We start from the raw sequence: 72,089 nt of genomic DNA on the forward strand, positions 1-72,089 counted from the left end.
AATTAGAGGAATATCAAGGTCTTCCTCCATATTAATAACTATGAAATTTGCAGCAAAGGTCAAACTTCCCACTTTAACAATTAAATTGTTGGCTATTCCAACCGGGTGTTTAATGGTTTGATCAAATAATTGAACACCTATTCTGGTTGGTCTTAATTTACCCACACCTAATCTTTTGTATAAGGAAAGAGGCATAACATTCGCACTCGCTCTTAAATCTGCGAGCCCATTATACATAGCACCATCATTAAGCAAGAAAGAAATGATAAATTCACCTGGGTCTCCTACTTTAGTAAGTAGAGTTGGTTTGTTAACCTTTTTCGGGTGATCTTTTCTTGGTTCTTTCACTTCTACTTGAACTTATTGTTCACATTTTTCTTCGTTTCTTGGAATGGGAGGTTTATATAGAAATTCTTCTTCATCACTCCAATTTGAAGCCTCCCCATCTTCCACTTTTGGTTTTTCATATGTCGTTGAAAACATATTTATGTTTTCATTCTGAGGGTTTTCTTGGGTGGTGAAATTATGATTGACTTCATTGTCAACTTCCCTCGGACCATGAATATAGTGTTTAAATCTGTGACCATTAACTTTAAATTCAATCTCATTTGAATTTATTAACTCTATCGTTCCATATGGAAAAACTCTTTTGACTATGAATGGTCCAGACCATCTTGATTTCAATTTTCCAGGAAATAGCTTGAATCGTGAATTGAAAAGAAAAACTCGGTCTCCTTCCTTAAATTCTTTTGAACTTCTGATTCTTTTATCATGACATTTCTTCGTTCTTTCCTTATAGATTAACGAATTTTCATATGCATCATGTCTTAATTCTTCTAATTCGTTTAGTTGACTTAACCGTAGACGTCCGGCTTCATGCAAATCAAGATTACATGTCTTTAAAGCCCAAAATATTTTGTGCTCAATTTCTACTGGAAGGTGACATGCTTTTCTGTAAACAAGTTTAAAAGGTGTGGTGCCAATTAGAGTTTTGTAGGCTGTTCTAAAAGCCCAGAGTGCATCCTCCAATTTCATGGACCATTCCTTCAGATTTGATCCTACGGTTTTCTCTAGAATACGTTTTAAAGCACGGTTGGTATTTTCAGCTCTGATACCAACTGTGATGATTGCTCCAAATCCATATGGACAAACACGTCATTCATCGATTTCATTGCGAGGTATTTGACCTTTATATGATACGTTTTGTAAACATTGCATTATTTTAAAAAGGCACACCATAAATGAATATTTAAATCAAAGGTTTTCGACATCTGATGATTTCTATATATAGACAATCACCGTAAATAATAGTTTACAATAATACTTCCGTTGACAATGCAGTCAAAATAAGATACATGGTGACGATTTGGTGAATGCAACGTTTCCTTGAAAAATATGTCATGTAAGACTCCATGCACATAGCTTGTCTAACACATAAGCAAACAACGGAAGACTTCTAGGAAACCTGAGAATAAATATGCTAACAAGTGTCAACACAAAGGTTGGTGAGTTCATAGTTTTAGTGTTTTGCATAATCTGTATATAAAAGTGGATCACAAGATTTCAGTTGTTTCATCCAGAAACGTTTATCAAATTATTCTACAAGATTGAGCACCCTGGTAACAAAGCTTTAACGTTTATCTAATAAGTACCCCTGTGTTTAACATGCAACCAACATGTACGATACACTCAAATAGCATACGTCTGTTTTATAGTTCAGGCTAGGGTTTCTATACCTGGAACAGACGGGGATGTCAAGCCCTATGGATCCATATACTACTACTCGCGCCCACCAGTTCTTATAACTGGCAGTTACTAGTTACCAAAGCTAAGGGATTTTCGGTTCAAACTCAGTGTAGAATTTTGTATGTACTTGTATCCATTGCGTTTAAAATAAAGTGCATGTATTCTCAGCCCAAAAATATAGATTGCAAAAGCAGTTAAAAAGAGAGCAAATGAAACTCACCTTAGCAGCACATAAGATCATTCACCAAAAAGTGACCGAAACTCGGAATGCAAAATTAATCGTAGATCTCAACCTAGAGAACATATGTTGGTCAATACATGTCTGATAAGTTAGGTTGGGTCATAGTGTATCACAATCCTAATGCTCGAGATCAACATACAAAAGTTTATCAAAAGTCATTTCAAAAAGTCAATCTGACTTAATACTATAGTTGAATGATCATGGCAATCGAAACATTTTAACATTTCACATAGTTTCCCAATTCTTGTAAAATTAGACTATAGTTTTTATAAGGCTTTAAAACATGATAAAACAGTCAATTTTGACAATTGTTCAACAAAACGAGACGTGCCTTATATAAGGATTCATTTACTCGGCTGGTAATATTCAAAAATCTAATTTATCAATCTTACAAACAAGTTGTTTAAATATCAATTGCAGATTCAAGAGCAATTTTAATTAATGTCAATCATAATTCAGTTGATCATATCTTTTAATTTGTTCACCGAAATTACGCGATTTCTAAATGAAAAGTTATTAATTTTTCGCCAGCTTTCCAAAAACATGTATATCATATACCTTTTATCAGTAATATATGTATTTAATTCGTGATTCATTATAAACTGTTTAACGAAGAAATTTAGCATACAAGCATGCATAAACATATATACTCGAGCACTAGACATGTATACACTATTAATATATAAAAGATAAGATATGAATGTTCACGTATCAATATTGTGATTCAATATTGCAGGAAAGTACGTAGATGCAACAGAGATGATAAACACTAGGTTTGACTTGAGAACAATACCCTTGAACATTACCCATAGCCTCCATAGTTATAACTCATAGTTTCCTTAGCTCTATCCCGCTCGAAAACCATTTTTGAAATCGTTTGGACATTACCTCATCGTAGTATTTTATGTGTAATACTAGTAATACAAATACTACTAATAATAATAAGATTAATAATAATATTAATAATAATAATAATAATAATAATAATAATAATAATAATAATAATATAAATTATAATAATAATACGGAGTAAAAAATGAAATGAGAAAGAAACTAGAACCAGTCGAGCTTTTATAGGATGTGGCCTGCAACAGTACCCCATGCGATCACATGGGGTTTGCATGGGATAGCCATGCGATCGCATGGCTCAAGTGGCCAGCTCACATTCGTTTTGTCCTAACGCTTGTCGACATATTTTTATATTATATATATATATATATATATATATATATATATATATATATATATATATATATATATATATATATAATATATTTAATTTATATAATTAATTATATATTATATTAAATTTACCTGCAGAGTTGACTTGTAATTTTTGTTCCGATAAGTCGTACGTCATCACTCGACTTATGTCCCAGTTTCGGTTTTTCAAATGTCCTTTCGTACGCTGAGAAAACTTGCATTTTACGTTTCGTGTCACGTACCTTTGTCAAAATATAGCCTTAAATTATCCCTAAACTATACCACTCAAAGTATATCTTAAACTTTCGAGTATTTTGGTCATTTACTTCTATAAATCATCATCTTGCTATTTGTTAATATATATATATAATAACAATTCATTTTTATGACCAAGTTAATATTATATTTTATCGTATTGTTAAATATATATTTTCAATATTAATAAACACGTTTTAAAATACATATCGCAAGTTATTCATATATCTAATTCCAACAGTTAATATTCCTTATTATTGTATGTGTCCAAATTACGTTATTTAAACAAACACTTTACCATTTATTCCGAATACCGTTAAGAATGAATGATTTCCCAAATCAACGTGGACCTCACAACAGAGACCCGTAATAATATCATAATCCTTAAGGGACTCATTAAATATCTTTTAAATCAATCGTTTGTGTGACGATCGCTCCAAATCTATATGGACGAACACGTCATTCATTGATTTCATTGCGAGGTATTTGACCTCTATGTGATACATTTTGTAACATTGTATTCGTTTGAAAAGGTATTTCATAAATGAATATATAAATTCCAGGTTTTTAACATCTAATGATTTCTACGTATAGACAATCACCATTTAATGGTTTACAATAATACATCTGTTGACAATACAGTCAAAATAAGATACATGGTAATGGTTTGGTGAATGCAAGTTTCTTGTATATAGCATGTATGACTCCAAGCACATATCTTTTATCACGTATAAGCAAACAGCGGAAGACTTCTAGAATCCTGAGAATAAACATGCTTCAAGTGTCAACACAAAGGTTGGTGAGTTCATAGTTTTAATATTACACATAATCCGTATATCAATGTGGATTACAAAAGTTCAGTTGTTTTATTCAAAACATTTATCAATAGGTTTTACATAAAAGGTGGATCACAAGATTTCAGTTGTTTCATCCGAAACGTTTATCAATCAGTTCTACAAAAAGGTGGATCACAAGATTTCAGTTGTTTCATCCGAAACGTTTATCAATCGGTTCTACAAAATTGAGCACCCTGGTAACTAAACTTTAATGCTTATATAATTTGTACCCTTTGTATAATCATCTTAATAATACACGCAAACCAACGTGTACGCTTCTCAAATAGCATACGTCCGTTAAAAGGCTAGCGCTCTAGCTCGGACGGGGATATCAAGCCCTATGGATCCATATACTACTACTCGCGCCCACCAGTTCTTATAACTGGCAGTTACTAGTTACCAAAGCTAAGGGATTTTCGGTTCAAACTCAGTGTAGAATTTAGTATGTACTTGTATCCATTGCGTTTAAAATAAAGTGTATGTATTCTCAGCCCAAAAATATAGATTACAAAAGCAATTAAAAAGGGAGCAAATGAAACTCACACATATAAATATTGTATATCGGTTAATAAAGCATTTGCATGTATTCTCAGCCCAAAAATGTAGAGAGTAAAACGGGATCTTATGAAACTCACACAAAATCAGTTTTAGTATTTGTATCCATTTAGTAAAACAGTTTATAAAACTGCGCATGTATTCTCAGCCCAAAAATATAGTTTGAAAAAGGGATCATATGAAACTCACACATATAAATATTGTATATCGATTAATAAAACATGTGCATGTATTCTCAGCCCAAAAATGTAGAGAGTAAAAGGGATCATATGAAACTCACGCATATAAATCTAGTATTTTCAGTATTTATAAACAGTCGCATGTATTCTCAGCCCAAAATATATTGAGTAAAAGGGATCATATGAAACTCACGCATATAAATCTAGTATTTTCAGTATTTATAAACAGTCGCATGTATTCTCAGCCCAAAATATATTGAGTAAAAGGGATCATATGAAACTCACTGTTTAATATTGATATACAATATTGTAGGAAAGCATGTAGACGCATCGGAGATAATAAACACGAGGTTTGATTCACAAAAATACCCCTGAACATTACCCATAACCTCCTTGGCAATAACCCATATTTTCCTTAGCTCTAGCTCGCTCGGAAACTCGTTTTGAAAATTACTTGGACAGTACTCCGTCGTAATATTTTATGTACATTATTATTTTTGTATAGCAAAAATAATAATACTAATAATAAGATTAATAAGATTAATAATAATCTTAATAATAATAATAATAATAATAATAATAAATATTATACGGAGTAATATATATTTGTGTATGTGTGTTTGATTTTTCATTCGAGCAAAACACCTGAATTTATAGTACCTGGCCTGGAATCTGGAGTCATGCGACTCGCATGGAAATGGCCTTCTGGCCATGTGACTCGCATGACGACCAGGGACAGCTCACATTGTTTTGGCTCCTAGCTTGTCGACATAATATAAAATAAATATAAATATATAAATAATTAATATAATTATTTATATATTATATTTTATTCTTGTGCATAGTAGACTAGATATTTTTAGTCCGTTGCATCGGGCGTTTCTTCTTGACTCGGGTCCCGGTTCGGATTTTCAGACGTCCTTGCGTACTATTTTATATCGTGTACTTTGCGTTCCGCAACTTGTACTCTTGTCATTTTTAGACGTTCTTCATCAATAATTTGAACCTTTTTAATTGTATCTTGTACATTTGAGCATTTTGGACCTTTCCGTCTTCAATTCTTCGTTTTCGCCTTTTGTCTTCGCACTTATTAAATATAAACGAATATTACTTGAATATGGAACAATTACAACTAAAATCCTGTCTTTCTTGGGGGATAATGCTATGAAATATATGTTCCTTTTTAGCCTTATCAATAGCCTTAAATTATCCCTTAATTATATCACTCAAAGTGTATCTTAAACTTTCGAGTGTTTTGGTCATTTACTTCTATAAATCATCGTCTCGCTATTTGTTAAAATACATTTTTATAATAGCGTTTTACTGTAGCAAAGTTACTGTAGCAAAGTCAAATTTTACTGTAGCAATTCACTGTAGCAAAGTCAATTTCACTGTAGCAAATAGTGATTTTCGAAAACACTGTAGCATTTTGAGTAATGTGGCAATTTGAAAACACTGTAACAAATTAGTGTTTAACTGGTTCATCTTAAACGCTTTAGTTAACTTATCTAAATATCAATTGAATCAATAAACGAATGTTACTATCGTTTATTATATATATGTATATATCTTTTTAATATACATAAATCAGTTTTTAAATACACATTGGAAGTTATTTATAAATAAATTTTAATAATAAATATTTCAACTTATCATATACATTCAAATAGATATTTAAACCAATAAGTTTAATGTACGGTATCAAACAATTAATACGTTGTTACCTTTTCATGTTATAGTATATATGTGTCTATTTACATATAATTGTTCGCGAATCGTCGAAAACAACCGAAGGGTATTTAAATATATAAAAGTAATTCAAAAATTTTGAGATTCAGTTTTACAGACTTTGCTTATCGTGTCGGAAATGTTAATCATACAAAGATTAAGTTTAAATTTAGTCGAAATTTCTGGGTCATCACAGTTTGGCATAATCTTTTAATTCCGTAGTTGAATATATCAATCAGATAATCAAACCAATAAGTTTAATGCACAGTATCATTTACTTAACATTTTGTTATGTTTTCAAGTTATAGTATATGTACCTATTTACATATAATTGTTCGTGAATCGTTGAGAACAATCGAAGGGTAATTGAATAATTCAAAATTTTGAGATTCAACTTCATAGAATTTGCTTATCGTGTCGGAAACGTTAAAGATTAAGTTTAAATTTAGTCAGAAATTTTCGGGTCATCACAGTACCTCCCCGTTAAAGAAATTTCGTCCCGAAATTTGAGTGAGGTCGTCATGGCTAACAATAAAAATGTTTTCATAATGAATATGATTTGATAAATAGAATTTTTATTACCGTTAAATAATATGGATAAAACAATCCAATTACTCGAAGCATATGAGAGAAGTTATCGTAAAATAGTGAATTGAAGGAATAGAGATTCACCTTAACTGTTGACGTAGTAACGATTGATTTCCGGAATTTAAGGAATAGAAAATCTTCATTATCTAAATAAGATTTGATTCTTCGGAATTTGCGGAAATTAGGATTTTCTTTGATTAAATGCGTAATCTGCCTCGATTGCTATGTCTGATATTTTGCTATAAATTAAACACTTCTGTTTCATTATTTTCACCACTCCTACATCATCTTCTTCATTTCATACTTCCAAAAGATTGTGAAATGCTTCATCCAGTTCTGATTCTTGATATACTCCTAACTTTCATATCTGTCATTCTTCTTTTTCATCTACCACCAGAGGAAGTTATTTTCTTCTACCATTACCTTGGGATTATAGTGTTTTTCATTCTCCCGTGTCTTTATATTGCTATAGGCATTGATATATATACAGTTTGTAATTTCGGGGTTGTTATAGGGCTTTATATTTTCCATTATATTTCGGAGCTTCATGCTTTCATTTTCTCTTCCCGACTTTAAGTCAAGCGAATAATGGTCCAGAATTCGTAGGTATGGATTTTGAAATCAACATAGTTAATGTTCTAAGAAGGGAATTATAATGGCACGATCTTGATTTATCAAATTACCAGAATATCCGGAAAAGACCGAATCATCAAGAAATATATTTTCTTGATATATTTAGAGATTATATAGAATGAAAGAGTTATGTAACATGGTTCATGATGAGGGTGGGATCTGTGAACCTTTATCACGTTCCATTAGAAACTCAGCATGACTTACTGTAATATAATCACGTTGATCAAGTGTCATTATATTATACTAATTTATGCTTCAGTTCCCAACACTACTTCAAACATCCATTTTTCGAATTTTTCAGATTTTTGAAACTAAAATAGTTTCTTTTATGATGTAACACAGATAGCGTGAAGAGATGAATGATTTTAGATAAGAATAGTTATGAAAATATCTCCAGAAATATCGAGGATATTTATAATGAAAGATACGATGATATCTTAGAATTTCAAAATATCTGGAATCAAAGAATGATGCGGAAAGTTTGTCTGTGAAGGTTTATAATGAGGAGTAAGGTGTTTGCTAACGATTTTAGCAGACACTGAATCATTTGGATCCTTTGAAGGTAGATTTCGTCCTTGTGATTTGTCCACAGTCTCCTTCATGGTTTGCTCAATCCGTTTTCCAGTTTCAAACCTTCTCTTTTTCTCAGCTTTACCACCATACTATTCTTTATCATCAAACTTTTGACTGTTAAGGTTGTTTACAATTTTTGCTGCTTCATCAGCATTGTTCCAATTTCAGAGAACTAGTTCATAGTTTGGGATGTTTTTCAGAAACTTCACATTCGAAATATGTAAGTCTAGAAGATAGACATTAAATGTTTATATATAACTGTTGGCGTACAAAATACTACGAGATTCAAAATACTGATTGCTAATTTTTGGTAGTTGGTATGGCAATTACCGTTACAAGATGTGGATGAGTACATGATAGGGTTTCAATGAGTATAAGGATTTTTCGGAAGGTCAAGGATTACTGAAGTTGTTGGTAAGTTTACTGCACATATATGGTGGAACATAAAAGGTTCCTCAGTAACAAGAACGTATATATCAAGATTACAATAAGGCTTAATCTGAAAAGTTAAAGTTGACTGGTTGGAAGTGTGGTAAAACTGGATACTTTGTAAAGGAATTGCAAGGTTATTTTTGGTAAAAACAATACTAAAGGATCTTTCACAGTTTTGAAGTCAAAGTATAGCTTTGAAAGATGTAGAGATCTAAGAATGATTTCACCGGTTCAGAGTTATGACTTGGATTCTGATCCGTCATTATCAGAATATGTAATTGAATTTGTATGAAAATGATTGTATATCGTTGTGAGCTTTGTTAATAATTTTTGAATCAAAGTTGAAGAATGTACAGTGTAACATATTAATTGTGAACTTATATATTTCCCGAGTATTACCTACCCGTTAAAGATTTCACAAGTAATATTTTGTACAAAAGAATTTTTCATTACAGTCTTTATGAAAATATCTGTATGTATATTTTCTTCGGATGTAATTCGGATCATAGTAAGCTCATTTGATTTTTGGCTTGAATTAGAAATGAATAATCTCTAAAACATTAGAGATTACATAATCTTCGCGGAGTATTTCACTAATGAAATCAATACTTCATTATTTATTCTTTTTCCTTGGTGAAGGATGTTGATTGCTCTGGGAATTTTTGTGAACCTTACAAGGTACAGATGATATTTTCTAGAATGTTTCGAGTACATCGAAAATGAAAATGTAAAATCAATTATGTAATTGAATAATACACTTGGTTTGTTAGGAATGAAATTTATTAATTTGAAACAGAGATTGTAGTTAATGATGGCTAAGTTGTTAACGAAAGATGTACCTTATATCATATTAGTAATATGAATTAACTGAGTAATATTTACCCCTTTTCAATTCATACATAATAGCTTAGTACGAAAAGATTTATGATGGTTTTAAAATTTATATATATATATATAAGATATACATATAAATTCTTTAGAGGAATTGAGTTATTACTTCATAACTCATTGATACAATATACTCGTTGTTGTCTCGTAATGATGTCCACGGTGCTTTCTTGAACTGGCAGAGCTTGTGTTGTTAGAGGCGATGTTGACAGTACTGAATGTGCTGGTGAGGCTAAGGGTACTATTGATGCTGTTGGTAAAACAAGTCTAGCTTGTACCTTACGCACAATTCTTGTCAGGGTTTCTATTCTTCCTTCTATCATTTCTATTCATCTGATTTACGGTTAGAACTGGGATAAATAATCTCTAAGATTTTAGAGATTACCTAATGGCTGTAGAATATTTCTCCGATGGAGTTACGAATCAATACTTCATCATTTATTATTGTTGGTACTCCTTGGTACCTATGGTGAGTATGATGTTGATATCCGAGGTACAGATTGTGATGTTGAGGTGTGTGATGGGGATGTTATTGTTGGTGGTGGTAATGATATTGTTGGTGTTGATGATGGTGGTACCGGTTATGCTGCTGGTGCTGTTGCTGGTGTTCGTAACCATTGCACCATATTCTCCAAAGCCACTACCCGAGCACGAAGCTCGTTGACTTCTTCTACTACCCCCGGATGATTGGCGGTTCGAACAAGCGGATGAATAAGATTTACAATATTGGATATTGCGTAGTCGTTGCGAGCTGTTCTGGAAATGAGGGTGAAAATGGTGTTACGAACGGGTTCGCCGGTAAGTGCTTCAGGTTCTTCACCAAGAGGTGAATGTGGTGGATGGAAGGGATCGCCTTCTTCCTGTCTCCACTAATTAAGTAGATTACGAACCCATCCCCAATTCATCCAGAATAGATGATGGCTAATTGGTTGATTCATTCCGGTTACGCTGCTTTCGGAGCTCGAGTGGAAATCCATATCGGAATAGCTGTCGGAATCTGAGGAATTCGAACTAGATGCGGAATTCATCTTACACGGTTTGGATAAAGGATTTTTGATATGAAATGATTTTTGGATATCGGATGATATTCTAATTACATAGAATACCTATATATAATACAAGGGATCCGTAAATTACGGAGGAACTTTCGAAAGCTGTCAGGCAAAGTTTACTGTAATAGATATGCCAAGATATGAATTTTTTATATACTCTATCTATGCAATCAATGCAATAAGACGCGTTTAGACTTAAGATGATAGACAGGTAATTTTCGACAAGAAATGATAAGCAAAACTTTTGACATGCAGACACAGTCGAAGTCCAGACTTACGAATGCATTCTAACAACTATCAGTTAGACACACTAATGCAAGACCTGGTTCACTAGGACCAACACTCTGATACCAACTGTGATGATCGCTCCAAATCCATATGGACGAACACGTCATTCATCGATTTCATTGCGAGGTATTTGACCTTTATATGATACGTTTTGTAAACATTGCATTCTTTTAAAAAGGCACACCATAAATGAATATTTAAATCAAAGGTTTTCGACATCTGATGATTTCAACATATAGACAATCACTGTAAATAATAGTTTACAATAATACTTCCGTTGACAATGCAGTCAAAATAAGATACATGGTGACGATTTGGTGAATGCAACGTTTCCTTGAAAAATATGTCATGTAAGACTCCATGCACATAGCTTGTCTAACACATAAGCAAACAGCGGAAGACTTCTAGGAAACCTGAGAATAAACATGCTAACAAGTGTCAACACAAAGGTTGGTGAGTTCTTAGTTTTAGTGTTTCGCATAATCTGTATATAAAAGTGGATCACAAGATTTCAGTTGTTTCATCCAGAAACATTTATCAAATTATTCTACAAGATTGAGCACCCTGGTAACAAAGCTTTAACGTTTATCTAATAAGTACCCCTGTGTTTAACATGCAAACAACATGTACGATACACTCAAATAGCATACGTCTGTTTTATAGTTTAGGCTAGGGTTTCTATACCTGGAACAGACGGGGATGTCAAGCCCTATGGATCCATATACTACTACTCGCGCCCACCAGTTCTTATAACTGGCAGTTACTAGTTACCAAAGCTAAGGGATTTTCGGTTCAAACTCAGTGTAGAATTTTGTATGTACTTGTATCCATTGCGTTTAAAATAAAGTGCATGTATTCTCAGCCCAAAAATATAGATTGCAAAAGCAATTAAAAAGGGAGCAAATGAAACTCACCTTAGCAGCACATAAGGTCATTCACCAAAAAGTGACCGAAACTCGGAATGCAAAATTAACCGTAGATCTCAACCTAGAGAACATATGTTGGTCAATACATGTCTGATAAGTTAGGTTGGGTCATAGTGTATCACAATCCTAATGCTCGAGATCAACATACAAAAGTTTATCAAAAGTCATTTCAAAAAGTCAATCTGACTTAATACTATAGTTGAATGATCATGGCAATCGAAACATTTTAATATTTCACATAGTTTCCCAATTCTTGTAAAATTAGACTATAGTTTTTATAAGGCTTTAAAACATGATAAAACAGTCAATTTTGACAATTGTTCAACAAAACGAGACGTGCCTTATATAAGGATTCGTTTATTCGGCTGGTAATATTCAAAAATCTAATTTATCAATCTTACAAACAAGTTGTTTAAATATTAATTGCAGATTCAAGAGCAATTTTAATTAATGTCAATCATAATTCAGTTAATCATATCTTTTAATTCGTTCACAGAAATTACGCGATTTCTAAATGAAAAGTTATTGATTTTTCGCCAGCTTTCCAAAAACATGTATATCATATACCTTTTATTAGTAATATATGTATTTAATTCGTGATTAATTATAAACTATTTAACGACGAAATTTAGCATACAAGCATGCATAAACATATATACTCGAGCACTAGACATGTATACACTATTAATATATAAAAGATAAGATATGAATGCTCACGTATCAATATTGTGATTCAATATTGCAGGAAAGTACGTAGACGCAACAGAGATGATAAACACTAGGTTTGACTTGAGAACAATACCCTTGAACATTACCCATAGCCTCCATAGTTATAACCCATAGTTTCCTTAGCTCTATCCCGCTCGAAAACCATTTTTGAAATCGTTTGGACATTACCTCGTCGTAGTATTTTATGTGTAATACTAATAATACAAATACTACTAATAATAATAAGATTAATAATAATATTAATCTTATTATTAATAATAATAATAATAATAATAATAATAATAATAATAATAATAATAATAATATAAATTATAATAATAATACGGAGTAAAAAATGAAATGAGAAAGAAACTGGAACCAGTCGAGCTTTTATAGGATGTGGCCTGCAACAGTACCCCATGCGATCGCATAGGGTTTGCATGGGATAGCCATGTGATCACATGTCTCAAGTGGCCAGCTCACATTCGTTTTGTCCTAACGCTTGTCGACATATTTTTATATTACATATATATAATATATTTAATTTATATAATTAATTATATATTATATTAAATTCGCGTGCATAGTTGACTTGTAATTTTTGTTCCGATAAGTCGTACGTCATCACTCGACTTATGTCCCGGTTCTGGTTTTTCAAATGTCCTTTCGTACGCTGCGAAAACTTGCATTTTACGTTTCGTGTCACGTACCTTTGTCAAAATATAGCCTTAAATTATCCCTAAACTATACCACTCAAAGTATATCTTAAACTTTCGAGTATTTTGGTCATTTACTTCTATAAATCATCATCTCGCTATTTGTTAATATATATATAATAACAATTCATTTTTATGACCAAGTTAATATTATATTTTATCGTATTGTTAAATATATATTTTCAATATTAATAAACACATTTTAAAATACATATCGCAAGTTATTCATATATCTAATTCCAACAGTTAATATTCCTTATTATTGTATGTGTCCAAATTACGTTATTTAAACAAACACTTTACCATTTATTCCGAATACCGTTAAGAATGAATGATTTCCCAAATCAACGTGGACCTCACAACAGAGACCCGTAATAATATCATAATCCTTAAGGGACTCATTAAATATCTTTTAATTCAATCGTTTGGCATAATCTTTTAATTCCGTAGTTGAATATATCAATCAGATAATCAAACCAATAAGTTTAATGCATAGTATCATTTACTTAACATTTTGTTATGTTTTCAAGTTATAGTATATGTACCTATTTACATATAATTGTTCGCGAATCGTTGAGAACAATCGAAGGGTAATTGAATAATTCAAAATTTTGAGATTCAACTTCATAGACTTTGCTTATCGTGTCGAAAACGTTAAAGATTAAGTTTAAATTTGGTCAGAAATTTCCGGGTCATCACAAGACAATATTATTACAGGTAATTCAGATTCACCATGTAAATAAGCGTATTCCAAATAGTTTGGAAGTGGCTTTAACTCTAATATCGGTGGTTCTTCTATCGATGATTTGTATCGATATCTGTCTTCCTCTTTTAACATTTGAAGTTCTTCTGTTGTTGGTTCGTAATCATTAACCATAAGTACGGCTAACATTTTAGCTTCATCATTTGGTTTAGTTCCTTCTCGTAAAGAACATTCTCGTGTTTCTTGTAATTCTGGATATTCTTTTAACAATTCTGCATGTGAATTTATAGTTTGAATATAATAACATGTATCATTTGCATATTGCGGTTGTTGCATGGCTCTATCAACAGAAAAGGTAACACTCTCGTCCTCTATACTTAGGATCAGTTTCTTACCGAACACGTCTATTATTGCTTTAGCCGTGTTTAAGAATCGTCTTCCTAATATGAGAGGAACTCGAGAATCTTCTTCCATGTCCAGAATAACAAAATCTACTGGAAATACTAAAGTACCAACTTTAACTAGCATGTTCTCCATTATCCCTCTAGGATATTTTACTAATCGATCGGCTAGTTGTATGCTTATTCGTGTTGGTTTCAATTCTCCGAGGTCTAGTTTAGCGTATAGTGAATATGGCATTAAATTTATACTAGCACCTAAGTCTGCCAATGCTTCTATTGAACTAAGACTACCCAGAAAACATGGAATTGTGAAACTTCCTGGATCAGAGAGTTTTTCTGGTCGCTTATTCAACAGCACTGCAGAACAATTAGCATTCATTGTAACAGCCGAGAGTTCTTCCATTTTCTTTCTATTTGTGATTAGATCTTTCAGAAATTTAGTATATCTTGGCATTCCTGAAATCACATCAATGAAAGGAAGGTTGACATTTATTTGTTTAAACATATCCAAGAATTTGGATTGCTCGGCTTCAAGTCTTTCTTTTATCATTTTACTCGGCTAAGAAAGCGGTGGTTGGTATGGTTTAACATAAGGTTTTGCCTTAACTGTGTTATCTTCATTAACCTTTTCAACTACTGGTTATGTTTCCTTCTCTTGCTCAGGCTGTGATGCCTGTGGAGTAGGAATAGAGTCATCAGAAATTACAGGTATTTCAGGTGATTTAAGTGTAATACCACTTCTTGTGGTAATGGCTTTAGCTGTTTCATTTCGGGGGTTAGCATTTGTATCACTAGGTAGACTTCCTGGTTTTCTTTCACCTATCAACCTTGCTAGGTTGCTCACTTCTTGTTCCAGATTTTGGATTGAAGCTTGTTGATTTCTAAATGCTTGAGCATTTTGTTCATTAGTTTGTTTCTGAGATGTGAAAAACTGCGTTTGAGATTCAACTAGCTTCGATTTGGCTTTTTATCATCGGTTTGTGGTGGTTTATTTGGAAAAATAGGTCTTTGCTGATTATAAGTATTGTTAGATACTTGTTGATTGCTAGGACCTTGTTGGTTGTTGTATGAAAAATTTCGGTTATAATTCTGATTTTGATTGTAGTTCGGTCTTGGCGGTTGATAATTATTTTGATAATTATTTCCAGGCCTTTGGTTCATGTATCAAACCTTCTCTCTTTGTTCCATTGTTTGTTCAATACTGAGACAATCTTTTGTCAAATGTGGTCCTCCACACTGCTCACAACTAATTCGTATTGCGTGAATATCTTTAGTCATCTTTTCCATTCGTCTCTCGAAAACATCTAACTTTGCGGAAATGGAATCAAAGTCATGGCTAGAATCGGCTCTAGCCGCTTTAGATGATCTAACGATGTCTTTTTCTTGGTGCCACTCATGTGAGTGGGAGGCTGTGTTATCAATAATTTTGTAAGCTTCAATTGCGGTTTTCTTCATAATGGAACCACCAGCTGCTATGTCGATGTCTTTTTGTAGTGACCCGAACTTTTCCATGTTTATATATATTAAATGAAATTGATAATTACATGATTAAGCGTTTCCAACATGTTAAGTAATCAAACTTGTTAATACTTGATTAATTGAAATAGGTTTCATATAGACAATTGACCACCCAAGTTGACCGGTGATTCACGAACGTTAAAACTTGTAAAAACTATATGATGTCTTATATATATGGATATATATACATAGTTAACATGATATTATGATAAGTAAAAATATCATTAAGTATATTAACAATGAACTACATATGTAAAAACAAGACTACTAACTTAATGATTTCAAAACGAGGCATATATGTAACGATTATCGTTGTAACGACATTTAATTGTATATATATCATATTAAGAGATATTAATACATCATAATATCATGATAATGTAATAATTTAACATCTCTTTAGATATAATAAACAATGGGTTAACAACATTTAACATGATCGTTAATCTAAAGGTTTTAAAACAACATTTACATGTAACGACTAACGATGATTTAACGACTCAGTTAAAATGTATGTACATGTAGTGTTTTAATATGTATTCATACACTTTTGAAAGACTTCAAGACACTTATCAAAATACTTCTACTTAACAAAAATGCTTACAATTACATCCTCGTTCAGTTTCATCAACAATTCTACTCGTATGCACCCGTATTCGTACTCGTACAATACACAGCTTTTAGATGTATGTACTATTGGTATATACACTCCAATGATCAGCTCTTAGAAGCCCATGTGAGTCACCTAACACATGTGGGAACCATCATTTGGGAACTAGCATGAAATATCTCATAAAATTACAAAAATATTAGTAATCATTCATGACTTATTTACAAGTAAACAAAATTACACATCCTTTATATCTAATCCATATACCAACGACCAAAAACACCTACAATGAAACAACCCAACCCGTATTCCATACGATAAATTTTTTTTTAAATAATACACATTTACGCGCCAATTAAATATGTAAACAATTCCACACGTTTCGTTAAAACATACGACAAGTTTAGTGTTTACAAAAAGGCACAAAGGCCATTAACGAATGTGATACAAGTTTGACCATTACAAAAATGATAGTTTTAAACCAAACAACACATCGAGCATGGTTTGGGACTAAACTACCCAAAACGCTAGGCCAACTTCCAAAAGCTCCAACATAACATCATCAAGGGACACCTAGTGCCCAACAACCCCCTTGCCCTTGTCCACACCTGCATCTAAAAAGATAAACAACGAGAGGGGTAAGCTAATGCTTAGTGAGTGCAACAATTATACGTTTACATATACAACCTACTTACTTGCAATCACTTATGCATTTACCGCATACATGCTAGCATTATAAGTAATCATACCATCACAAGTATAACACTAAACCTTCCACCATACGAGCTAGCATAACAATAGCATATAGTTTAAACAATATAATATGCTACAATCCACACACACACACAACCATGGTTAACCAAACGAACGAGGGAACAGTGTTTAAAGACCGTCGGAGTTCATAACAACCATTAGTGCACTTAACACTTCGTACACTAACCCCACGGGTGGCATCTTAACACGTCGATACTTCACCCCGGGTGGTGCCTTAACACTTCGACACTTCACCCCGAGTGGTGTCTTAGCACATCGACACTTCACTCATTACATCTCTCGGAGTGGCATCTTAACACATCAATACTTGATGTGTGCGAGGTGTACTAGGAAATAGTATTATTTTAACAACGAAATAATATTAAATACGATACAATTTTACACAAGATATTTATTTATTTATAGAATGGATATACCTAAACCTTGCTACAACACTTATAGGCAGTGTACCTAATCGTACAGTAGTGTAGTTTTTAGTAAGTCCGGTTCGTTCCACAGGGAATATTAAACAAGCTTAACGCTATATTTTTAAAACTATATTTGTAAAAATACAAAAATAAATATAAGTAATATTATTATTATAAAAGGGGGGTTTTTACCGTTTAATGACCGGTTTGTCGATTTTAAAACTTTAGTTTCAGTTAAAACCTAATGTAAAATATTAAATAAATAAAAGACTTAATTTAAAGAGTAAAGTAAATAACGATAATGAAATTGCGATAAATAAAAATGCGATAAATAAAAAGTACGACAATTAAAGAGTACGATAATTAAAAGTACAATTAAATACAATGACAATAAATAGAAGTGTGATACTTAAAAGTGCAATTAAATATAAAATAAAGGAATTATGCTTATTTAAACTTCCGTAATCATGATGTTTGACGTGTTATTTTTAGTTTATTCCCATGGGTTAATTGTCCTTTGTCCTGGATTATTTGATATGTCCATACGGATTTGTCCATAATAGTCCATCAGTCATAATCATAAAGTGCGAAAGTCTTCGTCAAATTATTCTTATTCCTGAAGTCAAATATTCCAACTAATTGGGGATTCTAATTGTAACAAGGTCTTAATACTTTGTTTAGTGAATACACCAGGTTATTGACTGCGTGTAAACCAAGGTTTTACTACTTTGTTAACAATTACACCAATTACCCTTGAATGTAATCCACCCCTGTTTCAACAAGTCTATTAACTATTAATCCAGTTCCATGTCCGGTAAAATGAACAATTATTGGTATTTATAGATATCCCGCCCACCGTACCCAGTCAAGCGTATGTGGTTATATATAAATACGTCAAATTATAAGTCTATATATTAAATTAACTAGGTATCATTTAGTTAATATAAAACCCATTAATAGCCCATAGTCTAATTTCCACAAGTGTCGTTCTTTTGTCCAAACCTCAATTATGGTACAAAGCCCAATTACCCAATTTTAATCTTTTAGTCCGACATCACGATTACTTCGGCATTAAATAAGCATAATAATAACTTAGCTACGAGACATTAATTTAAAAATAACATTAACCATAACTTATAGTGATTAAAAATAGCGTAGCGTTACACGGACAGAATTTCGACTTACACCCTTACAACAATCGTTATCATACCCTTATTATTAGAATTTAAAATTAAAATTAAAATTATAATATAATATATATATATATATATATATATATATATATATATATATATATACATATGAATGAGAAGATAAAAAGATGATGGATATTGAACCAAAACACGCGAATTTATAGCAATGTGGGCTGTCACCTACTGCCATGCGATCGCATGGCTTTTTGCCTTCCAGGCCATGCGATCGCTTGGCCCCTTTTTCCAGTTCACAAGACTTTGTTTCTTTGCTTGCCGACGGTTTATAATAATATATATAATATATAAATAATTTTAAGAATTATTTAAATATTATATTATATTCGTGTGCATAGTTGACTTGTAATTTTTAGTCCGTTCCGTCGAGCGTTGAGAGTTGACTTTGGTCCCGGTTCCAGATTTTCGAACGTCCTTGCGTATAATTTAATATCTTGTACTTTCCGTTTTGCGTCTTGTACTCTTGTAATTTTGAGACGTTTCTTATCAATAATTGGAACCACTTTGATTGTATTTTGTACTTTTGAGCTTTTTGGTCGTTTGTGTCTTCAATTTGTCGAATCTGTCTTTTGTCTTCACCTTTTATTATTTAAACGAATATCACTTGTAAATAGAACAATTGCAACTAAAAGCTTGTATTTCTTGAGGGATAATGCTATGAAATATATGTTCGTTTTTAGCATTATCAATACTTCACTCCCGAGTGGTGTCTTAACACATCGACACTTCACTCGCCACGTGAGGAGTGGTGTCTTAACACGTCGACACTTCACAACCCAACTACACAAATAAATACATCATATATGCACGCATATAATTATTCCACTCACCTTAACACTTCGGTGATGATTATGCACTTCCGAAACTTCAAGGTAAAGTACCTAATACATAAGTACACATTTAATTACACAACTAGTGGAACTTACCACGCTACATATCACTTGAGCATTTAATGACCCATTTGCATTAAATAGCTCACCTACCTCAAAACCGCCCATAAATGGCCAAGACTCATATTAAATCACTAAAGCTAGTGATTTAAGTCTACTAACATTAATTAATCGCAACTTAGGGTAATTCATACCCAATTCACCCAAACTAGGTCAACATTACCCCTTTTGACCCATTTTAACACTCTTTCAACATTAAACAAGTGTTTTAAAGCTTAATAACACCATTAATACTTACAAATCTTAAATCATAAGGCCAAACCCTAGGTTATAGCTATTTAAGATTTCTTTTAACCCACATAACCCAAGTTCACCCATTTTAACCCCAAATGGGTCATACAAGTCTCTAGTAACCAAAACCCTAGCCATTAACCAATTAAAACTCAAAACTTAGAGTTAGAACTTACCGAGACTATCAATGGGTAGCTAGAGACAAAAGGAACAACTTTAATTCTTGCTCCAAAGATCAACCCTCAATCCTTCACTCTCAAATCTCACTTTTAATTCAATTGGGTTTTAAGTTTTGGGAGAGAAATTGGAATGAAAAGGGAAAAGAAATTAAATGAAATGGATAAGTGGCTGGGATTTATTGCTCCCATCAGATTCATACACTAAATTACCAATTTGCCCCTTAAAGTCATTTAATTTGAGCTAAAACCAGATTCTGTCCAGCAGGACTGCCGCGGCGCGGCGCGACATTCAACATGAAAATCGACTCTTCTTAACCCTCATTCTGTTCCTGGTTTGCTTGTTATGCCGCGGCGCGGACCATTTTGTCGCGGCACGGCCTAAGGCTGTAACTGAGCAGCTGGACCATCTTAAACAAATTTCAACATTAATTAATTTTGTACATTTCAAACCCACTTCCTATTCTCACCTAACCTTCAACTATAGTCTCGCAAGACTTAACGCTATCAAAACCCACATATAGACTTGCTTATGCACACATTATCAAGTATACACACACACACACACACACACACATATATATATATATATATATATATATATATATATATATATATATATATATATATATATATATATATATATATATATATATATATATATACATATATTCATACATTTACGCGTAAGCTAACGAGTTATAAACGTACAAATGATTAAGTATGTACCTTTCAATACGTACGGGAAAAACGGGATGTTACAACTCTCCCCCACTTGAATCGGAGCGCATCCTCGCGATCCAAGCCGCATGACAAGACGGAAGATAGACCAAGACAAACTCTTCGGATTCCCATGTAAACTCGGAACCCTTTCGATGTCGCCCTTACACCTTGAAAGTTCTAATTTCCTTGTTTTGCAACATCTTAACCTTCTCATCAAGGATTGCAACCGGTTCTTCCGCATACTCTAGCTTGTTATTCAACGTAATCTCATCTAAAGGCACCCAAGTCGAGTCAACCGCAAGACACTTACGAAGATGGGAAACATGAAACGTGTTATGGATTCCCGCAAGTTCTTCGGGTAACTCTAGTCGATAAGCAACCTTACCAACACGTGCCGAAACCTTGAAAGGACCAATAAACCGAGGAGCTAATTTTCCTCGTTTCTGAAACCGGATAACACCCTTCCATGGAGAAACCTTAAGCATCACCATGTCACCTTCTTGAAACTCAATCGTTCTCCTGCCTTTATCGGCATAAGACTTTTTTCGATCTTGTGCCGCTTTAAGTCGAGCCCGATTCATCTCAATCTTACAATTCGTCTCCAAAACCAAATCGGAGCTCCCGATCTCTCTTTGACCCACTTCTCCCCAACAAATGAGAGTTCAACACCTACGCCCATAAAGCATCTCGTACGGTGGCATTCCAATACTAGTGTGGTAACTATTATTGTACGAGAATTCCACCAATGGCAAGTGCTCATCCCAACTTCCACCAAAATCAATAATACACACCCTTAACATATCCTCCAACGTTTGGTTCGTACGCTCGGTTTGACCGTCCGTTTGAGGATGATACGCCGTGCTCATTTTCAATTGAGTATCCATATCTTCATGAAACTTGTTCCAAAACCGGGACGTAAAACGAGTATCTCGATCCGAAACAATAGATATAGGAACCCCATGTCTCGATATCACCTCCTTGATAAACAACTTGGATAAAATCTCCGATGATATCGTTTCCCTAATGGGAAGAAACAAAGCACTTTTCGTCAATCGATCAACTATCACCCAAATCGTATCATATTGGGTTCTCGCCGTCTTTGGTAATTTAGTAATGAAGTCCATGGTAATGTGCTCCCATTTCCATTTCGGGACTTCCAAGGGTTGTAACTTACCGTACGGCTTTTGGTGTTCGGCTTTAACTTGCAAACACGTGACGCATTGTTCAACATACTTAACCACATCACGTTTCATGCCGGGCCACCAATAATCTTTCTTCAAGTCATAGTACATCTTTGTTGCACCCGGATGAATGGAATACTTTGACTTATGTGCTTCATCTAGTAGCACTTGTCGGTTACCACCATCTTAGGTACCCACACTCTTCCTTGAAACGACAACAAACCACGCGAGCCCATAGTAATGAACTCCGTTTGCCCCACAATCCGCTCTTCATGCTTGTTGTGAACATACGCTTCTATTTGAATCTCACCAAGCTTTACAAGGAAATCGTTAGTAATAATCATGCGTAACGATCCTACTCGTATCGCCGGATGTTGACTCTTTTGACTCAACGCATCCGCGACCACGTTCGCCTTTCTCGGATGGTAAAGTATCTCACAATCATAATCCTTTACCACATCCATCCACCTACGTTGATGATAATTCAAATCTCGTTGAGTAAAGAGATGTTTCAAACTCTTATGGTCCGAATAAATCGTACACTTGACACCATACAAGTAGTGGCGCCAAATTTTCAACGCATGAACCACTGCCGCCAATTCATGATCGTGAGTCGGGTATCTCTTTTCATGTTCCTTTAATTGTCGAGAGGCATAAGCGATGACTTTACCTCTTTGCATCAAAACACACCCGAGCCCATTTAAAGAAGCATCACAATAAACCATCATGTCTTCTACCCCTTCTGGTAATACCAACACCGGAGCTTGACACAACTTCTCTACTTCTCTTTTAACAATTGAAAAGAAATTTCTTGCTCGTTCTCCCAATTGAACCTTACGTTCTTCCTCGTCAATTTAGTCAAAGGAGAAGCAATCTTAGAAAAGTCTTGGATGAACCGACGATAATAACCGGCCAATCCGAGAAGGCTTCGGATTTCCGTAGGCGTAGTCGGTTGTCCCCAACTCTTCACCGTTTCTATCTTCCCCGGGTCTACTTGAATTCCTTCTCGATTCTCAATATGGCCAAGGAATTGAACCTCCCTTAGCCAAAATTCACATTTGGAGAATTTTGCATACAACTTCTCCTTCCGCAATGTCTTCAACACTTCACGCAAATGGTGCTCATGTTCCTTCATACTCTTAGAATAAACAAGTATGTCGTCGATGAACACAATTACCGACTTGTCCAACATAGGTTGGCACACTCGGTTCATAAGATCCATGAATGCCGCCGGTGCATTCGTAAGACCAAAAGGTATAACTACAAACTCAAAATGCCCATAACGCGTTCGAAAAGCCGTTTTCTCTATGTCTTCCTCACGGAACCACACTTGATGATAGCCGGACCGTAAGTCAATCTTAGAAAAATACGTTGCACCTTGGAGTTGGTCAAACAAATCGTCAATCCAAGGCAATGGATAACGATTCTTGATCGTCACTTTATTCAACTCCCTATAATCGATGCACATCCGCATACTTCCATCTTTCTTTTTCACAAACAAAACCGGAGCACCCCATGGCGAGGAGCTCGGTCGAATGAAACCCTTCTCAAGCTACTCTTGGGTTTGATTTAACAACTCTTGCATTTCCGTTAGCACTAAACGATAAGGAGTTTTAGCAATGGGAGTAGCTCCCGGAACCAACTCAATGCGAAATTCTACTTGTCTTTCCACCGGAACACCCGGTAATTCATCCGGAAAAACGTCTTCAAACTCATTAACCACCAGAATTTTACGAATGGGTGGTGGCTCATCACGAGTATCAACTACATGAGCGAGATAACATACACCACCACTCTTGAGAAAACGTCGTGCCCATGCATAAGTGCATAATGGTACGAGTCTTCTTCGTTTATCACCATGAATAATCAACTCTCCCCCACTTGGGGTTCTCACACGAATGAACTTATCATGGCATGCAATATCGGCTCTATAATGATCGAGCCAATCCATGCCAACAACAATATCAAACTCACCCAAAGTCATCGGAATGAGATCGATTTTAAACGTTTCGGTACCAAACACAACATTACAATCTTTACACACATCAACCCCTAGCACCGTCTTACCATCCGCTATTTCAACTTCTACCGGATGACTTAACTTAGCTAGCGGTTTGTTAAGCTTAGACATAAATCAAGGCGATACAAAAGGCAAATTAGCACCGCTATCAAATAATATCTTTGCCGGATTAGAGTTAACCATGAAAGTACCTGAGACAACTTCATTGGAATGCCTGGCCTCATCATTGGTCATCAAATAATTCCGCCCCTTAGCCGTGCCCGCCGCCTTCTCTAACCTCTTAACATGATCACCCCGCAAGTCGGGACATTCCGGCCTCTTATGCCCTTCTTTACCGCAATTAAAACAAGTGAGCTTGGTTGTGGTTGATTGTTTCGGGCACTCACGAGCCATGTGCCCCCTTTGTCCACAATTGTAGCAAGCATAAGTGAAATCACCGGAAGCACCCTTTTTAACACTACCAACACTCTCGGAGCCCTTCTTGTGCTTCTTGTTAGAAAAGTTCGAATGACTAGTAGCTTCAAACTTCTTTTTGCCGAAGGTAAAGCCACTCTTTCTCAAGATGAGTGACTCAAAACCTTTGGCCATATCAAACAACTCATCAAAACTCTTCACCACATTCACGCTTATCTTTTCTTGATAATTATCATTCAAGATTCGGTAAAAGTCTTCCTTCAACATTTTATCATTCCCGACATACTCCGGGCAAAATTGAGTTTTCGACAAGTAAACGGATTTAAGAGTATTCAAATCCATCGACCCTTGCCTCAAGGAACGTAACTCGTCCTTAAGCCTAGTAAGATCGGTCGAAGTTCGGTACTCTTGGAAGAACTCCGTTTTGAACTCATCCCAAGTAAAATCCATGCATTGTTCTTGGCCATAAACTTGGATTTTTGCATCCCACCATAGCTTCGCATCACCTCTTAGCATGCTACAACCATACCTTGTCTTTTTATCAATCGGGCATTCACAAGTTCGAAAGGCCCCCTCCATATCGGAGATCCATCGGGCACTCTTTAACGGGTCTCTTTCGCCCTCAAAAGTAGGTGGTTGAGCATCCTTAAAGTTTTTATAGAGAAAGTCACGTCTTCCCACATTATCTTCATGTAGGACGGCTTTAACTTGTTCTTTGACTACATTGACCAATTGTTCGTCAATTGAGTCTAGGAACATCTTCTTGATATCCACAAGGTACTCCGCCTTTTGACTTTTAAGAATGGCCTCAATCTTGGCCGTCAACTCGGCGTCCTCACTAGTGCCCCCATTTTCGGTGTCGTGTCCGTTTCTCATCTTCATTCTATAAAACGGAAAAGATTAAACAACGAACGAAACAAAAGGACATAACACCTATGCATATACGTATACCCCACACTTCTCCATCTTACTCAACAATCGCCGTACATTACTTGTTTGACACGATTTGCACCCGTAACAATGGTAGCTAATCATTGTTACCCGAGCACGTCGCATTAACTTGCTAGTACAATGTCCATCTCGCTTGATGATTGCTAAACACAATACAAATCAATTAGCACGAGGTTAGTTCACATAACCAAAGCACTAACAATTCCCGATTAGACCCAAAGTCCTACAAGTCCCGTATAAAAGCGCATGCACAATAAAGTCTAAGTCTAGACACCTATCTCAAGTCACCTAAATCCCTTAGACCATGCTCTGATACCACTTGAAACAACCCAACCCGTATTCCATACGATAATTTTTTTTTTTTAAAATAATACACATTTACGCGCCAATTAAATATGTAAACCATTCCACACGTTTCGTTAAAACATACGACAAGTTTAGTGTTTACAAAAAGGCACATAGGCCATTAACGAATGTGATACAAGTTTGACCATTACAAAAATGATAGTTTTAAACCAAACAACACATCGAGCATGGTTTGGGACTAAACTACCCAAAACGCTAGGCCAACTTCCAAAAGCTCCAACATAACATCATCAAGGGACACCTAGTGCCCAACAACCCCCTTGCCCTTGTCCACACCTGCATCTAAAAAGATAAACAACGAGAGGGGTAAGCTAATGCTTAGTGAGTGCAAAAATTATACGTTTACATATACAACCTACTTACTTGCAATCACTTACGCATTTACCGCATACATGCTAGCATTATAAGTAATCATACCATCACAAGTATAACACTAAACCTTCCACCATACGAGCTAGCATAACAATAGCATATAGTTTAAACAATATAATATGCTACAATCCACACACACACAACCATGGTTAACCAAACGAACGAGGGAACGGTGTTTAAAGATCGTCGGAGTTCATAACAACCATTAGTGCACTTAACACTTCATACACTAACCCCACGGGTGGCATCTTAACACGTCGATACTTCACCCCGGGTGGTGCCTTAACACTTCGACACTTCACCCCGAGTGGTGTCTTAGCACATCGACACTTCACTCGTTACATCTCTCGGAGTGGCATCTTAACACATCGATACTTCACTCCCGAGTGGTGTCTTAACACATCGACACTTCACTCGCCCCGTGAGGAGTGGTGTCTTAATACGTCGACACTTCACAACCCAACTACACAAATAAATACATCATATATGCACGCATATAATTATTCCACTCACCTTAACACTTCGGTGATGATTATGCACTTCCGAAACTTCAAGGCAACGTATCTAATACATAAGTACACATTTAATTACACAACTGGTGGAACTTACCACGATACATATCACTTGAGCATTTAATGACCCATTTGCATTAAATAGCTCACCTACCTCAAAACCGCCCATAAATGGCCAAGACTCATATTATATCACTAAAGCTAGTGATTTAAGTCTACTAACATTAATTAATTTCAACTTAGGGTAATTCATACCCATTTCACCCAAACTAGGTCAACATTACCCCTTTTTACCCATTATAACACTCTTTCAACATTAAACAAGTGTTTTAAAGCTTAACAATACCATTAATACTTACAAATCTTAAATCATAAGGCCAAACCCTAGGTTATAGCTATTTAAGATTTCTTTTCACCCACATAACCCAAGTTCACCCATTTTAACCCCAAATGGGTCATACAAGTCTCTAGTAACCAAAACCCTAGCCATTAACCAATTAAAACTCAAAACTTAGAGTTAGAACTTACCGAGACTATCAACGGGTAGCTAGAGACAAAAGGAACAACTTTAATTCTTGCTCCAAAGATCAACCCTCAATCCTTCACTCTCAAATCTCACTTTTAATTCAATTGGGTTTTAAGTTTTGGGAGAGAAATTGGAAAGAAAAGGGAAAAGAAATTAAATGAAATGGATAAGTAGCTGAGATTTAATGCTCCCATCAGATTCATACGCCAAATTACCAATTTGCCCCTTAAAGTCATTTAATTTGAGCTAAAACCGGATTCTGTCCAGCAGGACTGCTGCGGCGCGGCCAGTTCGTCGCGGCGCGACATTCAACATGAAAATTGACCCTTCTTAACCCTCATTCTGTTCCTGGTTTGCTTGTTATGCCGCGGCGCGGACCATTTTGTCACGGCGCGGCCTAAGGCTGTAACTGAGCAGCTCGACCATCTTAAACAAATTTCAACATTAATTAATTTTGTACATTTCAAACCCACTTCCTATTCTCACCTAACCTTCAACTATAGTCTCGCAAGACTTAACGCAATCAAAACCCACATATAGACTTGCTTATGCACACATTATCAAGTATACACATACATATATATATCTATACATATATTCATACATTTACGCGTAAGCTAACGAGTTATAAACGTACAAATGATTAAGTATGTACCTTTCATTACGTACGGGAAAAACGGGATGTTACATACAAACACTTTCATTCTTCAATTTTCTTCATCTAATTGATCTCTCTCAAATTCTATCTTCAAGTTCTAAGTGTTCTTCATAAATTCTATAAGTTCTAGTTTCATAAAATCAAGAATACTTCCAAGTTTGCTAGCTTACTTCCAATCTTGTAAAGTGATCATCCAACCTCAAGAAATCTTTTTTATTTATAGTAATATATCTTTCTAATAGAAGGTAATACTCATATTCAAACTTTGATTCAATTTCTATAACTATAACAATCTTATTTCGAGTGGAAATCTTACTTGAACTTGTTTTCGTGTCATGATTCTGCTTCAAGAACTTTCAAGCCATCCAAGGATCCTTTGAAGCTAGATCTATTTTTCTCATTTCCAGTAGGTTTATTCACAAAACTTGAGATAGTAATGATGTTCATAACATCATTCGATTCATATATATAAAACTACCTTATTCGAAGGTTTAAACTTGTAATATCTAGAACATAGTTTAGTTAATTCTAAACTTGTTCGCAAAAAAGTTAATACTTCTAACTTTACTTTTAAAATCAACTAGACACATGTTCTATATCTATATGATATGCTAACTTAATGATTTAAAACCTGAAAACACGAAAAACACCGTAAAACCGGATATACGTCGTCGTAGTAACACAGCGGGCTGTTTTGGGTTAGTTAACTAAAAACTATGATAAACTTTGATTTAAAAGTTCTTCTTCTGGGAAAATGATTTTTCTTATGAACATGAAACTATATCCAAAAATCATGGTTAAACTCAAAGTGAAAGTATGTTTTCCAAAATGGTCATCTAGACGTCGTTCTTTCGACTGAAATGACTACCTTTATAAAAACATCTTGTAACCCATATTTCTGACTATAAACCTATAATTTTTCTGTTTAGATTTATAAAATATAGTTCAATATGAAACCATAGCAATTTGATTCACTCAAAACGGATTTAAAACGAAGAAGTTATGGGTAAAACAAGATTGGATATTTTTGATTGTTGTAGCTACGGGAAATATTGTAACAATTCTATACAAATCATATCCTAGCTAACTTATATTGTATTATACATGTATTCTAATATATTATGTAATCTTGGGATACCATAGACACGTATGCAAATGTTTTGACATATCATATCGACCCTTGTATATATATTATTTGGAACAACCATAGACACTCTATATGCAGTAATGTTGGAGTTAGCTATACAGGGTTGAGGTTGATTCCATAAATATATATACTTTGAGTTGTGATCTAGCCTGAGACGTGTATACACTAGGTCGTGGATTGATTCAAGATAATATATATCGATTTATTTCTGTACATCTAATTGTGGACAACTAGTTGTAGGTTACTAACGAGGACAGCTGACTTAATAAACTTAAAACATTAAAACGTATTAAAAAATGTTGTAACTATATTTTGAATATACTTTGATATATATATGTACATATTTGTTATAGGTTCGTGAATCGACCAGTGGCCAAGTCTTACTTCCCGACGAAGTAAAAATCTGTGAAAGTGAGTTATAGTCCCACATTTAAAATCTAAAATTTTGGGATGAGAATACATGCAATTTTATAAATGTTTTACGAAATAGACACAAGTAAATGAAACTACATTATATGGGTGAATGATCGAAGCCGAATATGCCCCTTTTAGCTTGGTAGCCGTGTTGTCTATATTAGTGAGTCTGGACTTTGACCGTGTTTTCTTTAAAAACGATTGCGTAACACTTTTATTGGAAACTATATATTATTAACATGTAAATATTATGTGATATATTAACCTCTTAATATATTTGATATTGTGTGATAGATGTCTACCACTAGTACAAATCCCATCGAATCACCTAATAATAATGAAGAGTCGAATATAATTTGGGAAGATTCACAAATTTCCGAAGAGGAACCGGAAGAAGAGGAACCGGAAGAAGAAGAACCGGAAGAAGAGGAATCAGAAGAGGAGGAACCGGAAGAGGCGGAACCGGAAGAAGAAGAGGTTCCGGAGGAAGAAATATTGATACCTACAATAAATCGATTAAATAAAAGAAAAAATCATCAACCAACGGGCCAAAGTTAAAAATGGTCAATGGTGTCTCCGCCGAGGAAGCAAAATATTGGGAAGATTACCAATTTTCCGATGAATCGGATCCCGATGAGGATTCCGATGATGTTATAGAAATTACCTTGAACCAATTTAATATGGCAAAAGAAAATAATAAGGGAAAAGGTATAAAAATAGAGAAACCTGATTCCAACCCCGATGAACTTTATATGTATCGGCAACGTCCGTATTTCCTAAATTGTAACAATAACCCCGGAACCTCTAAACCACCAGGTTTTTCTAAACCATTGTGGAAGACGACGGCTCGTATTAGAGGAACATCATATATCCCTAGAAAATTAGGAAAACGAACCAAGTCTGAAGAAGAAGAAGCATGTTATGCTTACGGGTTAATAATGTTCGCTTCTCATCAAATGGAGAAAAAGAACATTGGATTGAAACTTTTAAATAAAACATTTTCACAAGTGACGGACTCAGTAGTTGGGGTAAGAAACAAGGTTTTTAGATTGCTACGAGGCTGTTGGGCATTACGAAACCCTCGTCCTTTTGACGACATAACAACATGCTGCCTAGCCAATGGTCATAACGGTTACTTTCCACAAGATCAAGGATGGGAAGTCGTCTTAGTAAAACCAGAATGCATGACTTGTTTCTGGACTTATGAATTACGTGTCTTTATTTCTTTTGCTGAACAACTTGCGTATTAACTAGAATTGCCTTTATAGCTGCCGGGTAGCAAAGTTATTATGTGCTATATTTCATCCTATATGTATAATAGCGGTATTGTAAGTTTGTAATATTTTGTATAAAGTTTGAACGCGAAATATTATTGTAATAAGTTTTTCTTATAGAAGCGTAGTAGTTGAGTTATATAGTAGCTAGTAAGTATGAACTTAACGGGTAGGTACTACCCGAATTAAAACTATAAAATGCTAATATGAAGAAAAAGCTTTTATAAATAAGTTCATATAATGCTACGAGATACCATTGACTACTCTTAAATTCTATATGATTAACTCAATTCTTTTGGCTATTTTTGAAGGAAATGGCACCAGCGACTCGTCAGAATTTGAACATGAGCGAGGAAGACTTCCGTATTTTCCTTGCAGCAAACATAGCCGCAGTACAGGCTGCGATGAAAAATAACAATAACTCTGGATCTAGCAGTGGAACTAATTCCACAAGAAATCGTGTAGGATACTCCTACAAAGAATTCACTGCCTGCAAACCTTTGGAATTTGATGGAACTGAAGGACCAATTGGATTGAAACGGTGGACCGAGAAAATCGAATCGGTGTTTGCTATAAGTAAGTGTACTGAAGAGGACAAAGTTAAGTACGCTACGCATACCTTCACAGGTACTGCGTTAACATGGTGGAACACCTATCTTGAACAGGTAGGACAAAATGCTGCTTACGCACTACCGTGGTCGGCATTCAAGCAATTGATGAACGAGCAGTACCGTCCTAGAAACAAAGTCAATAAGCTCAAAGTAGATCTTAGAGAGTTACGAACACAAGGGTTCGACATTACCACATATGAACGATGATTCACAGAGTTGTGCCTATTATGTCCAGGAATGTTCGAAGATGAAGAAGAGAAGATCGACGCGTTTATAAAAGGGTTACCAGTAAGGATTCAAGAAGATGTGAGTTCACACGAGCCCGCTTCCATACAAAAGGCTAGTCGAATGTCTCATAAACTCATAAATCAGATTGAGGGAAGAATTAAAGAGCAGGCGGTCGAAGAAGCCAACACGAAACAACTCAAGAGAAAGTGGGAAGAAACCAGTGACAAGGGTCACCAATACAACAACAACAATTACAACCACAACCGCAACAACAACCGCAACAATAACCACAATCCCAACAATAACTACAACAAACGTCCCAACAACAACAAGAACAACAACTACAACAACCGTTCCAACAACAATAACAATCCCAACAACAACATCAATAACAACAACGACAACAAAAACCAAAAATGCCAAAGGTGTGAAGAGCACCACCAGAATGGGTTCTGCACGATATTTTGCACCAAGTGTAAAAGAACTGGCCATGGTGCGAAAAAGCGTGAGGTCTACGGACCAAAGTTTAACAGAACTAAAGGAACAAATAGTGACGAAACAAGTAATGCCGCCATTGTTTGTTATGGATGTGGAAAAACGGGCCACATTAGAAGTAATTGCCCGAATCAAGGGAATACTAATGGGCAGGGCTACGCAAGAGTTTTCAATATTAATACGGTAGAAGTGCAGGAAGACCCGGAGCTTGTTACGGGTATGTTTCTTATTGATAATAAATCTGCTTATGTTTTATTTGATTCGGGTGCGGATAGAAGCTATATGAGTCGAGATTTTTGTGCTAAGTTAAGTTGCCCATTGACGCCTTTGGATAGTAAATTTTTACTCGAATTAGCAAACGGTAAATTAATTTCAGCAGATAATATATGTCGGGATAGAGAAATTAAACTGGGGGATGAAACGTTTAAAATTGATTTAATACCAGTCGAGTTAGGGAGTTTTGATATAATAATTGGCATGGACTGGTTGAAAAAGGTGAGAGCAGAGGTCGTTTGTTACAAAAATGCGATTCGCATTATGCGTAAAAAAGGAAAACCTTTAATGGTGTACGGAGAAAAGAACAACGCAAAATTAAATCTTATTAGTAGTTTGAAGGCGCAGAAACTAATAAGAAAAGGTTGTTACGTCATTCTAGCACACATCAAGGAAGTTAAACCTGAAGAAAAGAACATCAGTGATGTTTCCGTCGCAAAAGAATTTCCCGATGTATTGCCGAAAGAATTACAGGATTACCCCCACATCGATCCGTTGAATTTCAAATAGACCTTGTACCAGGAGCTACACCAATAGCTCGTGCACCCAGTGAAATGAAAGAATTACAAAGTCAATTACAGGAACTGTTAGAGCGTGGTTTCATTCGACCAAGTACATCAACATGGGGAGCTCCTGTTCTGTTTGTCAAGAAGAAAGATGGCACATTCAGGTTGTGTATCGACTACTGAGAGTTGAACAAACTTACCATCAAGAACCGTTACCCACTACCGAGAATCGATGACTTATTTGATCAACTACAAGGCTCGTCGATTTATTCGAAGATTTATTTACGTTCTGGGTATCATCAAATGCGGGTGAAGGAGGATGATATCCCAAAGACTGCTTTTAGGACGCGTTACGGTCATTACGAGTTTATGGTTATTCCGTTTGGGTTGACTAACGCACCAACTGTGTTCATGGACCTCATGAACCGAGTGTGTGGACCATACCTTGACAAGTTTGTCATTGTTTTCATCGATGACATACTTATTTACTCAAAGAATGACCAAGAGCATGAAGAACATTTGAGAAAAGTGCTAGAGTTGTTAAGAAAAGAAAAACTGTACGCTAAGTTTTCAAAGTGTGCATTTTGGTTGGAAGAAGTTCAATTCCTCGGTCATATAGTGAACAAAGAAGGTATTCAGGTGGATCCAGCAAAGATTGAAACCATTGAAAAGTGGGAAACCCCGAAAACTCCAAAACACATACGCCAATTTTTAGGGCTAGCTGTTTATTACAGGAGATTCATCCAAGATTTTTCCAAAATAGCAAAACCCTTGACTGCATTAACGCATAAAGGGAGGAAATTTGAATGGAAGGATGAACAAGAAAAAGCGTTTCAATTGTTAAAGAAAAAGTTAACTACGGCACCTATATTGTCATTACCTGAAGGGAATGATGATTTTGTGATATATTGTGACGCCTCAAATAAAGGTCTCGGTTGTGTATTAATGCAACGAACGAAGGTAATTGCTTATGCGTCTAGACAATTGAAGATTCATGAGCAGAATTATACGACGCATGATTTGGAATTAGGCGAGGTTGTTTTTTCATTAAAGACTTGGAGGCACTACTTATATGAGGTCTAAAGTATTATATATATCGACCACAAAAGTCTTCAACACATATTTAATCAGAAACAACTGAACATGAGGCAGCGCAGGTGGATTGAATTGTTGAATGATTACGACTTTGAGATTCGTTACCACCCGAGGAAGGCAAATGTGGTAGCCGACGCCTTGAGCAGAAAGGACAGAGAACCCATTCGAGTAAAAGCTATGAATATAATGATTCACACTAACCTTACTACTCAAATAAAGGAGGTGCAACAAGGAGTTTTAAAAGAGGGAAACTTAAAGGATGAAATACCCAAAGGATCGGAGAAGCATCTTAATATTCGGGAAGACGGAACGCGGTATAGGGCTGAAAGAATTCGGGTACCAAAATTTGGAGATATTAGAGAAATGGTACTTAGAGAAGCTCATAAAACCAGATACTCAATACATCCTGGAATGGGAAAAAGATGTACAAGGATCTTAAGAAACATTTTTGGTGGCCGGGTATGAAAATCGATGTTGCTAAATATGTAGGAGAATGTTTGACGTGTTCTAAGGTCAAAGCTGAGCATCAGAAACTATCAGGTCTACTTCAACAACCCGAAATCCCGGAATGGAAATGGGAAAACATTACCATGGATTTCATCACTAAATTGCCAAGGACTGCAAGTGGTTTTGGTACTATTTGGGTAATAGTTGATCGTCTCACCAAATCAACACACTTCCTGCCAATAAGAGAAGATGACAAGATGGAGAAGTTAGCACGACTGTATTTGAAGGAAGTCGTCTCCAGACATGGAATACCAATCTCTATTATCTCTGATAGGGATGGCAGATTTATTTCAAGATTCTGGCAGACATTACAGCAAGCATTAGGAACTCGTCTAGACATGAGTACTGCCTATCATCTACAAACTGATGGGCAGAGCGAAAGGACGATACAAATGCTTGAAGACATGCTACGAGTATATGTTATTGATTTCAGAAATAGTTGGGATAGACACCTTCCATTAGCAGAATTTTCCTACAACAACAGCTACCATTCAAGCATTGAGATGGCGCCGTTTGAAGCACTTTATGGTAGAAAGTGCAGGTCTCTGATTTGTTGGAGTGAAGTGGGGGATAGACAGATTACGGGTCCGGAGATAATACAAGAAACTACTAAGAAGATTATCCAAATTCAACAACGGTTGAAAACCGCCCAAAGTTGACAAATGAGCTACGCTGACATTAAAAGAAAAGATATAGAATTTGAAATTGAAGAGATGATCATGCTTAAAGTTGCACCTTGGAAAGGCGTTGTTCAATTTGGTAAACAAGGGAAATTAAATCCAAGGTATATTGGACCATTCAAGATTATTGATCGTGTCGGACCAGTAGCTTACCGACTTGAGTTACCTCAACAACTCGCGGCTGTACATAACACTTTCCATGTTTATATATATTAAATGAAATTGATAATTACATGATTAAGTGTTTCCAACATGTTAAGCAATCAAACTTGTTAAGACTTGATTAATTGAAATAGGTTTCATATAGACAATTGACCACCCAAGTTGACCGGTGATTCACGAACGTTAAAACTTGTAAAAACTATATGATGTCTTATATATATGGATATATATATAGTTAATATGATATTATGATAAGTAAAAATATCATTAAGTATATTAACAATGAACTACATATGTAAAAACAAGACTACTAACTTAATGATTTTGAAACGAGGCATATATGTAACGATTATCGTTGTAACGACATTTAATTGTATATATATCATATTAAGATATATTAATACATCATAATATCATGATAACTTAATAATTTAACATCTCTTTAGATATAATAAACAATGGGTTAACAACATTTAACATGATCGTTAACCTAAAGGTTTTAAAACAACATTTACATGTAACGACTAACGATGATTTAACGACTCAGTTAAAATGTATATACATGTAGTGTTTTAATATGTATTCATACACTTTTGAAAGACTTCAAGACACTTATCAAAATACTTCTACTTAACAAAAATGCTTACAATTACATCTTCGTTCAGTTTCATCACCAATTCTACTCGTATGCACCCGTATTCGTACTCGTACAATACATAGCTTTTAGATGTATGTACTATTGGTATATACACTCCAATGATCAGCTCTTAGCAGCCCATGTGAGTCACATAACACATGTGAGAACCATCATTTGGCAACTAGCATGAAATATCTCATAAAATTACAAAAATATTAGTAATCATTCATGACTTATTTACAAGTAAACAAAATTACACATCCTTTATATCTAATCCATATACCAACGACCAAAAACACATACAAACACTTTCATTCTTCAATTTTTTTCATCTAATTGATCTCTCTCAAGTTCTATCTTCAAGTTCTAAGTGTTCTTCATAAATTCTATAAGTTCTAGTTTCATAAAATCAAGAATACTTCCAAGTTTGCTAGCTTACTTTCAATCTTGTAAATTGATCATCTAACCTCAAGAAATCTTTCTTATTTACAGTAAGATATCTTTATAATACAAGGTAATACTCATATTCAAACTTTGATTCAATTTCTATAACTATAACAATCTTATTTCAAGTGAAAATCTTACTTGAACTTGTTTTCGTGCCATGATTCTGCTTCAAGAACTTTCAAGCCATCCAAGGATCCTTTGAAGCTAGATCTATTTTTCACATTTCCAGTAGGTTTATCCACAAAAAGTGAGGTAGTAATGATGTTCATAACATCATTCGATTCATATATATAAAACTACCTTATTCGAAGGTTTAAACTTGTAATCACTAGAACATAGTTTAGTTAATTCTAAACTTGTTCGCAAACAAAAGTTAATCCTTCTAACTTGACTTTTAAAATCAACTAGACACATGTTCTATATCTATATGATATGCTAACTTAATGATTTAAAACCTGGAAATACGAAAAACACCGTAAAACCGGATATACGCCGTCGTAGTAACACCGCGGGCTGTTTTGGGTTAGTTAATTAAAAACTATGATAAACTTTGATTTAAAAGTTGTTTTTCTGGGAAAATGATTTTTCTTATGAACATGAAACTATATCCAAAAATCATGGCTAAACTCAAAGTGGAAGTATGTTTTCCAAAATGGTCATCTAGACGTCGTTCTTTCGACTGAAATGACTACCTTTAAAAAAATGACTTGTAACCCGTATTTCCGATTATAAACCTATACTTTTTCTGTTTAGATTCATAAAATATAGTTCAATATAAAACCATAGCAATTTGATTCACTCAAAACGGATTTAAAACGAAGAAGAATTATGGGTAAAACAAGATTGGATATTTTTGATTGTTGTAGCTACGGGAAATATTGTAACAATTCTATACAAATCATATCCTAGCTAACTTATATTGTATTATACATGTATTATAATATATTATGTAATTTTAGGATACCATAGACACGTATGCAAATGTTTTGACATATCATATCGACCCATGTATATATATTATTTGGAATAACCATAGACACTCTATATGCAGTAATGTTGGAGTTAGCTATACAGGGTTGAGGTTGATTCCAAAAATATATATACTTTGAGTTATGATCTAGCCTGAGACGTGTATACACTGGGTCGTGGATTGATTCAAGATAATATATATTGATTTATTTCTGTACATCTAATTGTGGACAACTAGTTGTAGGTTACTAATGAGGACAGCTGACTTAATAAACTTAAAAAATTAAAACGTATTAAAAAATGTTGTAAATATATTTTGAACATACTTTGATATATATGTACATATTTGTTATAGGTTCGTGAATCGACCAGTGGCCAAGTCTTACTTCCCGACGAAGTAAAAATCTGTGAAAGTGAGTTATAGTCCCACGTTTAAAATCTAATATTTTGGGATGAGAATACATGCAATTTTATAAATGTTTTACGAAATAGACACAAGTAAATGAAACTACGTTATATGGGTGAATGATCGAAGCCGAATATGCCCCTTTTAGCTTGGTAGCCTAATAATTTGGGAACAGACCCCCAAATTGACGCGGATCGTAAAGATAGATCTATCGGGCCCAACAAGCCCCATTCTGGAATTTGGAATGATTTAGTACTTCGATTTTATCATGTCCGATGGGTGTCCCGAAATGATGGGGATATTTTATATGCATCTTGTTAATGTCGGTTACCAGGTGTTCACCATATGAATGAATTTTATCTCTATGTATGGGATGTATATTGAAATATGAAATCTTGTGGTCTATTATTATGATTTGATAATATATAGGTTAAACCTATAACTCACCAACATTTTTTGTTGACATTTTAAGCATGTTTATTCTCAGGTGATTATTAAGAGCTTCCGCTGTTGCATACTAAAATAAGGACAAGATTTGGAGTCCATGCTTGTATGATATTGTGTAAAAACTGCATTCAAGAAACTTATTTTTGATGTAATATATTCTTAATGTAAACCATTATGTAATGGTCGTGTGTAAACGGTATATTTTAGATTATCATTATTTGATAATCTATGTAATGCTTTTTAAACTTTTATCGATAAAATAAAGGTTATGGTTGTTTTAAAAATGAATGCAGTCTTTGAAAAACGTCTCATATAGAGGTCAAAACCTCGCGACGAAATCAATTAATATGGAACATTTATAATCAATATGAACGGGACATTTCACTTTTCGTGTAGTAATGTCGCACCCTTGATAGAATATTTGTACTATTTGATAAGTGTCTAAATCATGTTGAGGACATCCTCTCAACAACTTTCCAAATCTTGTCCACGCTTCATATAAAGTTTCATTTGGCTTCTGTGTGAACGTAACAATTTCTCCTTGAAGTCTCACGGCTTTAGATGCCGGAAAGAATCTTTTAAGAAATTTCTCAACTAAAACATCTCATGTATCAATCGCCCCTTCAGGTAACGTTTCTAACTAATCTTTGGCTTCTCCCTTTAAAGTCCAGGGAAATAACATGAGATAGATCTGTTCATCCTCAACTTCTCTGATTTTGAATAAAGTACAGATCCTATTAAAGGTTCGAAGATGTTCATTTGGATCTTCTTTTGGCGTACCACTAAATTGGTATTGATTAGTTACCATGTTTAGGATTTGTCCCTTGATTTCATAATCTGGCGCATTAATGTCTGGTAGAGTAATTGCATGACCTTGGCCAGTGCGTGTAGCTCTCATTCGGTCTTCCATACTTAGAGGTTCTCGATATTTCATGATTGAATTTGTTGAATCTGAATCACTAGAGGATTCTAATTTAATGGTTTCTTCCTCTACAATCTCCGGTTGAAGGATTTGTGGTTCAGGAGGAATGATTAGTGGTTCGGGATCTCTGAATTGTCCTTGAATATCCTCCGGGTTCTCAATTGTGAGGTCGGGCTCAAAAAATGGATTATCGGAAATTTGAATCGGAGTACTTGGTCGACTAGATGACGATTCTAAAGAAAAATCAACGGCGACGATATTGGCAAGATGTCTTGATCGAGTTATAGGTGGTGAACGTATGAAAGGTGGTGAACGTTTTGCTCGGTGCATTCACTAAATATCCTATTAGTTATAAAAATAAAAAATAAATAAAATTATATAAGTTATCAAATTAATAGACTTTTCTGATTTTGCTCACGTTTCGAATAGCCAATAGATGCAGCAGCTAGCCAGGACCCTTTAAATCAGAAGCCCACAACTCGCCACTAACAAATCCAACTATTACTACGAGCCAAAAAATTTTGGATGTCTATCAATTTAACTGCTTAAAATAATTTTTTGTCGAAATTTTGAAGATAAAATCTATGTCCTAAAAACTAGAGCGTCGATAAATAAGAGAGAAAAAGAACGCGTCGAAAAATAAGAGTCGAAAAACAAACGTCGAAAAACAAAAATAAGAAAGTAGAGCGTCGGAACTTAAAAGTCTAAAATCTAAATATTAAAAGTTGCGTTTAAAGGAATTAAAGCTTAAAAGGAATTCTATATCCAAAACAGCAATAACTTAAATAGGCACTAAAATTTATTTAAAACTAGAGTGATAAGTGACGTCGTAAAATTCTAAAGCGTCTAAATCTTAATCTAAAGAAAAAGCACTTAAGGGATTTTACGGCAAAGCCTAAGAGTCTAGAAATATAAAATTACTACGGCAAAATTCTAAGTTTAAAACTAATTACGAACAATAAATATAAAAATTACAAATTAAACGATAAAAATATACAATTTATAAAAAGATATAAAAAATAATAAAATTGCTTATTTTTATAAAAATATTATTTTTATATTATTATTTTATAAAAGTATTAAATTTATAATTAATAAAACTAATTAAAACTTAATAATACAAATTAAAACTAAAAATAAAACTAAGATAGACTAATTAATATTTTAATCAAACTCTAATTATAATTAATTAATAATAATTATTATTAAAACAAACCCTAATCCGTACCAGTTTAAGGATCAGACCTGTCAGTCTTGTCCATGCGGTCGCATGGGGTTAAAGGGCCAATCTCATGCGGTCGCATGAGGTTCAGGCTCAGTTCACATGTAGGTTCAAAATCGACAGGTTCAACGTGTAATTTAATATTTTTTTTTATTTTCTGTTTTTAATTTATAGAAAAATATACTTTAAATAAAACTTATAAAAAAATAATACTTATTAGTTTTTTTTTTGTAACTAAATTTTTTTTAATTTAAACTCTTAAAAAAATATATCGAAATATATTTTTCTTTTTATGTTTTTATATTTTTATTTTTAATAATTAAAACTTATTTAAATATATTTTTACAAAAATAGATTAAAACTAAATTTTTTTTATTATAGCGTTCTATGGTGTCCCCGGTAGCGGCGCCAAAAATACTTGATGTGTGAGCGGAGGGGTACGAAATAGATTATATTTTGCTACGAAATACTATTAAATACGCTACAATTTTACACAAGTTATTTATTTATTTATAGAATGGGATATACCTAAACCTTGCTACAACACTTATAGGCAGTGTACCTAATCGTAGAGTAGTGTAGTTTTTAGTAAATCTGGTTCGTTCCACAGGGAGCTAGCTGAGTTTAACGCTATATATGTTTTAAACTATATTTTTATATAAATATATTATAAGTTATATAGTAGTAGTATTATTATTATTATAAAAGAGGGGGGGGGGGGTTTACCGTTTAATGACCGGTTTGTCGATTTTAAAACTTAAATCACAATTAAAACCTAATGTAAAATATTAAATATAAATATAACTTAATTTAAAGCGTAAAGTAAATGATGATAAATAAAAGTTCAATAATTAAAAGTGCGATAATTTAAAGTACGATAAATAAAATGACGGTAAATAAAATGACGGTAAATAAAAGTGTGAAGAGATATAACTTAAAGGAATTATGCTTATTTAAACTTTCGTAATCATGATGTTTGACGTGTTGATTTTAATTTATTACCATGGGTTAATTGTCCTTTGTCCTGGATTATTCGATATGTCCATCTGGTTTTGTCCATAATAGTCCATCGGTCATAATTATAAAGTGCGAGAGTCTTCACCAAATTAACCTTATACCCGAAGTCAAATATTCCAACTAATTAGGGATTCAAACTGTAACAAGGTCTTAATACTTTGTTTAATGAATACACCAGGTTATCGACTGCGTGTAATCCAAATTTTAATACTTTATTAAAAATTACACCAATTACCCTTGAATGTAATTCACCCCTGTTTTAATGAGTCCAGTGACTATTAATCCATCCCCGTGTCCGGTCAAATGAACAATTATTAGTATTTATAGATATCGCGCCCACCGTACCCAGTCAAGCGTATGTGGTTATATATAAATACGTCAAATTATAAATCTTTATATTAAATCAACGAGATATCATTTAATTAATATAAAGCCCATTAATAGCTCATAGTGCAATTTCCACAAGTGTCGGTCTTTTGTCCAAACCCCAATTATGGTCCAAAGCCCAATAACCCCGTCTTAATATTTAGTCCAACATCACGATTACTTCGGCTTAAATAAACATAATAATAATTTAGCTACAAGACATTAATTTAAAAAGGTTAAACATAACTTACAATGAGTATTAATCGCGTAGTGTTACACGGACAGAATTTCGACTTACAAACTTAAAACATTCACCACTATAACCTTATTATTATTAACTTAATATTAAAAATATAATTAAAAAATATAAATATATATATTGAGAGAGTGAGAGATTAGTGTATGATGAAGGTGTAATTTACTCGTCCAAATTCGTGGTATTTATAGGACCTGCCCATGATTTCTGGCTCATGCGATCGCATGAAGTTTATTCTTCATGGCCATGTGATCGCATGGACCTCTGAGACAGCTCACAATGATTTGTTTTCTAGTTTGCCGACGGTTTGTAATAATATAATATAATATATATAATTTTATATAATTATATATATATTATATTATATTCATGTGCATAGTTGACTTGTACTTTCAGTTCCGTTGAGTCGCGTGTTGATAGTTGGTTCATGTCCCGGTTTCGGATTTTTGAACGTCCTTTCGTACGATTTAATATCTTGTACTTTGCGTTTTGCGGCTTGTACTCTTGTAATTCTTAGACGTTTCTCACCAATAATTTGAACCACTTGGATTGTACTTTGTACTTTTTAGCTTTTTGGTCGTTTGTGTCTTCAAATCGTCGAATCTGTCTTTTGTCTTCACCTTTTAATATTTAAACGAATATCACTTGTAAATAGAACAATTGCCACTAAAAGCTTGTCTTTCTTGAAGAATAATGCTATGAAATATATGTTCATTTTTAGCATTATCACAAGCTCCGGGTCTTCCTGCGCTTCTGTCGTATTAATATTGAAAACTCTTCTGCGGCCCTGTCCATTAGTATTCCCCTGATTTGGGCATTCATTTCTGATATGACCCGGCTTCTCACATCCATAACAAATAATGGCGGTGTTATTTGTTCCGACATTATTTGTTCCTTTATTCTTGTTAGCCATTGGTCCGTAAACTTCACACTTCATTGTACCATGACCCTTTCTATTACACTTAGTACACGATGTCGTACAAAGTCCAGTCGAATGGTATCCTTCACACCTATGGCATGGTTTCTGCCTCTGGTTGTTATTGTTGGGAATGTTGTTGTTGCGGTTGTTGTTATTGTTGGAACGGTTGTTGTAGTTGTTGTAGTTTTTGCAGTTGCGGTTGTGGTGTTAGTTATTGCGTTTGTAATTGCGATTATTTTTGTTGTTGTTGTTTTTGTTGTTATATTGGTGACTCTTGTCACTGTTTTCTTCCCACTTCCTCTTGACTTGTTTCGTGTTGGCTTCTTCGGCCGCCTGCTCTTTAATTCTTCCCTCAATCTGATTTATGAGTTTATGAGCCATTCAACTTGCCTTTTGTATGGAGGCGGGTTCGTGTGAACTCACATCTTCTTGAATTCTTTCTGGCAACCCTTTTACAAATGCGTCGATCCTCTCTTCTTCATCTTTGAACGCTCCCGGACACAATAGGCACAACTCTGTGAATCGTCGTTCGTACGTGGTAATATCAAACCCTTGTGTTTGTAACCCTCTAAGCTCTACCTTGAGCTTATTGACCTCGTTTCTGGGATGGTACTGCTCGTTCATTAAGTGTTTGAATGCTGACCACGGTAGTGCGTAAGTAGCATCTTGTCCCACCTGCTCGAGATAGGTGTTCCACCATGTTAACGCAGTACCTGTAAAGGTATGCGTAGCGTACTTTACTTTGTCTTCTTCAGTGCACTTACTTATGGCAAATACCGATTCTACCTTCTCGGTCCACCATTTCAATCTGATTGGTCCTTCGGTTCCATCGAATTCTAGAGGTTTACAGGCAGTGAATTCTTTGTAGGAGCATCCTACATGATTTCTTGTGGAATTAGTTCCACTTCTAGATCCAGAGTTATTGTTTTTATTTTGCATTGCAGCCTGCACTGCAGCTATGTTCGCAGCAAGAAAGGTACGGAATTCTTCTTCACTCATATTCATGGTGTGTCGAGTAGTCGGCGCCATTTCATTCAAAAATAGCCAAAAACAATGAGTTAATCATATAGAATATTAAGAGTAGTCAATAGTACTTCGTAACATAATATGAACTTATTTATAAAAGCTTTTTATTCATATTAGCGTTTTATAAGTTTTAATTCGGGTAGTACCTACCCGTTAAGTTCATACTTAATAGCTAATATACAATTCAACTACTACAATTCTATATGAAAAACTGATTACAATAATATTTCGCGTTCAAACTTTTATACAATATTTTACAAGCTTACAATACCGCTATTTTACATATAGCATAAAATATAGCACACAATAACTTTGATACAAAGCAGTTGCGAAGACAATTTCTAGTTTAACACAATTCGTTCAGCAAAGGAAATAAAGATACGTAATTCGTAAGTAAGTCCAGAAACAAGTCATGCATTCGGGTTTTACTAATACTATTTCCCATCCTTGATCTTGTGGAATGTAACCGTTTTGACCGTTGACTAGGCAGCATGTTGTAACGTCGTCAAAAGGACGGAGGTTACGTAATGCCCAACAGCCCCGTAACAATCTAAAAATTTTATTTCTTACTCCAACTACTGAATCCGTCACTTGTGGGAATGTTTTATTTAAAAGTTGCAACCCGATGTTCTTTTTCTCAATTTGGTGAGAAGCAAACATCACTAACCTGTAAACATAACATGCTTATTTATGTTGCATGTTTGAAGCTCTTTCTAAAGAACGAAGTCCTATGTTGGGATATGTGGAGTCAAAATAGGCTCTCAACCCGTAGCGGAAAGTTGCAGTAGGGTTTCCCGCACTTAATGCCTTAAAGAAAACACGGCGTAACTTAGGTTCTCCCCAATGTGATATACACCATCTATTAAGGGAAAGCCTTTTATAAACCAAGGCATGCCTGGAACGTCTTTCAAATGTCCTACAAACTAATTTCACCATAAATAATTGTGCCGATGAATTCTGACCGACTTTAGACAAGATTTCATCAATCATATCCCCAGGTAAGTCTTCTAAAATATTTGGTTGTCTATCCTTAACGTCCATTGTGTGTTTTTATACTGTAAAATAGACGAGGATTAGATTCATAAAAGATAATTAACACACAATACAAGCAATTTTTTTTACATATAACATAAAAGTACAAGCATACTATAATACATATATTACACAATATGATTACAACTCTTTATTCCGACTCACTTATTTCTTCCTCCTCGGACTTGGTTCGTTTATCTAATTTTCTAGGGATATATGGTGTCCCTCTAATACGAGCCGTCGTTTTCACAAATGGTTTAAAAAACCTGGTGGCTTAGATGTTCCCGGGTTATAGTGAAAGTTTAAGAAATACGGGTGTTTACGGTACACCCCATCAGGGTACTTCATGTTAACATAAAGTTCATCAGTTTTGGACTCGGGTTTTTCTATTTTGATAGCTTTTCCCTTATTATTTTCTTTTGCCTTATTAAATTAAGCCGGGGTAATTTCTATAACATCATCAGAATCCTCGTCGGGATCCGATTCATCAGAAAATTGGTAATTTTCCCAATATTTTGCTTCCTCGGCGAAAACACCATTGACCATTTTTAACTTTGGTCCATTGGTTGAGGATTTTCTTTTATTTATTTGTTTTACTGTGGTTCCTAATATTTCCTTCTCCGAAACCTCTTCTTTCGGTTCCTCTTCTTCCGGTTCCTCTTCGGGAATTTGTGAATCTTCCCAAAATATATTCGACTCTTCATTATTATTAGGTGAGTCGACGGGATTTGTACTAGAGGTAGACATCTATCACACAATATCAAACACGTTAAGAGATAAATATATCACATAATATTTACATGTTAACAATATGTAGTTTCCAACAAAAAGTGTTAAGCATTCGTTTTTAAAGAAGACACGGTCGAAGTCCAGACTCACTAATGCATCCTAACAAACTCGATAAGACACACTAATGCAATTTATGGTTCTCTAAGACCAACGCTCAGGTACCAACTGAAATGTCCCATTCATATCAATTATAAACGTTTCATATTAATTGATTTCGTTGCGAGGTTTTGACCTCTATATGAGACGTTTTTCAAAGACTGCATTCGATTTTTAAAAACAAACCATAACCTTTATTTTATCGATAAAGGTTTAAAAACATTGCGAAGATTATCAAATAATGATAATCTAAAATATAGCGTTCTCACACGACCATTACATAATGGTTTACAAAAATATTACACAACAACTTAAGCCTTCGAATGCAGTTTTTAAACAATATTATACAAACATGCAGACTCCAATCTTGTCTTTATTTAGCATGCAACAGCGGAAGCTCTTAATAATCACCTGAGAATAAACATGCTTAAAACGTCAACAAAAATGTTGGTGAGTTATAGGTTTAACCTATATATTTATCAAATCGTAATAATAGACCACAAGATTTCATTTATTCAATAATCTTACAGTTGCAAGTGTTTAAAAATCATTCATATGATGAACACCTGGTAACCGACATTAACTTTAATGCATATAGAATATTCCCCGCATACTCGCAAGTATGTCATAAATTTGCAATCGCAATCACCATATAAATCGAAGTACTAAAGCCATTCATAACTTGAATGGGGGTTGTTAGGCTCAATATGAAATGTCCCGTTCTTATTGATTAAAAACGTTCCATATTAATTGATTTCGTTGCGAGGTTTTGACCTCTATATGAGACGTTTTTCAAAGACTGCATTCATTTTAAAACAAACCATAACCTTTATTTCATCAATAAAGGTTTAAAAAGCTTTACGTAGATTATCAAATAATGATAATCTAAAATATCCTGTTTACACACAACCATTACATAATGGTTTACAATACAAATATGTTACAACAAAATAAGTTTCTTGAATGCAGTTTTTATACAATATCATACAAGCATGGACTCCAAATCTCGTCCTTATTTAAGTATGCGACAGCGGAAGCTCTTAATAATCACCTGAGAATAAACATGCTTAAAACGTCAACAAAAATGTTGGTGAGTTATAGGTTTAACCTATATATATCAAATCATAATAATAGACCACAAGATTTCATATTTCAATACACATCCCATACATAGAGATAAAAATCATTCATATGGTGAACACCTGGTAACCGACATTAACAAGATGCATATATAAGAATATCCCCATCATTCCGGGACACCCTTCGGATATGATATAAATTTCGAAGTACTAAAGCATCCGATACTTTGGATGGGGTTTGTTAAGCCCAATAGATCTATCTTTAGGATTCGCGTCAATTAGGGTGTCTGTTCCCTAATTCTTAGATTACCAGACTTAATAAAAAGGGGCATATTTGATTTCGATAATTCAACCATAGAATGTAGTTTCACGTACTTGTGTCTATTTTGTAAATCATTTATAAAACCTGCATGTATTCTCATCCCAAAAATATTAGATTTTAAAAGTGGGACTATAACTCACTTTCACAGATTTTTACTTCGTCGGGAAGTAAGACTTGGCCACTGGTTGATTCACGAACCTATAACAATATATACATATATATCAAAGTATGTTCAAAATATATTTACAACACTTTTAATATATTTTGATGTTTTAAGTTTATTAAGTCAGCTGTCCTCGTTAGTAACCTACAACTAGTTGTCCACAGTTAGATGTACAGAAATAAATCGATAAATATTATCTTGAATCAATCCACGACCCAGTGTATACGTATCTCAGTATTGATCACAACTCAAACTATATATATTTTGGAATCAACCTCAACCCTGTATAGCTAACTCCAACATTCACATATAGAGTGTCTATGGTTGTTCCGAAATATATATAGATGTGTCGACATGATAGGTCGAAACATCGTATACGTGTCTATGGTATCTCAAGATTACATAATATACAATACAAGTTGATTAAGTTATGGTTGGAATAGATTTGTTACCAATTTTCACGTAGCTAAAATGAGAAAAATTATCCAATCTTGTTTTACCCATAACTTCTTCATTTTAAATCCGTTTTGAGTGAATCAAATTGCTATGGTTTCATATTGAACTCTATTTTATTAATCTAAACATAAAAAGTATAGGTTTATAGTCGGAAAAATAAGTTACAAGTCATTTTTGCAAAGGTAGTCATTTCAGTCGAAAGAACGACGTCTAGATGACCATTTTAGAAAACATACTTCCACTTTGAGTTTAACCATAATTTTTGGATATAGTTTCATGTTCATAATAAAAATCATTTTCTCAGAACAACAACTTTTAAATCAAAGTTTATCATAGTTTTTAATTAACTAACCCAAAACAGCCCGCGGTGTTACTACGACGGCGTAAATCCGGTTTTACGGTGTTTTTCGTGTTTCCAGGTTTTAAATCATTAAGTTAGCATATCATATAGATATAGAACATGTGTTTAGTTAATTTTAAAAGTCAAGTTAGAAGGATTAACTTTTGTTTGCGAACAAGTTTAGAATTAACTAAACTTTGTTCTAGTGATTACAAGTTTAAACCTTCGAATAAGATAGCTTTATATGTATGAATCGAATGATGTTATGAACATCATTACTACCTTAAGTTCCTTGGATAAACCTACTGGAAAAGAGAAAAATGGATCTAGCTTCAACGGATCCTTGGATGGCTCGAAGTTCTTGAAGCAGAATCATGACACGAAAACAAGTTCAAGTAAGATCATCACTTGAAATAAGATTGTTATAGTTATAGAAATTGAACCAAAGTTTGAATATGATTATTACCTTGTATTAGAATGATAACCTACTGTAAGAAACAAAGATTTCTTGAGGTTGGATGATCACCTTACAAGATTGGAAGTGAGCTAGCAAACTTGAAAGTATTCTTGATTTTATGTAACTAGAACTTGTAGAATATATGAAGAACACTTAGAACTTGAAGATAGAACTTGAGAGAGATCAATTAGATGAAGAAAATTGAAGAATGAAAGTGTTTGTAGGTGTTTTTGGTCGTTGGTGTATGGATTAGATATAAAGGATATGTAATTTTGTTTTCATGTAAATAAGTCATGAATGATTACTCATATTTTTGTAATTTTATGAGATATTTCATGCTAGTTGCCAAATGATGGTTCCCACATGTGTTAGGTGACTCACATGGGCTACTAAGAGCTGATCATTGGAGTGTATATACCAATAATACATACATCTAAAAGCTGTGTATTGTACGAGTACGAATACGGGTGCATACGAGTAGAATTGTTGATGAAACTGAACGAGGATGTAATTGTAAGCATTTTTGTTAAGTAGAAGTATTTTGATAAGTGTATTGAAGTCTTTCAAAAGTGTATAAATACATATTAAAACACTACATGTATATACATTTTAACTGAGTCGTTAAGTCATCGTTAGTCGTTACATGTAAGTGTTGTTTTGAAACCTTTAGGTTAACGATCTTGTTAAATGTTGTTAACCCAATGTTTATAATATCAAATGATATTTTAAATTATTATATTATCATGATATTATCATGTATGAATATCTCTTAATATGATATATATATACATTAAATATCTTTACAACGATAATCGTTACATATATGTCTCGTTTAAAAATCATTAAGTTAGTAGTCTTGTTTTTACATATGTAGTTCATTGTTAATATACTTAATGATATGTTTACTTATCATAGTATCATGTTAACTATATATATATATCCATATATATGTCATCATATAGGTTTTACAAGTTTTAACGTTCGTGAATAACCGGTCAACTTGGGTGGTCAATTGTCTATATGAAACATATTTCAATTAATCAAGTCTTAACAAGTTTGATTGCTTAACATGTTAGAAACATTTAATCATGTAAATATCAATCTCAATTAATATATATAAACATGGAAAAGTTCGGGTCACTACACAATAGATCTATCTTTAGGATTCGCGTCAATTAGGGGCCATTTCCCTAATTCTTTGGCTACCAGACTTGAAGGGGCAATATTCAGTTTAATAATACAACCATAGAATGTAGTTTCGCGTACTTGTGTCTATTTTGTAAAACCTTTATAAAGCTGCATGTATTCTCATCCCAAAAATATTAGATTTTAAAAGTGGGACTATAACTCACTTTCACAGATTTTTACTTCGTCGAAAATAAGACTTGGCCACGGGTCGATTCACGAACCGATAACAAATATATACATATGTATCAAAGTATGATCGAAATATATTCACAACATATTTTATTTACGTTTTTTAACGATTTAAGTTGTTAAGTTAGCAGTCCAACGTTAGTAGTTCACAATTAATTGTCCATAGTTAGTAGTACAGAAATAAATCAATATAATTTCTCGAATCAATCCACGACCCAGTGCATACATGAAATGTCCCGTTCATATTGATTATAAACGTTCCATATTAATTGATTTCGTCGCGAGGTTTTGACCTCTATATGAGACGTTTTTCAAAGACTGCATTCATTTTTAAAACAACCATAACCTTTATTTTATCGATAAAGGTTTAAAAAGTATTACGTAGATTATCAAATAACGATAATCTAAAATATACCGTTTACACACGACCATTACATAATGGTTTACAATAAGAATATATTACATCAAAAATAAGTTTCTTGAATGCAGTTTTTACATAATATCATACAAGCATGGACTCCAAATCTTGTCCTTATTTTAGTATGCAACAGCGGAAGGTCTTAATAATCACCTGAGAATAAACATGCTTAAAACGTCAACAAAAATGTTGGTGAGTTATAGGTTTAACCTATATATTATCAAATCATAATAATAGACCACAAGATTTCATATTTCAATATACATCCCATACATAGAGATAAAATTCATTCATATGGTGAACACCTGGTAACCGACATTAACAAGATGCATATAAGAATATCCCCTATCATTTCGAGAAATCCTTCGGACATGATAAAAACGAATTCGAAGTACTAAATCATCCGGTACTTTGGATGGGGTTCGTTAGGCCCAATAGATCTATCTTTATGATTCGCGTCAATTAGTAGATCGGTTTACTAATTCTTAGGCTACCAAGCAAAAGGGGCATATTCGGCTTCGATCATTCACCCATATAATGTAGTTTCATTTACTTGTGTCTATTTCGTAAAACATTTATAAAACTGCATGTATTCTCATCCCAAAATATTAGATTTTAAAAGTGGGACTATAACTCACTTTCACAGATTTTTACTTCATCGGGAAGTAAGACTTGGCCACTGGTCGATTCACGAACCTATAACAAATATGTACATATATATCAAAGTATGTTCAAAATATATTTACAACATTTCTAATACGTTTTAATGTTTTAAGTTTATTAAGTCAGCTATCTTAGTTAGTAACCTACAACTAGTTGTCCACAATTAGATGTACAGAAATAAATTGATATATATATTATCTTGAATCAATCCACGACCTAGTGTATACACGTCTTAGGCTAGATCACAACTCAAAGTATATATATTTTTGGAATCAACCTCAACCCTGTATAGCTAACTCCAACATTACTGCATATAAAGTGTCTATGGTTGTTCCAAATAATATATATACATGGGTCGATATGATATGTCAAAACATTTGCATACGTGTCTATGGTATCCCAAGATTACATAATATATTAGAATACATGTATAATACAATATAAGTTAGCTAGGATATGATTTGTATAGAATTGTTACAATATTTCCCGTAGCTACAACAATCAAAAAATATCCAATCTTGTTTTACCCATAACTTCTTCGTTATAAATCCGTTTTGAGTGAATCAAATTGCTATGGTTTCATATTGAACTCTATTTTATGAATAAAAAATAAAAAGTATAGGTTTATAGTCAGAAATATAAGTTACAAGTCATTTTTGTAAGAGGTAGTCATTTCAGTCGAAAGAACGATGTCTTGATGACCATTTTGAAAAACATACTTTCACTTTGAGTTTAACCATGATTTTTAGATATAGTTTCATGTTCATAAGAAAAATCATTTTCCCAGAAGAACAACTTTTAAATCAAATTTTATCATAGTTTTTAATTATCAAACCCAAAACAGCCCGCGGTGTTACTACGACGGTGTATGTCCGGTTTTACGGTGTTTTTCGTGTTTCCAGGTTTTAAATCATTAAGTTAGCATATCATATAGATATAGAACATGTGTTTAGTTGATTTTAAAAGTCAAGTTAGAAGGATTAACTTTTGTTTGCGAACAAGTTTAGAATTAACTAAACTATGTTCTAGTGATTTCAAGTTTAAACCTTCGAATAAGGTAGTTTTATATATATGAATCGAATGATGTTATGAACATCATTACTACCTCAGGTTTTGTGGATAAACCTACTGGAAATGAGAAAAATATATCTAGCTTTAAAGAATCCTTGGATGGCTTGAAAGTTCTTGAAGCTGAATCATGACACGAAAACAAGTTCAAGTAAGATTTTCACTCGAAATAACATTGTTATAGTTATAGAAATTGAATTAAAGTTTGAATATGAGTATTACCTTGTATTAGAAAGATATCTTACTGTAAATAAGAAAGATTTCGTGAGGTTGGATAATCACTTTACAAGATTGGAAGTAAGCTAGCAAACTTGGAAGTATTCTTGATTTTATGAAACTAGAACTTATAGAATTTATGAAGAACACTTAGAACTTGAAGATAGAACTTGAGAGAGATTAATTAGATGAAGAAAATTGAAGAATGAAAGTGTTTGTAGGTGTTTTTGGTCGTTGGTATATGGATTAGATATAAAGGATATGTAATTTTGTTTTCATGTAAATAAGTCATGAATGATTACTAATATTTTTGTAATTTTATGAGATATTTCATGCTAGTTGCCAAATGATGGTTTCCACATGTTTTAGGTGACTCACATGGGCTGCTAAGAGCTGATCATTAGAGTGTATATACCAATAGTGCATACATCTAAAAGTTGTGTATTGTACGAGTATGAATACGGGTGCATACGAGTAGAATTGTTGATGAAACTGAACGAGGATGTAATTGTAAGAATTTTTGTTAAGTAGAAGTATTTTGATAAATGTCTTGAAGTCTTTCAAAAGTGTATAAATACATATTAAAACACTACATGTATATACATTTTAACTGAGTCGTTAAGTCATCGTTAGTCGTTACATGTAAGTGTTGTTTTGAAACCTTTAGGTTAACGATCATGTTAAATGTTGTTAACCCATTGTTTATTATATCTAAAGAGATGTTAAATTATTACATTATCATGATATTATTATGTATTAATATATCTTAATATGATATATATACAATTAAATGTCGTTACAACGATAATCGTTACATATATGCCTCGTTTCGAAATCATTAAGTTAGTAGTCTTGTTTTACATATGTAGTTCATTGTTAACATACTTAATGAAATACTTAATTATCATTTTATCATGTTAAACATAGTGTATCAATATCTTAATATGATTCATATGTAATTAGCAAGACATTGTTATAACGATAATCGTTATATATATCGTTTTCGAGTTTCTTAATTCAATAGGCTCATTTTTATGTATATAACTCATTGTTAAAATACCTAATGAGATACATACTTATCATAATATCATGTTAAATATATATATATATATCCATATATATGTCATCATATAGTTTTTACAAGTGTTAACGTTCGTGAATCACCGGTCAACTTGGGTGGTCAATTGTCTACATGAAACCTATTTCAATTAATCAAGTCTTAACAAGTTTGATTGCTTAACATGTTGGAAACACTTAATCATGTAAATATCAATTTCATTTAATATATATAAACATGGAAAAGTTCGGGTCACTACAGTACCTACCCGTTAAATAAATTTCGTCCCGAAATTTTAAAAAGTTGGAGGTGTTGACGTATCTTCTGGAAATAAGTGCGGGTATTTCTTCTTCATCTGATCTTCTCATTCCCAGGTGAACTCGGGTCCTCTAAGGGCATTCCATCGAACCTTAACAATTGGTATCTTGTTTTGCTTAAGTCTTTTAACCTCACGATCCATTATTTCGACGGGTTCCTCGATGAATTGAAGTTTTTCGTTGATTTGGATTTCGTCTAACGAAATAGTGAGATCTTCTTTAGCAAAACATTTCTTCAAATTTGAGACGTGGAAAGTGTTATGTACAGCCGCGAGCTGTTGAGGTAACTCAAGTCGGTAAGCTACTGGTCCGACACGATCAATAATCTTGAATGGTCCAATATACCTTGGATTTAATTTCCCTCATTTACCAAATCGAACAACGCCTTTCCAAGGTGCAACTTTAAGCATGACCATCTCTCCAATTTCAAATTCTATATCTTTTCTTTTAATGTCAGCGTAGCTCTTTTGTCGACTTTGGGGTTTTCAACCGTTGTTGAATTTGGATGATCTTCTCGGTAGTTTCTTGTATTATCTCCGGACCCGTAATCTATCTATCCCCCACTTCACTCCAAAAAATCGGAGACCTGCACTTTCTACCATAAAGTGCTTCAAACGGCGCCATCTCAATGCTTGAATGGTAGCTGTTGTTGTAGGAAAATTCTGCTAACGGAAGGTGTCGATCCCAACTGTTTCCGAAATCAATAACACATGCTCGTAGCATGTCTTCAAGCGTTTGTATCGTCCTTTCGCTCTGCCCATCAGTTTGTGGATGATAAGCAGTACTCATGTCTAGACGACTTCCTAATGCTTGCTGTAATGTCTGCCAGAATCTTGAAATAAATCTGCCATCCCTATCAGAGATAATAGAGATTGGTATTCCATGTCTGGAGACGACTTCCTTCAAATACAGACGTGCTAACTTATCTATCTTGTCATCTTCTCTTATTGGCAGGAAGTGTGCTGATTTGGTGAGACGATCAACTATTACCCAAATAGTATCAAAACCACTTGCAGTCCTTGGCAATTTAGTGATGAAATCCATGGTAATATTTTCCCATTTCCATTCCGGGATTTCAGGTTGCTGAAATAGACCTGATGGTTTCTGATGCTCAGCTTTGACCTTAGAACACGTCAAACATTCTCCTACATATTTAGCAACATCGGCTTTCATACCCGGCCACCAAAAATGTTTCTTAAGATCCTTGTACATCTTTCCCGTTCCAGGATGTATTGAGTATCTGGTTTTATGAGCTTCTCTAAGTACCATTTCTCTCATATCTCCAAATTTTGGTACCCAAATTCTTTCAGCCCTATACCGGGTTCCGTCTTCCCTAATATTAAGATGCTTCTCCGATCCTTTGGGTATTTCATCCTTTAAATTTCTCTCTTTTAAAACTCCGTGTTGCTCCTCCTTTATTTGAGTAGTAATGTTAGTGTGAATCATTATATTCATAGGTTTTACACGAATGGGTTCTCTGTCCTTTCTGCTCAAGGCGTCGGCTACCACATTTGCCTTCCCTGGGTGGTAACGAATCTTAAAGTCATAATCATTCAACAATTCAATCCATCTGCGCTGCCTCATGTTCAGTTGTTTCTGATTAAATATGTGTTGAAGACTTTTGTGGTCGGTATATATAATACTTTTGACCCCATATAAGTAGTGCCTCCAAGTCTTTAATGCAAAAACAACCGCGCCTAATTCCAAATCACGCGTCGTATAATTCTGCTCGTGAATCTTCAAATGTCTAGACGTGTAAGCAATTACTTTCGTTCGTTGCATTAATACACAACCGAGACCTTGCTTTGAGGCGTCACAATATATCACAAAATCATCATTCCCTTCAGGTAATGACAATATAGGTGATGTAGTTAACTTTTTCTTCAACAATTGAAATGCTTTTTCTTGTTCATCCTTCCATTCAAATTTCCTCCCTTTATGCGTTAATGCAGTCAAGGATTTTGCTATTTTAGAAAAATCTTGGATGAATCTCCTGTAATAACCAGCTAGCCCTAAAAATTGGCATATGTGTTTCGGAGTTTTAGGGGTTTCCCACTTTTCAACGGTCTCAATCTTTGCCGGATCCACCTGAATACCTTCTTTGTTCACTATGTGACCGAGGAATTGAACTTCTTCCAACCAAAATGCACACTTTGAAAACTTAGCGTACAATTTTTCTTTTCTCAGCAACTCTAGCACTTTTCTCAAATGTTCTTCGTGCTCTTGATCATTCTTCGAGTAAATAAGTATGTCATCGATGAAAACAATGACAAACTTGTCAAGATATGGCCCACACACTCGGTTCATGAGGTCCATGAACATAGCTGGTGCGTTAGTCAATCCAAATGGCATAACCATAAACTCGTAATGACCGTAACGCGTCCTAAAAGCAGTCTTTGGAATATCATCCTCATTCACCCGCATTTGATGATATCCAGAACGTAAATCGATCTTCGAATAAACAGACGAGCCTTGTAGTTGATCAAATAAGTCGTCGATTCTCGGTAGTGGGTAGGGGTTCTTGATGGTAAGTTTGTTCAACTCTCGGTAGTTGATACACAACCTGAATGTACCATCTTTCTTCTTGACAAACAAAACAGGAGCTCCCCATGGTGATGTGCTTGGTCGAATGAAACCACGCTCTAAAAGTTCCTGTAACTGACTTTGTAATTCTTTCATTTCGCTGGGTGCGAGTCTGTATGGAGCACAAGCTATTGGTGCAGCTCCTGATACAAGGTCTATTTGAAATTCAACGGATCGATGTGGGGGTAATCCCGGTAATTCTTTCGGAAATACATCGGGAAATTGTATTGCGACGGGAACATCACTGATGTTCGTTTCTTCAGGTTTAACTTCCTCGATGTGTGCTAGAATGACGTAACAACCTTTTCTTATTAGTTTTTGCGCCTTCAAACTACTAATAAGATTTAATTTCGCGTTGTTCTTTTCTCCGTACACCATTAAAGGTTTTCCTTTTTCACGCATAATGTGAATCGCATTTTTGTAACAAATGACCTCTGCTCTTACCTTCTTTAACCAGTCCATGCCAATTATTACATCAAAACTCCCTAACTCGACTGGTATTAAATCAATCTTAAACATTTCATCACCCAGTTTAATTTCTCTATCCCGACATATATTATCTGCTGAAATTAATTTACCGTTTGCTAATTCGAGTAAAAATTTACTATCCAAAGGCATCAATGGGCAACTTAATTTAACACAAAATTCTCTACTCATATAGCTTCTATCCGCACCCGAATCAAATAAAACATAAGCAGATTTATCGTCAATAAGAAACGTACCCGTAACAAGCTCCGGGTCTTCCTGTGCTTCTGCCGCATTAATATTGAAAACTCTTCCACGGCCCTGCCCATTAGTATTCCCCTGATTTGGGCAATTTCTAATAATGTGGCCTGGTTTTCCACATTTATAACAAACTGTCATAACCCGACCTTAACCATAAGGACGAATACAATAACATATGATTTCATCGCAAGGTATTGACCTCTATATGCGACATTTTTCAAAAATTGCATTCGATTTTATAATACAAACCATAGCTTTTATTACAAATACAAGGTTTAAACAACTTAATAATGATTATCGTTTAGCGATAATCTTAGACTTACAAACTTTACATATAATAATAACAATACGACCTCCAACATATTTTACATTACAAATCCTCCGATATGCAGTTTTATTTTTGACACAAATATGCATACTCAGGATCTTGCTTATATTCAACATGTTGCAGCGGAAGCTTTTAGTTATCACCTGAGAATAAACATGCTTAAAACGTCAACATAAAGTTGTTGAGATATAGGTTTAATGCCGGCAGCGTTATAAATATAGACCACAAGATTTCATATATAAACGTTTTAATAAAAATATTCTAAGTTGTTGAGCACTTGATAACCATACTTAACATTTAATCAACGTCGCATATTTCCTTTATTATGAAATCTTACTACACCGTACCAAGTGTAGTCAACGAAACAAAGTACTGTGCAACCGTTGAATACTGGTCGTCCAGTCCGGTTGGGGTTGTCAGGCCCTATAGATCTATCAACAGGATTCGCGTTTACAATACCTCATGTAAATAATAGTTACCAAGTTGCAGGGAAGTATGCCAGTGGTACAACTCAACGTAGAAAATATATTTTTAATCACTTGTGTCCATAACTTAAATCATAAAATGCATGTATTCTCATCCCGAAATATTTAGAGTTTAAAAGTGGGACTATATACTCACTTTTGCCTTGAAGGTATTTATCACGACTTGGTCTCCGATAGATATCACGAGCCTAACCATATATATAATATATCAACATATTTTCTTTTTAAGTAATCGTTACATATATATATATATATATATATATATATATATATATATATATATATATATATATATATGTACTTTTAATACTTTTAATATTTTCTTAGTCCGTAGTTAGCAGTCCGATGTTAGTGGTCCACAATTAGTTACTCAATAAAATAAATAAAGACCCCATCATATTCGTATTGATCAGAATTAATCTTGACCCATGGTACCATGTTGTCAAATGACGTGTTGCGTACATAAAGTACCGTGTTGTCAAATGACGTGTTGCGTACAATCATGAGGTCTTATGATTAATCTTCTCGTGTTGTTTACTGGTGGTCCTGAAATATATAAAATCAAATCATAAGTAAATATATATGAAATATCATATTAATTAGAAATATATGATTAATTTAATTTTTCTCCAAATATTTTCGTAGCTAAACTAGCTTCGCATACCCGATCTTGATTTAGTCGTAGTTTCTTCATTACAACTTCGTTTTTGTTGGTTCAACTTGCCACTTGCTTGGATCGAGTCAAATTTTAAGAATATGAACTGAAAATACCTTAGGTTGTATTCGAAATCACAGGTTATAGGTCAAACTTTGGTGAAACTTAAGAAAGTGATCATTTTCTATCATAAAAACAACATTTAATGATCATTTTTCTAAAAATACTTACACTTTGAGTTAAACCATGAAATTTTTATGTGTTAACATATTCATAAGAAATATCATTTTTTCAGAATATGAACTTCCAATTCAAAGCTTAAGATGGTTTTTAATTATCCAACCCAAAACAGCCCCCGGTTGCACTCCGACGACGTAGATTCAGTTTTTAAGGTGTTCTTTGTAAAACCAATTTATATCTTGTTAAGTTAGCATATCATTATGATATATTATAGGTCTTGAAGTGTTTTAAAAGTCAAGTTAGAAGGATCTATTTAGTTTGCGAACAAGTTTGAAATCATTCAAACTATGTTCTTGTTGTTAAAATTTTATACCACAAAATAAGATAGCTATATAAATATGAATCGAATAAGGTTATGAACAAGGTTACTACCTCAAGTTACTTGGACAAAGTTACTGTAAAAGATTAGAAAAATCCTAGAACCAAAAGAGTGGTGGAGTTGGGTCAAAAGGTTGGAAGTAAACTTGTATTTTTGGAAGGATTATTGAAGTTTTCTTGTAAGGAATTTATTATGATGATTAAGGCTTGTTTTTGAAGCTAGATCTTCATGGTTATTTGCTGAGATTGTGAAGAACACTTAAGGTTCCTAAGAGTGTGTTTTTGGTTAGAGAAAATGTGTAGTAAAAATAAAAATGGAATGGAGTATAAATGGTGGTGAAAAGATGTATAAATTTGTAATATTGTGCAAAAGTCTTGTAATATGCCAAATTGATTAATCATGCATGCTAAGATCCAAAATTGGCTAACTCATGGCTGCTAATAAAGTGATTGTGATGTGTATATACCAATAGTAAATACGTATAGAAGCTGGGTATGATACGGGTACATATACCCTAGATATACGTATAAAAATCTTGAGAAAACGGAACGAGGATTCAAATATAGCTATCTTTTGTAAATATACTTATATTGTTTTATGTATATAAATCCTTTAAAAGTGATAAAATACATATCTATACGATACATGTATAAGCATTATAAGTTTTAAGTATTTAAGTCGAAGAACGTCACATATAGTTATCGTTTTGAAAACTTAAGTTAGTAGTCTCAAAATATACTTATAACTCATTGTTATTAGTACACAATGAGATGTTAAAACATTCTTAGATCATGTTAAATATATAAAAATACATATATATATACAAACGTATAATTATCGTATGTTATATAGTTCGTGATATCATCGGTCAAATTGGACGGTCAAACGTTGTGTAAAACTCTTTTCAAAAACATAAGTCTCAACAATTTAGATTGCTTATCATGTTGGTAAGGTTTAATTTATGTAAATATTAATCTTATAAGTGTAAAACGATCGGAAAAATCTGGGTCGTTACAGTACCTACCTGTTAAATAAATTTCGTCCCGAAATTTTAAAGTTGTACCTATTTTGCGTTCTCGGGAAACAAATGTGGGTACTTTTGTTTCATCTGATCCTCTCATTCCCAAGTAAACTCGGGACCTCTTCAAGCATTCCAACGAACCTTAACGATTGGTATGTTGCTCTGCTTGAGCCGTTTAACTTCACGGTCCATGATTTCGACTGGTTCTTCTATGAATTGTAGTTTCTCATCGACTTGGATTTCTTCAAGAGGAATGGTGAGATCTTCCTTTGCAAGACATTTCTTGAGGTTTGAGACGTGAAATGAATTATGTACTCCGGCGAGTTGTTGTGGTAACTCGAGTCGATAAGCTACCGGTCCGATGCATTCGATGATCTTGAACGGGCCTACATACCTTGGGTTCAGTTTACCCCTTTTTCCAAAACGTATTACACCTTTCCAAGGTGACACCTTTAGCATAACCATGTCACCGATCTGAAACTCTAATGGTTTCCTTCGGACATCCGCGTAGCTCTTTTGGCGACTACGGGCTGTTTTCAATCTCTCCTTGATTTGTACTATCTTCTCAGTCGTTTCGTGTATGATCTCGGGACCAGTTAATTGTCGATCTCCTACTTCATTCCAACAGATAGGGGATCTACACTTCCTTCCCTACAGTGCTTCAAATGGTGCAGCTTTAATGCTCGCATGATAACTGTTATTATACGAGAATTCTGCTAATGGTAGATACTTATCTCATCCGTTTCCAAAATCAATCACACATGCCCTGAGCATGTCTTCAAGAGTCTGAATTGTTCTTTCACTCTGCCCGTCAGTTTGTGGATGATATGCGGTGCTCATATCCAAACGAGTTCCCAGGGCCTCCTGTAGTGATTGCCAAAACTTTGATGTAAATCTACTATCACGATCGGATATAATGGAAATAGGTATTCCATGCCTTGAAACAATTTCCTTTATGTATAATCGTAATAGTTTCTCCATTCTATCTGTTTCCTTTATAGGCAAGAAATGTACAGATTTGGTGAGACGATCAACTATTACCCAAATGGTGTCATAACCCCAGGCAGTCTTAGGTAACTTTGTGATGAAATCCATGGTAATACCATCCCATTTCCATTCTGGGATTTCTGGTTGTTGAAGTAACCCTGACGGCTTCTGGTGTTCTGCTTTGACTTTGGAACAAGTTAAACATTCCCCAACATATGTTGCAACATCTGTCTTTAAATTAGGCCACCAATAATGTGTCTTAAGATCTTGATACATCTTTCCAACTCCAGGATGTATCGAGTATCTTGTCTTATGTGCCTCGTTCAATATCAACTTCATTAATCCACCCAACTTTGGTACCCAAATACGGTTTGCAAAATATCGAATTCCGTCTTCCCGTATAACGAGTTGTTTCCCATACTTCTTCATTATTTCATTTTCTATGTTTTCTTTAGTAAGAGCTTCTCGTTGAGCCTCTTTGATTTGTGAGTTGAGATTCATGCGAATTTTTATGTTCATCGCTCGTACTCGAATTGGTTCCCGTTCCTTTCTGCTTAGAGCGTCGGCCACTACATTCGCTTTCCCGGGATGATAGCGAATCTCACAATCATAGTCGTTTATCAGCTCGACCCACCTACGTTGCCTCATGTTCAGCTGTTTCTGATCAAAAATATGTTGAAGGCTTTTATGATCAGTAAACACAGTGCATTTAACCCCATATAAATAGTGTCTCCATATCTTCAATGCAAACACTACTGCTCCCAATTCTAAATCATGCGTCGTATAATTCCGCTCGTGAATCTTCAATTGTCGAGATGCGTATGCTATAACTTTCTTCCGTTGCATAAGGACGCAACCAAAACCTTGTCGCGAAGCGTCACAATATATCTCAAAATCATCGTTCCCTTCAGGTAACGATAAAATAGGTGCTGTAGTCAAATTCTTCTTTAGTAATTGAAATGCACTCTCCTGCTCAGAAGTCCATTCGTACTTCTTCCCTTTTTGCGTTAACGCTGTTAATGGTTTAGCTATTCGGAAAAAATCTTGAATAAACCTTCTATAATAACCAGCTAAACCCAAAAATTGGCGTATCTGCGTTGGTGTCTTAGGAGTCTCCCATTTTTCAATGGCCTCAATTTTAGCTGGATCAACCTGAATTCCTTTGCTACTAACAACGTGGCCAAGAAATTGCACTTCTTTCAACCAAAATGCACACTTAGAAAATTTGGCGTATAACTGTTCTTTTCTTAACAATTCTAATACCAACCTTAAATGCTGCTCATGCTCTTGCTCACTCTTGGAATAGATAAGAATATCGTCAATGAAAACGATAACAAACTTATCTAAATACGAACTACAAACTCAATTCATGAGGTCCATGAATACAGCCGGCACATTAGTCAACCCAAACGGCATAACCAAAAATTCATAATGACCGTAGCATGTCCGAAAAGCAGTTTTTGGAATATCTTCTTCTTTGACGCGTAGTTGATGATAGCCCGACCTTAGGTCGATTTTCGAGTAAACACATGATCCTTGCAATTGATCAAATAAGTCATCAATTCTCGGTAGTGGATACCGATTCTTGATAGTTAACTTATTTAATTCACGATAATCTATACACATCCTAAAAGATCCATCTTTCTTCTTGACGAATAAAATCGGAGCTCCCCACGGTGAAGTGCTCGGTCGAATGAAATCACGGTCCAGTAATTCTTGTAACTGGCTTTGTAACTCTTTCATCTCAGATGGTGCAAGTCTATATGGAGCACGAGCCACTGGTGCAGCTCCCGGTACTAGATCTATTTGAAATTCTACAGATCTAAATGGAGGTAATCCCTGCAACTCTTCCGGAAAGACTTCAGGAAAATCTCTTGCCACAGGCATGCCATTGATGCTCTTCACTTTTTCCTTCGTTTCGACTTTATTAACATGTGCTAAGATAGCATAACACCCTTTCTTCAAGCACTTTTGAGCTTTCAAACAACTAATGAGTTTTAGCTTTAAGTTACCCTTCTCTCCATAAATCATTACTGGCGTTTTATCCTTACGAGGAATGCGAATTGCCTTCTTGGCACACACAACTTCAGCTCCTATTTTGGACATCCAGTCTATGCCGACTATTACATCAAAACTTCCTAATTCTACGGGTATCAAATCAATCTTAAATATTTCTCCGGCTAAATTTATTTTACAATCACGGAAAATTTTATCGCTTTAATTAGTTTACCATTAGCTAACTCAATCATGTACTTAGCATCTAGAGGTAATGATGAACAATTCAATTTAGCGTAAAAGTCTCTACTCACGTAACTTCTATCGACACCAGTATCAAATATAATAGATGCGGATAAGTTATTAATGGTAAACGTACCCGTAACAAGCTCCGGGTCTTCACACGCCTCTCTAGCATTAATAACAAATGCTCTTCCACGTGCAGATCCATTATTCTTCTCGGGATTCGAACACTGGCTCTTATAATGACCCTGTTTCCCACACCCATAACAGGTAACAGTGGCCAAGGCAGTTCTATTTGCATTAGTGGCAGGAGTCTTGGTGCCATTTGTATTTGTAACAGGAATTCGACAATCTTCAGCAAGATGACCCCTTCGATTACAATTTTCGCACACCACATTACAATAACCAGAGTGATGTTTGTGGCATCTGTTACATAAAGGATTTCGTCCTTTGTAACCTAAGTTCAAACCGCTACCTGCACCTTGCGTGGTTTCTTGTTTCTTGTTGGATTGTTGATGATTACCTTCCCACTTTTTTTTGTTTCCCGATGTCTTGACATCGGTGTTCTTATCCAGAATAATCTGGTCCATCAACTCGTTCGCCATGGTGATGGCTTCGTGAATAGTCTTGGGTTTCAATGCTGTAACATTTGCTTTGACATTTTTAGGCAAACCATCTTTGTACAGTTCTATCTTCCGTTCTTCGGTTGGTACCAATTCGGGACATAGCAAAGCTAATTCCATGAATCGCTGATTGTAGTTGGTGAGTTCAGTACCAACAACTTTCAGGCTTCGTAATTCAGCTTCCAACTTCCTAACCTCGTTCCTTGGACAATACTCGTTGATTAGCATTGTTTTGAATTCTTCCCAGAGAGTATCATAAGCTACATCTCCTCCTACGGCCTTCACATAGTTTTTCCACCATGTGAGTGCACTATCTTGTAAGGTGCACGATGCATACTTGGTCATGTCCTTCTCAATACAACCACTGATTTTAAACACAGACTCAATCTTTTCGATCCACCGGGTTAAACCGACTGGTCCTTCTGTTCCACTGAATGATGAGGGCTTGCAACCTTAAAAAGTTTTGTAAGTACATCCCACACGAGGATTTGGGTTAACTGCAGCACCTCTCGCAGCCTCAACCCATAACATTATGTCGTCCACTCGCTGATTGATGAGTTCCTCGATTTTTTGTTCTGTCATTCGGTTCAATCGCGCCATAATCTTCAATAAGAATGAAAAATAATAATTATTCACATGGAATATTATAGATGTAGTATGTATTTACAGTACATCGTAGCTTATTAATAATATGAACCAGTTATTATTATAAAAGCCTTTTCTTCTTATTAGCATTTTATAATTATATCTAGGGTAGTACCTACCCGTTAAAGTTCATACTTAATAGCTTAGTACAGAAATCAATTACTATCACCCAAATAATACTCAACCATGGAAAATTATTGCATTTCACACTTCACTATTTTACATATGCTTATCTTACATCAAACATTAAGCAAACCACACTAGTAATATTATACAAAACATTATATGATCCCATGGTTTAAAACAACAGCGCATCATTTAACCCAAAACGTTTGTGTTCAAAGAAATCGCTTATAGGTTATCTTGACTGTCTCCCTACATTTTGGCTGAGGGGCTGAAGAACTGGATGCCGGGATAGAACTAATAGGAATAGCGGGAATAGGTGTGGAAGTATCTGGTGGAGTTGGTGCCACAACATCCTCTCTAAACTCGGGATTTGGATTTTCCAATTCAGTAGCCTTTCGTTTCTTTCCTCGTTCGAACTTGTCTTTCGTAATTTTCTGTATTTCTTCCTCCTCAGGATCACCTTCCGGTTCCTCTTCAATTGATTCATCCGAAACCTGTGAGTCTTCCCCAAAGGTGTCGTTTTCATCATCGGATAGATTAATGACTGGAACACTATCTGAAGATTCTGGTTCGGAGTCGCTGAATGTGATAACAAGTTCTAAGCTAGACATCTATCACATAACAACTAGCATGTTAGTATCACATAATATTTACATAATAATTTTTAACCAACAAGGATAAGCAATAGTTTTCTAAATCAAACACGGTCAAAGTCCAGACTCACTAATGCATTCTAACAAACTCGATAAGACACACTAATGCAAATTTTCTGGTTCTCTAAGACCAACGCTCTGATACCACATGTCATAACCCGACCTTAACCATAAGGACGAATACAATAACATATGATTTCATCGCGAGGTATTGACCTCTATATGCGACATTTTTCAAAAACTGCATTCGTTTTTATAATACAAACCATAGCTTTTATTACAAATACAAGGTTTAAACAACTTAATAATGATTATCGTTTAGCGATAATCTTAGACTTACAAACTTTACATGTGATAATAACAATACGACCTCCAACATATTTTACATTACAAATCCTCCGATATGCAGTTTTATTTTTGACACAAATATGCATACTCAAGATCTTGCTTAAATTCAACATGTTGCAGCGGAAGCTTTTAGTTATCACCTGAGAATAAACATGCTTAAAATGGCAACATAAAGTTGTTGAGATATAGGTTTAATGCCAGCAGCGTTATAAATATAGACCACAAGATTTCATATATAAACGTTTTAATAAAAATATTCTAAGTTGTTGAGCACTTGATAACCATACTTAACATTTAATCAACGTCGCATATTCTCTTTATTATGAAATCTTACTACACCGTACCAAGTGTAGTCACCGAAACGAAGTACTGTGCAACCGTTGAATACTGGTCGTCCAGTCCGGTTGGGGTTGTCAGGCCCGATAGATCTATCAACAGGATTCGCGTTTACAATACCTCATGTAAATAATAGTTACCAAGTTACAGGGAAGTATGCCAGTGGTACAACTCAATGTAGAATATATATTTTTAATCACTTATGTCCATAACGTAAATCATAAAATGCATGTATTTTCATCCCGAAATATTTAGAGTTTAAAAGTGGGACTATATACTCACTTTTGCCTTGAAGGTATTTATCACGACTTGGTCTCCGATAGATATCACGAACCTAACCATATATATAATATATCAACATATTTTCTTTTTAAGTAATCGTTACATACATATATATATATATATATATATATATATATATATATATATATATATATATACACTTTTAATACTTTTAATATTTTCTTAGTCCGTAGTTAGCAGTCCGATGTTAGTGGTCCACAATTAGTTGCTCAATAAAATAAATAAAGACCCCATCGTATTCGTATTGATCAGAATTAATCTTGACCCATGGTACCATGTTGTCAAATGACGTGTTGCGTACATAAAGTACCGTGTTGTCAAATGACGTGTTGCGTACAATCATGAGGTCTTATGATTAATCTTCTCGTGTTGTTTACGGGTGGTCTTGAAATATATAAAATCAAATCATAAGTAAATATATATGAAATATCATATTAATTAGAAATATATGATTAATTTAATTTTTCTCCAAATATTTTCGTAGCTAAACTAGCTTCGCATACCCGATCTTGTTTTAGTCGTAGTTTCTTCATTACAACTCCGTTTTTATTGGTTCAACTTGCCACTTCCTTGGATCGAGTCAAATTTTAAGAATATGAACTGAAAATACCTTAGGTTGTATTCGAAATCACAGGTTATAGGTCAAACTTTGGTGAAACTTATGAAAGTGATCATTTTCCATCATAAAAACAACATTTAATGATCATTTTTCTAAAAATACTTACACTTTGAGTTAAACCATGAAATTTTTATGTGTTAACATATTCATAAGAAATATCATTTTTCCAGAATATGAACTTCCAATTCAAAGCTTAATATAGTTTTTAATTATCCAACCCAAAACAGCCCCCGGTTGCACTCCGACGACGTAGATTCAGTTTTTAAGGTGTTCTTTGTAAAACCAATTTATATCTTGTTAAGTTAGCATATCATTATGATATATTACAGGTCTTGAAGTGTTTTAAAAGTCAAGTTAGAAGGATCTATTTAGTTTGCGAACAAGTTTGAAATCATTCAAACTATGTTCTTGTTGTTAAAATTTTATACCACAAAATAAGATAGCTATATAAATATGAATCAAATAAGGTTATGAACAAGGTTACTACCTCACGTTACTTGGACAAAGTTACTGTAAAAGATGAGAAAAATCCTAGAACCAAAAGAGTGGTGGAGTTGGATCAAAAGGTTGGAAGTAAACTTGTATTTTTGGAAGGATTATTGAAGTTTTCTTGTAAGGAATTTATTATGATGATTAAGGCTTGTTTTTGAAGCTAGATCTTCATGGTTATTTGCTGAGATTGTGAAGAACACTTAAGGTTCCTAAGAGTGTGTTTTTGGTTAGAGAAAATGTGTAGTAAAAATGAAAATGGAATGGAGTATAAATGGTGGTGAAAAGATGTATAAATTTGTAATATTGTGCAAAAGTCTTGTAATATGCCAAATTGATTAATCATGCATGCTAAGATCCAAAATTGGCTGACTCATGGTTGCTAATAAAGTGATTGTGATGTGTATACACCAATAGTAAATACGTATAGAAGCTGGGTATGATACGGGTACATATACCCTAGATATACGTATAAAAATCTTGAGAAAACAGAACGAGGATTCAAATATAGCTATCTTTTGTAAATATACTTATATTGTTTTATGTATATAAATCCTTTAAAAGTGATAAAATACATATCTATACGATACATGTATAAGCATTATAAGTTTTAAGTATTTAAGTCGAAGAACGTCACATATAGTTATCGTTTTGAAAACTTAAGTTAGTAGTCTCAAAATATACTTATAACTCCTTGTTATTAGTACACAATGAGATGTTAAAACATTCTTAGATCATGTTAAATATATAAAAATACCTATATATACACAAACGTATAATTATCGTATGTTATATAGTTCGTGATATCATCGGTCAAATTGGACGGTCAAACGTTGTGTAAAACTCTTTTCAAAAACATAAGTCTCAACAATTTAGATTGCTTATCATGTTGGTAAGGTTTAATTTATGTAAATATTAATCTTATAAGTGTAAAACGATTGGAAAAATCTGGGTCGTTACACAAACAGCGTTGGTATTACTTGCTCCGACACTATTCGTTTCGGCATTACTTGTTCTGACATTATTTGTTCCTTTAGTTCTGTTAAACTTTGGTCCGTAGACCTCACACTTTGTCGCGCTATGACCATTTCTTTTATACCTGTTGCAAAATGTCGTGCAAAACCCCTGATGATTTTCTTCACACCTATGACATGGCTGTTTTTGGTTTTTATTGCCGTTGTTGTTATTGAGGTTGTTGTTGAGATTGTTATTGTTGTTGAAACGGTTGTTGTAGTTGTTGTTGTTGTTGGGATGTTTGTTGTAGTTATTGTTAGAATTGCAGTTATTGTTGCGATTGTTGTTGCGATTGTTGGGATAGTTGTTGCGATTGTGGTTGTAATTGTTGTTGTTGTTGTACTGGTGACTCTTGTCACTGTTTTCCTCCCACTTCCTCTTGAGTTGTTTCGTGTTGGCTTCTTCGGCCGCCTGCTCTTTAATTCTTCCCTCAATCTGATTTATGAGTTTATGAGCCATTCGACTTGCCTTCTGTATAGAAGCGGGCTCGTGTGAACTCATATCTTCTTGAATCCTTACTGGTAACCCTTTTACAAACGCGTCGATCTTCTCTTCTTCATCTTCGAATGCTCCCAGACACAATAGGCACAACTCTGTGAATCGTCGTTCATATGTGGTAACGTCGAACCCTTGTGTTCGTAACTCTCTAAGTTCTGCCTTGAGTTTATTGACTTCGTTTCTAGGACGGTACTGCTCGTTCATCAATTGCTTGAATTCCGACCACGGTAGTGCGTAAGCAGCATTTTGTCCTACCTGTTCAAGATAGGTGTTCCACCACGTTAACGCAGTACCTATGAATGTATGCTTAGCGTACTTAACTTTGTCCTCTTCAGTACACTTACTTATGGCAAACACCGATTCGACTTTCTCGGTCCACCGTTTCAATCCAATTGGTCCTTCGGTTCCATCAAATTCCAAAGGTTTGCAGGCAATGAATTCTTTGTAGGAGCAACCTACACGATTTCTTGCGCCGTTAACTGCATTGCTAGATTCGGAGTTATTGTTGGTATGTAGCGCAGCCTCTACTGCGGCTATGTTTGCTGCAAGAAAGGTACGAAATTCCTCTTCGCTCATATTCATGGTGTGTCGAGTAGTCGGTGCCATTTTCTTCAAAATAGACAACTGAATCGAGTTAATCATACAGAATATTAAGAGTAGTCAATAGTATTTCGTAGCATAATATGAACTCGTTTATAAAAGCTTTTTCTTCATATTAGCATTTTATAAGTTTAAATTCGAGTACTACCTACCCGTTAAGTTCATACTTAGTAGCTAATATACAATTCAACTACTACAATTCCATATGAAAAACTGATTATAATAATATATCACATACAAATATTCTTCAAACTTATAACTTCGCTATATTACATATAACATGAAATATAGTACACTATGATAAATGACAGTTTTGAAGATAAATCTAGTTAATACGCAAGTTGTTCAGCAAAGGAAATAAAGACACGTAATTCATAAGTCCAGAAACAAGTCATGCATTCTGGTTTTACTAAGACGACTTCCCATCCTTGGTCTTGTGGAAAATAACCGTTATGACCATTGGCTAGGCAGCATGTTGTAATGTCATCAAAAGGACGAGGGTTTCGTAATGTCCAACAGCCCCGTAATAATCTAAAAACCATGTTTCTCACCCCAACTACTGAATCCGTCACTTGTGGGAAGGTTTTATTTAAAAGTTGCAATCCGATGTTCTTTTTCTCACTTTGGTAAGAAGCGAACATCACTAACCCGTAAGCATAACATGCTTCTTTATGTTGCATGTTAGAAGCTCTTTCTAATTCACGAAATCCTATGTTGGGATATGTTGAGTCAAAATAGGTTCTTAAACCGTAGCGTAAAATTGCATTTGGGTTCCCCGCATTTAATGCTTTAAAGAAAATACGGCGTAACTTACGGTCTCCCCAATGTGATATACCCCACCTATCAAAGGAAAGCCTTTTATAAACTAAGGCATTTCTGGAAAGTCTTTCAAATATTTGACAAATTAATTTCGCCATAACTAAATGTGCTGATGAATTCTGACCGACTCTAGACAATATTTCCTCAATCATATCCTCTGGTAGGTCTTCTAAAATATTCGGTTGTCTACCCTTAATGTCCATTTTGTTTTTATACTGTAAAATAGCCAAGGATTAGATTTGTAATAACAAACAATACAAGCAATTTTTACATAGAACATAAAAGTACAAGCACACTACAATACATATAATACACAACATGATTACAACCCTCTAATCTGAATCACTGGTTTCTTCTTCTTCAGACTTGGTTCGTTTTCCTAATTTTCTAGGAATATATGGTGTTCCTCTAATACAAGCCTTCGTTTTCCACAATGGTTTAGAAAAACCTGGTGGTTTAGAGGTTCCCAGATCATTGTTACATTTTAGGAAATACGGATGTTGCCGATACATATAAAGTTCATTGGCGTTGGAATCGGGTTTCTCTATTTTTATACCTTTTCCCTTATTATTTTCTTTCGCTTTATTAAATTGGGTCGAGGTAATTTCTATAACATCATCGGAATCCTCATCGGGATCCGATTCATCAGAAAATTGATAATCTTCCCAATATTTTACTTCCTTGGCGGAAACACCATTGACCATTATTAACTTTGGTCCATTGGTTGAGGATTTTCTTTTATTTAATCGATTTACTATAGGTATCAATATTTCTTCCTCCGAAACCTCTTCTTCTTCCGGTTCCTCCTCTTCCGGTTCCTCCTCTTCCGATTCCTCCTCTTCCGGTTCCTCTTCTTCCGGTTCCTCTTCGGGAATTTGTGAATCTTCCCAAAATATATTCGACTCTTCATTATTATTAGGTGAATCGATGGGATTTGTACTAGTGGTAGACATCTATCACACAATATCAAACACGTTAAGAGATTAATATATCACATAATATTTACATGTTAATAATATATAGTTTCCAACAAAAAAATGTTAAGCAATCGTTTTTGAAGAAAAACACGGTCGAAGTCCAGACTCACTAATGCATCCTAACAAACTCGGTAAGACACGCTAATTCAATTTTCTGGTTCTCTAAGACCAACGCTCTGATACCAGCTGAAATGTCCCGTTCATATTGATTATAAACGTTCCATATTAATTGATTTTGTCGCGAGGTTTTGACCTCTATATGAGACGTTTTTCAAAGACTGCATTCATTATTAAAATAACCATAACCTTTATTTTATCGATAAAGGTTTAAAA

General features: G+C 34.3%; 1 non-coding gene across 1 annotated transcript; it reads left to right on the plus strand.

Moving 5' to 3' along the window:
• Positions 1 to 38,989: 38,989 nt before the first annotated feature.
• LOC139850895 (small nucleolar RNA R71) lies at positions 38,990 to 39,096 on the plus strand. The gene has a single exon (XR_011760271.1). It is a non-coding gene; the product is annotated as a small nucleolar RNA R71 (small nucleolar RNA).
• The last annotated feature ends 32,993 nt before the right edge of the window (positions 39,097 to 72,089 follow it).

The sequence above is a fragment of the Rutidosis leptorrhynchoides genome, chromosome 5 (assembly GCF_046630445.1).
Source record: "Rutidosis leptorrhynchoides isolate AG116_Rl617_1_P2 chromosome 5, CSIRO_AGI_Rlap_v1, whole genome shotgun sequence".
Classification (NCBI taxonomy): Eukaryota; Viridiplantae; Streptophyta; class Magnoliopsida; order Asterales; family Asteraceae; genus Rutidosis; species Rutidosis leptorrhynchoides.